The sequence below is a fragment of the Zootoca vivipara genome, chromosome 1 (assembly GCF_965207765.1).
Source record: "Zootoca vivipara chromosome 1, rZooViv2.hap1.1, whole genome shotgun sequence".
Taxonomy (NCBI): domain Eukaryota; kingdom Metazoa; phylum Chordata; class Lepidosauria; order Squamata; family Lacertidae; genus Zootoca; species Zootoca vivipara.
In genome coordinates, this window is record NC_142582.1 from 36048678 (window position 1) to 36120766 (window position 72089).

Consider the following 72089-nt stretch of genomic DNA (forward strand, 5'->3'; position numbering starts at 1 on the left):
TAGCCTGGCTTCACCCAAACCACTCACATCTGTAACCAATAAAGTTGTGGCCTTTTTTTATCCCATGAACCTACTCATGTCCGTGTGTTTATTAATCAATAAGGAACGGTGGGGCACAGAGCCTCAGCACGCAAGCGTTAAATTTTTGTACTACTTCATTCATACGTTCAGAGACACCATAAAGTTGATGATATTCTGCTCCTTGGTACAGTGACACTTTCGTGTGAGAGATGTTCTACACAAAATAAACATGCTACAGCCTTCTAAGGACTGTATTATATATATATCAATTCATATAAAATAGATTTTTTTCAAAAATGAAAAGAAAAACCTTGTATTTAGAAAAGTAGCACATTAGCTATAAACCAGTCCAGAAATTTGTTTTTCTTTATAATCATAATTTCCAAAGGAGCATGCAATCTCGTGTGGTACAGTCTCAACAGGGTTGTATCCCATGATTCTTTACAGTGAGGGAAAATGGAATGTAATCATTTTGATTACATCACAACCAATGAGACTATGAAGGCATGCCTTTATGTCAGTCTCCTATACCTCCAATTTAGCATATCATTATCAGTCTGAAAAGACGAACCTGTACGTAAAGGAAGATTGTATTCCATGCTGCTCAGGTGGATTATGGTGCTGAGAACACCACCATTCTCATCTAGTTTCTTAGACCTTCTATGAGGGCTACCATTGGATCAACATCAGTAAAATAGTGCAGCAGAGCCCTGGGTATAAGTAGAACAGGTTCCCATGGAAACAGGCTCATAAAGCCAAATTTCAAGTTATATCCACCCCACGGAAACTGCTTGAAATAGCCTCCATATGTCACCTGCTCCATGGGATGGCAAGGATGTGCATTCTCCTTCAACAACAGTGTTTCATACGGCAAGCTACTGTACAAATTGTGGTAATTTGATCACCCTGCATTAGCAGTGAGAAAATTAGTGTTTTAAGAGGGGGAGGGCTTTTTTTACACCCACAGTCTTAAGTGTCTTCACAACTATGCCATCAATAACTAGTGTGTGGCTTCCCTTCCAGTCTCGCTGTAATACTTTCTTTCCAAGAGATGGGGCAGGAGGGGCGGGTGTGTGGTGCACTCCTAGTAATAATTATATTGTTCCCCCCCAGAAAATGAATCCGTGTTAGACTTGTTAAGTCCAATACCCTGGGGTTCTAGGGCTGACTGTTAAGGTTCATCATAGGCACTTGTGGCAATCTTTTCATACATTTTTTTTGTATGAGTTGGGGAATGAGGCCTTCCAGGCTCAACTGAATCCCATCAATGGAACCCTTGTGCAAAAACTTCCACTTGTGCAATGGGACTCCCTCCTCTCCTCCCTCTGCATCCCACCTGTGTTTCCTGAAATTAAATTCCCTCCAAGAATGTGTGGGGTGGAGGGGGTCATTCCGTTTGGCAAGCCAAAATGCTTGTGCTGACAGAACAACCAGAAGAGCACTATGCTGAATTCCTCTGTTTTTTGAGCTGGCTTTTGAAACACATTTTTTTTTATTAGTATCTTGATTTCTGAAATCCTATCCACCTTCCTCAATCAATATTCTTGAAGATATGGCCAATTATTTTAATCACATATGAAACCTCCATCGTTATCATATTGTTTCCCTCCCGCTTTAATCAGCCTGCTGAGGGTTTATTGTTAACTGGGGCACTTCAAACAAATTTTAGATATAGGGTACAATCAAAAGACTTCCTTTATTAATGGGGAAGTAGGGCTGCCAAGCTTATTTTGTGTTTTCTTTTTGATTGATTATTTCACAGCATGTTGAATTCCAGCGGGGGGGCGTGCGAGGTGGAAATAACATTGCTTTCTAATATGAACTCAGTAAAATCTTTGCATTAAAGTCAGATGTTCGGCATTAAATTGTTGTTGTTGTTTAGTCGTTTAGTTGTGTCCGACTCTTCGTGACCCCATGGACCATAGCACGCCAGGCACTCCTGTCTTCCACTGCCTCCCGCAGTTTGGTCAAACTCATGTTCGTAGCTTCGAGAACACTGTCCAGCCATCTCGTCCTCTGTCGTCTCCTTCTCCTAGTGCCCTCCATCTTTCCCAACATCAGGGTCTTTTCCAGGGATTAAATATCCAAAGCTAAATTGGTGTCCTTGATTTTTCTATTATAAACTTTATTCTACATAATCATACTAGTGCTAAATAAACAAACATTCTGTGTCTATTTCCCTAAATTAAGCATGTTTTTCTTTAACAGAGCTTTGCTTTTGCCTAGATGTGGGAAAGTAGCTTGAAATGGTACTTAACAACATATTTGTCAGTATTTAGTGCGGAAGAGCGGCCAGATTTTTGGAAAGGCATCTGAATTCTTTTTAAAGTGTTCATGGATGTATCTCAGCTCAACTTCTGACACTGGAAGAGCACCAGGATGCTCACAATGAACAGGTTGTGCCAGCTACGTTTACCCTGATTCACTTCAGCATGACTGTCTCCTCTTGTTCATCCTGAACCGTAATTGCAGAGCTTGCAAGCTATAAAGGTGGCTATAAACTCCCAGGCTGCAAAAGGCCTCTGCCACAAAGAGGAAGATAAGAGGCAGCAAAAGTGACTTTGTGGAAAGGGTGAATCAACACTCAAGACACAAAGAGAGGATCAGTCATTGAGAAAGGCATGTGTTGTACATGCCTGTGCTTGCTTACTCAGAAGTAAATCCAACTGAGTTCAATGATACTTACTCTCAAGTATGGACAGCTAGCATTCAGCCTTAGGATGGGTTGTTTGAACCTGTTCCGCTGCTGTTTTGCAAAGTGGCTAGCTGCCTCTTTTTAAACTTCACTAGTTCTGCAACTATTTCTTTTTCCTCTATGGCATTTCTGAATATTATTACAGTTTTCTGATGTGGCATTTTGCCAGGCATGGAGCAAAATGATGGATAGCTAGTCATGCTGTGAGCAGTTTATTGTAGTTAAGGTCAATTCTTGAATCATCTCAGCCCATTTTTTCCCATTACGCTTGAGGGGAAAAGCCCTTTTCATATTTTCCATAGTTTGCTTAAACCTTTCAATTCATTCCCTATGGGAGGGAATGAGCTGCTGTTTAGAATTATTTAAATGTTTCAGTTGATAGCATCGTATGAAAAGGTTGCTCTTAAATTCTGGTTCTTCATCAGATTATAACACAGGGAGGCAGCTGACAGCACAAGAAGCGTTAGCAAGATCACTTTACTGATAGCAAAAAAAAGTTTTTGGCTCCATTAATATATTGTATTAGCCATAGTCTCCCTCAAGATCAAATTCAGAAATGTAGAGCTGATGGGATATTCCTATTCCATCTGGCTCCATGCAGTTATGACTGTAGCATTGTCTGTAGTGCCAACCAGAAAATATGGAGAACTCTCAAGATTCCACTATATGGGAGGATGCTCTAAATATATTTTTGCCAAATGTTGGCTCAAGCTAAGATATGAGACAAGCCAGAGCAAAACTGAGTTACTCGACCATTCGCGTCGTGTCTGCTCGGAAGCTATTATTCCACCTTTCCTACTGGTTGTGGCAGGTAAATTTCTATGGTAGCTCCATGGTTTGATGGGTTGCTGGACTTGAGGCTTGGGCTCGCGGGGCCACATAAAAATGGGCCCTGGGTCACAGGTTGCCCACCTGTGCTTTAAACATTCAAACTCTAATCCCGACTTCATCTATCTCCCTTCCCTTCCCTTATAATGCCACCTGAAGCAAGTCATTTTCACCCTGTTCATGGCAGAACCGGCCCAGAGCATTGGTTGTGGTGTATTCAGTGACACAGAAGTTATTGTAAGAATCCCAGTGAAATATCTTGGAGAAACTTTGCACTTGAAACATCCACATTGGTAATGCGGGCATCACAGATGTAAAAACTAGCTGCCAATTGCCCCCCCACGCCAACCCCAACCCCCCAATAACAGTATTACTGACCACATCACTAGTTTGACATGAAAATTGCTTATTGATTCTCCCAAACCATACTAATATAATTTATGAGTACTGGGGAAATTCCATATTTGCTATAACACCGAAATCTGTATCATTATTACCTGGGTAGAATTAGGTTCAAAACACCAAAAATAATAACAATATTATTATTTTTTGAAAAATGTATGTATGTATGTGTGTGTGTAATAAGTCATTTGTTACAATCCCACTATCGATTCATATAAAATAAACGTTAAAATTCATACAAATGTATGTGAAATGAACAGAAAATTGTGTGCTTTTCCTGAGTAATTCTACTTTGCAGAAAATCAATGCAACCTGGCTTACAGTAAGTGATTTTCAGCCATTTTCCATTTTCAGCCAAGCAACAGTGAAGCAAGTAATTGGGATACATCGCTACTGGATATATTACAACTAAAAGATTAAGTGTGTACTATTACCCCCACAAATAAAACTCATAACTCTGATACAATCCTACGCTTTCTTTGGATGAAAATACATAAAGTATATATGTACAACAATAACCTACCCACATAACATGATTACACTTGCTTCTTAAAAATAGCGTTCTTATCCCTGCTTGCGGCTTATTCAGCACCACTGGAAAGATATTAGTCAGGTACGCAGCATGGCATGGGCTATTCAGAGATCCACCAGCTGTATGAATTGTTTACAGAAGGAGTGGAAAATAAACTTTGTCTAGAGATCTGATCGTTACTTTAAACAAGCGATTTTCAAAGATGCTTTGGATGGCATGCAGTCTTGATACTATAGTGAAAGCTGGTAACTTAATGGTTGGAACTGCTTTCCCTGCCTAATTCCAGTTTATTATTATAGTGAATACAGGCATCCTCCCACTTACGAGCATGCGACCTGCACATGACCACGTATACGCACGGCTCCAGGAAATAAGCAAATAAATGGATTTAAACTGCAAAAAGGGCGAAACTGGCCCGGAATGAGTGGGGAAATGACTAGCAACCTCAGGAACCTTTGCAACTGCAATCCCATGAGACTTTGCACCAGCCTTTAATCCCCGTGGAGAGTTAGAGTTTGAGAAAGGAGGTTTGGAGGGAGTGATTGTGGTGCAGTTTGGCAGTCTTTTGTGGAATTTCGGCTTTTTAGATGCTGTTCCCCACTACTATACATGCTTTCACACATATGTGCAGTACCTGGGAATGTAAACCGCGCATAAGTTGGGTGAGCTTGTACGGCACCATTTTGCTCATCAGATTGAGGTGGTTTAAATGAGTTTAGGAAGCTTCAGGCTTACATGGTCACCCTCCTCCTCTGAAACAGCCCTGAGGAGAGGAGCAGTTTGGAAGCTTTTACATCTGTTCTAGATTAACCATGTCATCAGACCTGACAAGCTTGCCATGTCATCCAGAACAAACAAATTGTGGTCAATCTTAACTATGGTTTATTGAAATTGTAGTTTTAATAGCTAGTTTGTCCCCCCCCCCGCTAGTCAAAGATCATGACAACATCCAAAGAAGGAAGGAAGGAAGGAAGAAAGAGAAAAACAGCAGCCACTACATTTGCAGTAAAACCATGGTCAAATCCACCAAAATTTCTTATTACATAGAATAAAAAGTACCGTACTTTTCCATGTATAAGACTAGGTTTCCCCCCTTAACTAAAAAGTGGGTAGTGCATAGGGTGGACGTTTGATTGGTTGCTACCGCGGCTGTCAGAGGCTATTGTGCATGTTATTGGTTGCTGCGTCAATGGGTGGTGTTTATTGGCCAATGCTGCGGCAATTGGGTTGGTGATTGGGGGACAGACAGGAGGTGGATTTTGTGAAGTGTGCGGGTGAGCGATTTTCGGCATTCCCCCCTGAAAAAAGCTCAACAAACCTCAGTAATCCCCTCCCCAAAAAGCTCAACAACTCTGGGCAATCCTCCGCAAAAAAAAAGCTCAACAACTTTTTGCCATCTCCCCCATTTTCTGAAATTTTAGTCTTATACATGGGGGCATCTTATAGACAGAAAAGTACGGTGATTCTCAAATAAAATATGCAGATTAGATATCAAAGTCCCCGTTGCAATTGGCCGCTAGCCCATCCAGTTATTTCTTCCTAAGTGGAATCTACACACATATGAAAAATACTATTTTTAAAAGCGTTTTTTAAAATACATTGAATTTTCCATAAGGCTCTCCATTGCCATCTAGTGTCACATTGCATATTGCACTTAAGACACACTTAAAACGTTTTATTTACAGCTGTATAGCTGAGTCTCTAATCTTCCTAGCTGCCAGGGCATAGAGAGCCACCTTATAAGTCACTGAGTCATCAGTATCACTCATTAACCATTTCACCCTATCCACCCTAGATAGATTTGTTTTCTTCATGAAAAGGGATTTTATGAATCAATTTCTTGGGTCTGTAAATAGTGGACATTGTAGGGATCCCTGACCATTAGGTCCAGTCGTGACGGACTCTGGGGTTGTGGTGCTCATCTCGCATTACTGGCCGAGGGAGCCGGCGTACAGCTTCCAGGTCATGTGGCCAGCATGACAAAGCCGCTTCTGGCGAACCAGAGCAGCACACGGAAACACCATTTACCTTCCCGCCGGAGCAGTACCTATTTATCTACTTGCACTTTGACGCGCTTTCGAACTGCTAAGTGGGCAGGAGCTGGGACCAAGCAACGGCAGCTCACCCCGTCGCAGGGATTCGAACCGCCGACCTTCCGATCGGCAAGCTCTAGGCTCTGTGGTTTAACCCACAGCGCCACCTGCGATGGCAAATGTCCTCTACACATGGTTGCCCACAGTTTTCAGTAACTATAGATAAGGTTAGTCACAGTTCGAAGTTAAAACTTAACACTAAGCCGTGGTTAATCTACGTAAAACAAAGGGGACGTTTCCAGTCTCCTTGGGGTGCAGCAAAGAGGAGCTTGAGATCCTGAGATTCATTACAGCTCATCCTGTAATTGTTACATGCATTACACGTGAACCAGGCTCGTGTGGCGTTATTGAGAGCAATGGGATAGTTTCCTAAGAAATAACTGTTTTATGCCAATGTGTAGGTATGATAGTTTCAGGAAAATTGCTGGGATGTCATATTTCAATGCAGATATTGGACAAACTAAATTAGGAATGAGACTGCCATGCTAAATCATTGCTTTTTTATTTTGGCCTGCAAGATCAAGAAACAGTCATGACATTCTTAATGGATCAGAATTTTACTTCATCGTGAAGAATATTAACAGCAATCACACAGGGAATGTAATGGAGCCAAGGAGCTCCATTGTGTTCTGAGAGAGGGGCTTCAGTGTCTTGGCATACCTCCTTGCATCTCCTATATCTATCAGAAGAAGTGCAAAATAAATCAATATATGTAAATTTATATAATTTACACAGTTTAGGTCTCTCCCCTCCCTTACAGCTTATTAATCCACCCCAGCACAAATGCACATTGATTAAATTAAAGAGCAATGAGAGGCCTTGATGTGATCACATCAGGATTCCTTTTTCGTGCCCTGCTTTAAATCACTGACAGTTTGCTTTCATATGCATGGACTAAATCACAGTGGAAATGGGGGAACTTAATCTGTTCGTGTGAAATCACAGCAAGCCACCCTTTCTACCTTGTGATTTAAAATCATGTGTGATTCAGTGAAGCACTTTTGTAAACTGTAAGGGGGGGGGGGATGACGTGAAAATTGCAGACATCATATACCAATTTTTAATATTTAATTTCAAAATTATATTTGTGGAACTGGAAGGCAGGTGGCATGGAACCTAAGGCTGTGCAAATTCACTGAGCAATACTGGAATGGAAAAAGGAGAACTCTGTTCAGCCCTAGACTTTTCTGCCTGTGCAGACTGTATTCCACAAGTACAGATTTCAGTTGGTCAGTGTAGTACCAACCCATTGCCATTTGGGTTTTTTTTTTTTTTAAGGCAGGTGATAACACAACATCTTATCTATGACAAGGAAAGACTGTTCGTAAAAATCCATGACGTATTTTTAAGCTGAAGTGAGAGATGCTGTCCACTATAAATTTTATGGCTTCTCAAATGCCTGGAAATCTTGGGTTTTAATGAAGGCAACACAGTTTTAAATATAGCCGTTATGGGTAGCTCATGCAGCACTGCAGATTTCAGTGCTTCCCTTGGGCACACACCGATGGAAAGATGCAGGGGTTAGTTTTCTGTTAAAATTTAACTACTGTATCTGAGATCAATCTTACCTTTGACGGAGAGCTAATGCCCTTATACCAAGTATTTATTATTGAAGCCCATTGATATGATTTATAGCACATGATGTGGCCATTAAGACGTAACATTATTATGGAGACATATGCTTTTTTTATTATACGTGTGGTGCTTGTTGTGCACATTTCACCCTACCTGACGAGCAACACATTCCATAGCCGAGAACTTTGATCTCTAGCGTTGCCTCGGCAATTTATGAAACTGCAGAGCTGGAAAGGACTGAGGTCCGGTGCCCAAAGGCTGTTCTCTCCCTCTCGGTGCAATCTGTCTAAAGGCACACAGGGAAGCACAGTGTGTTATGTAACCAGTGATGCTAACCCATGAAAGTTTGGCCCATAGTAAATCTTTATGTGCTACAAGACTCATTGTTTTGGCACAGAAGAGAGAGTCTCCATTCCATCATTTCTGTGATCACAGCCACTTCGAAACGTACTGCTCTAAGTATTGACATTAGAACAAAAAGTATTAATGTGCATTTCCCCAATAATCAGCCTGCAGGGGCATAGTGTGTGGGGTGCTGGGTATATTTTTTCGGGGGGGGGGGGGTAGGGTGCGGCACATTTGGCTCCTTGCACCACCTTGCCAACCCTGGGCCACTTTGCAAGGTTGGGATGATCCAAACGCCACGTCAGGAAGTTCACATTTGCCATGCAGACCCAGTGATTTTTCCGTTTTTAATTTGTCGGTTAGATGTAGAATACCTAAAACATGGCTTTATTTAGGTGCTTAGATATTTTGCCGTAACATCACTTTCTTGGCACATGTATTTATACCAATAGATATGCAAGCTGTTGAATGCAGTCGTGTTGTATGTGATATCATTCGTTCGTGTATATATAATTGCACTTATCTAGAAGTCTGCAGTCAGCAAGAACATTAAAAACACTCACTTTCCCCTCAGTGAAACTTTAAAACCCCTTGCAAGGAAATTACTGGAAATAGTACTTAACCTTTATGTGCCATGATCTTAGAATGTCTAAGCCCACACTTTCAGGCAGACCAATTAAGCACTATATATATAATAATAATATTGGCTATACCAATGCCAATAACAACTCCTAAGCATTAAACTATATGGAAGAGAAATTCAAGAGTTAAACTTGCATCATCTTCCAGTAACAGTTTTAATGAAAAACCACCTGTTTCATAAATTTCCTCTTAAAATATATTTTTGTAAAAAGCCATTAAAATTTTAAGACTGTTTTAATCCCTGATTCTCCTGTTGGCTTAATACCTCAAAGGGTTGCATTAACTTTGCAACTATATATATATATATATATATATATATATATATATATATATATGGTGGTCATTTAAAAGATGAATATGGAGAGTGTGCTTGCAATAAAGCATGAAATTTATTGAGAGTGTGCTTGTTATAAAGCATGAAATTTATTGAAGCAGTTCATTTTTAAAAAATTTACTATAAAAGATTACAATCAGCAACCCTGCAGGAACAATAGTCATATATTTCACAAATAGCTTCCTCTGTCCATGGCCACATTTGCTCTCTCTTCTAACTTGGAAGGGTAAGCTAAAAGAAAAAAGAATTTGTATATTGCATTAAGCAGCGATGGGGTGGTATTTATGAATGTGTGGTCTGTGTAAGAGAAGGGGAGATGCCCTTGAGCGGAGAGAAAGGCAGAGGTGTATGCTTGGCTGTTTATATGTGAAGTGTATGAGAGAGGTCTGTATGAGCAGAGGGTGCGTGTGTGTGTGAGAGAGAGAGAGAGGGAGAGAGAGAGATTATGAGTGTGGTGTGACCACCTTTTTCTGGTACTGGGGACAGTTCCCTGTTGTTATAGAACAGGCATCCCCAAACTTCGGCCCTCCAGATGTTTTGGACTACAATTCCCATCTTCCCCGACCACTGGTCCTGTTAGCTAGGGATCATGGGAGTTGTAGGCCAAAACATCTGGAGGGCCGCAGTTTGGGGATGCCTGTTATAGAACATCAATGACATCATTATGTGTGTTGTGGGAGGGGCAACATTGTGCAAGGTCAGGCATAGGCAAACTCAGCCCTCCAGATGTTTTGGGACTACAACTCACATCATCCCTAGCTAACAGGACCAGCGGTCCTGGATGATGGGAATTGTAGTCCCAAAAACATCTGGAGGGCCGCGTTTGCCTATGTCTGTGCAAGATCCACAATCTGAGTCAGAAGGACATAGCTGAGTTCCAACATTAAGCACGAGGTTTTGGGAAGGGGGTGGTGGTGAGGCCAGACAGTATTAAGACCCATGATTAAAGAGAAGCAACAGGGCAGTATTCTCCCATTCCATTCCCAATAAAGGGCATCAATCAGGGTGACCACATTTGTTTCAGTATCATACCAAGACCTGAAGCCAGACTGAATCTGCACCACCCTGATCTCCTAGAGAAAAATGTAGATTATCATAAGGATGACAAACCAATCATTAAGGTATCAGCCCCTTATGCATCTTACAGCCCCACATGGTCCACTGGGGCCTATGTGTTGTGCCCTTTTGCTATTCTCTTTCAAACAAGTATACTTCTTTCACTCTTCACAGCTCGTCGCACCTTATTATCGGTGCTGCGCTCTCCATATTTCTCTCAAGTCAATAAAGTAAAAGAAACTTTGTTGTACAATTTCCCTATGACAAAAGAGTGGGCAGAACAGGAAACAAATGGAGATTAAATAAACTATGATCAATGCACAGTATGTGATTCACTCTGCTGGGCATATTTATGCCTTGCCCATTCAAGAGCAGTTATATCGTCTAAAATGAAAAGCTTGCAGTTCTCTAACCGTGCAACAAAACAGAGTAATTTATCCCCAATTGGATCCATTCATTAGGTTTGTCATTCTTTATAGTTGATCTTACATTAACACGTTTCCCCACCATATGTGTTTCTTTTCAGATCCCAGTCACAACCAAACAAGACGAAGGTGCTAAAATCACTTGAACTAGGCTGAGTACATTTAGAACAGTCAAACTTTGTAGGTTAACTGCCTCTCATTGAAATCTAGAGGGCGGCGGCAGCATAACATAGTTCAGGGGTATTCGTTACAAATCAGAATGGATGCCTAAGTTGGTGGGGGTAGAGGAGAGAGATGTGGGCATAACCCACTTTCTACATACACATCCCAGGCACAAATGCCAGCACAGGAGATTATTTATATATGGATCAATGGACACCTCCCCCCCCCCTAGCTTGGCTGATGCTCAGTCACATAGGTGACAGGAGACACCAACCTTTTGGGACCCATGGGCCCATATGCAAAGTTGAAAAACAATCCTGGGCACCACATACAAACACACTGACTTATTTATTGGCTACAATAGACTGCTTATTTCAGTGGGGGAGGGGGCACATGTGCACCCAACAGGCATAAATTCACTGAAACGAACTATTAATTTCAATAGGTGGCCTAGATAAACCTCCATAAATGCATCCTTCCTCCCCTCTTCTCTATTTTTTTTTAAAAAACTTGGCTTAACGAACCTATAACATAGTTAAAACAAATGCAAAACACTTATGTAAAGGCACCCCCTGATTTGCACAGGTGTTGTGTTCTGGGTCATTGTGCATGACAGCAGAGCATGCATAAGCCCACTCTGCCCCCTTTTCCGGCAGCTTCTGGGTTGCTGCAATGCACACCTGTGCTGTTGTGCATCAATTGGACGTGTGTAAATTGGTAGTTGCCTGTACTGTATATTCAAACACTACCCATCTCACCAGTACTGCCCATGCTTCTCTGCTGAGCATGTATATTGATTTATGCTAGAATTTTCACTGCATTGTGGTCCACAGAGAGAGAGAGAGAGAGAGAGTGAGTGAGTGAGAGAGTGAGTTTAAAGGTTTCTGCTTGGGCAGAATGCGAGAAGTTAAACAATTAGCAAATTTTTTGACAGATGGTAGCAGTGGCTCATTCAAATATGCCTCATCATTTCTACGTCCACCATTACAAAGTGGGAATAACAGTAACCTTGAATGTGTGATAATATATCTTTCCTGCATATTTTTTTTTAATGTCAGGTTAGATGTAATGGAAATGCATTTATTCTTATTTATCAGATTAGTGACAATTGAAAACTTACCAAAGCAAACTAAAATATCAGAGAGAATGAAACCAATCCATAAAGAAAAACTGACAAATTGTTCTTGAGTTCATCTACACACACAAAAAGGAGATAAATTGAACCATTGTTTGTGTATCTGCTCGGCAGTAAGCTCCCATGCAAGTGTGCATGGCACATTATCCTTCGTGTGGCCCACTGCCCACTTATCTGGCTGTAAGTTCTGTTCTACTCAATGGTACTTCTCAGCAGACATTACAGGGTTCTGCTATGAGGCTGCCATCCTGTACACACTTACTTGAGAGTAACCTCTGCTGAACTAAAAAGGATTTACTTCTTTCCCACCTGCACTCTGAAAGGGTACAGTCAGGAAACTGGTTTAGCACCTCCTCAGCTGTTTGTGGAAACTAAGCTTAAAAAGGAGAGGAATGCCGTCTTTGCTTACAGGGTAAGGTATTACTTTGATCTATATCAACAAATTTGTAACAGTAGAGGTACTCAAGCACAGCAGTAAACATAGCAAGAACACCCTATGTGAAAGGATAAAAGCAGGGTCTAATTGTCAAAGGCAACATTTTTATTTTATCTGCACAAACCTAAGTGAGTTGTACAATTGACCTGGAAAGCTACCCAGCAGGCATCATTTCCACCATGCCAGGATAAAATGGGCTGTAGTGTAATGACTGACAGAAACATCTGCTAGTTAATGTGGTGTTTTATACCACCTTCTGCTGCTTCGTTCAATGAAAGGTAAAAGGTAGCCATTGGCCATTATAGTAATGGATGCCAGGAAAGAGCTCTAAAACTCGACACAAGGTACATACTGTCAAACTCCCAAAGTTAAGGTGGGGGCAGGCAATCCAGTTGAACTTTCCACGGGTTAGAAAATTAAGATGATTCAACTCATGATGTTTGCTTTTTCAGTTGCCCTTGCTCCAAGGGGGCAACCACCATGGGTAGGTCTGTGTCCATGCTTTTGGAACACAACTGGGATGGGCTCTAACTCAGTGGACCTCAAAGGGTGTGGTGTGCCACACTGTGTTGATGAGGAGATGAAAGTTGGTCTCAAATTAGTTCGCACCTCTCATTGAGGTACAAATGAATGAGGCTCATTTGTAATTATATTTTAGAAATGATTGATGTTCTTATGTAGCTGCATTGTTTTATACTTTCTGGATGTCCCTTGATCATATCACAAAGTAGTTGTGTTCTATGTTATAAATCAAGCACTGCTAGGAGTTGTTTCTTTTTAGTTTCCAATGTGTTCCTTATCAATGAAAAAATAGGTGTGGAAGTTTTTATTCCGAAAGTGTGGCCCGGAAAAAAAATGGTTTGAGAGCCACTGGCCTAACTGCTAAACTTTTATGGTTCACTGTGTTGTATTTCAGTTATTGATATTGAATATTGTTGCTATTTTGGTAGTAATATTATATGATTGTTTAATGTGTTTAGAAAGGATCACGACCAGTTGCCATCGTCCAAGATAGAAATAGGGGGAAAAACACAAAACCCAATTTCTAAAAGCAACAAATTATTCATAAAAAAGCTCTAAAAACAATATCTTACAAATTGTAGAAAACAATAAAACCAGATTTACAACTATGCAATCAATATTCCATAAGTGACTAGGGAGGGCTGGCCCAAAACATTTTGGCACCTGAGGTGAACCACAAAATGGTACCCCGCTCTGCCCCAGACAGGGTAGGAAGCGTAAGTGAAGAACTACATCAGGAACAAGGGGAGAAATAAAGATCCACTGGGAACAAGAGTGAGAGGAGACCAGCAGTGCCTCCTATTGGCCAAAAGACCACTGTATAGATGGCATTGGGTGAGCAGATCTGGCCCTCAAGGAATGCACTGCAGCTGTCGCTACCACTGATCCTGCCACCTAAGGCAGTTGCCTCACCTTGCCTCATGGGTGGGCTGGGTGAAAGGCACCTCTGGGGGCATAAAGTGTTCAGTGCTTCACCTGAAGAGCACAGTGGCTGAGTGAGGGAGAGGAAGTCCCTTAGGTAACCTGATCCCAAACTGTTTAGGGCTTTAAATTCTATAGGCAGAAACTTGAACTATGCTCAGTAGCATATCGGCAGCTGGCGCAGCTCCCTCAGCAGAGGCATTATATGGTGTTGGCCTGATACTGCAAGTCAACAACCTAGCTGCTGCATTCTGCACTAGCTGCAGCTTCTGAGTATAGCCCCACATAGAGGGTGCAATAGCAATTAAATTCATGATTTTAATTATGTTTGTATTTTATGGTTGTTGTTGGCCAAGCCGGGATGGTAGCCAACAGGAAGAAGGGCAGAGTAGAAGAACAATTAAATTATTAATTGTTGTTGTTGTTATCACCACCACTACCTTAGTTTGTACAATATGGCCTAGCTACCACTGTGCCATGTGAGCCCAAGAGCCACATAGCAGGTTCTCCCCTTAAGGAGAGAGCATGCATAGCTGCCAAGTTTTCCCTTTTCTCGCGAGGAAGCCTATTCAGCATAAGGGGAAATCCCTTTAAAAAAGGGATAACTTGGCAGCTATGAGCATGGGTTGTGGAAGGGTTAACAAGACATCCCGGGGGCTTGTTGGGCGGGTCAGTTTGGATGGCCTCATGCGCAATTGGTGGGTCTGCTGTTGCTGGTGAATTTGGTATGTTGCAAATGATTGATTGACAGCCATAGCCCTATATATGCTTAGTGTGCAGCTTACAGTTTCACTTTGCTGTTTGCAACGAATCGCCCGCCCGCCCTCCTCTATATTTAGGGTTTCTCTGCGCTTGACATTGCTGCGCCTGTCATGGGGTCGCCTGTTTTGGATCAGGGGCCTGGTAGGAATTTTGCCCACCTGGCTGATTGGCTGGTGCCAGGTGGTTTTTGCCTACTGCATAGCAAATTGTCACAACTTGTAAGGTTGCGGTTAGGCATTGGTTCAAATTGGATGGTGGAGGGGTATGGATTTTGGTTGGGCTGCCCCTCAAATTGCTGCTGCGTTTAGGGGTATTCTGTTAAAGGAATCCTACGGCTCCACATGTTTGTCCGTATCTCCAGTAGGGGCCAGGAGCATCTGAGAGAGAGGTGAAGGGCTTGGGCCCCTGCCCCGTCCTCTCTCAGAGGGTGCTCACCTATACTGGTTTCCCTAGTTTGCTAGCGGGAGTCAGATCTGTCCCAGGCAGGGGACAGATGGCTGGAACCAATGCCTAAGCAACCACTCACATCAGTTGTATTTAAATAAAGTTGTGGCCAAATTAATGCCAAAGACCTTAAACTTAAAATCTTGTGTGAAGTGTGAGTTATTTTTTTTTGGGGGGGGGAGGGATGTCTTGGAACCTCGGCACGCAACTACCCTACAATGTTCTCAAATATTTCAAGCATGAACGAGATATATTTAAACCTAAACGAGAAGAATAGTATTTCTTATTCTCCATGGGGGTGGGGAGGGAAGTGAGACAGAATTTAAGAAGCCAAAGCGTTCAACAAAACAGTGAAACTCCCCCAACCCCACAAGCCTCTGCCAACTTGCTATAGTAACTTGAATGAAGTAATGTTCCCACAGAATAACAAATGACGTTTTTTGTTTAATCCCTGTGTACAATCAGTCTGTACAAATTACAAAATCAATGGTCATTCTTTGTTCATTTTGTCTGCCTTTCTCCAGCTTATCAACATTAGTTACTTGTTGATATTTCTGCTGTGATGAATGAGTTGCCTGAAATCCTTCCTATTTAAAGTCCAGGCTCACAGCTTAGTTTGCATTCCATACCTTTAATGTGCATTTTAGTAGATGGCAGAAATAGTAAGAAACATCCCCCAGTCGTCCTTATTTACCAGAAATCCTCATTTCCTGCACCCGACTCTTGTAAATCAAAGTCCCCTTTAAAATGCCTTTTAAAAATGTTGTTGTGGAGAAGCTTAGTCTCACTGTCATCTAAAAGTATGCCTCTTGACTTAGGAAACCTTCATGCTGCATGGGAAAGTGAGCAAAACAAAAAATTAAGGCCCACAGAGCTAGACGTTTATGGTTAGTATTAGTTGATTTCCATGTACATCAATTCTCAAATAGGTACTCCTGCTGCCTTTGCTCCAGGACATGAAAATTCCATTTTCTGCTGCCTGACATCTAACCAAATTAAGTAACCCTAAACACTTCCTAGTGTGATCATCTCTGAGCCAGTGGTGGCTAACGGTGGCAAATTAATTGCAACCCAGACTTGGATTTGGACAAGTCTAGGGTGGACAATCCAAAACTAACAGCAGGGCTTATGTTAGCAAACAGTAGAGGATGATGGAGAAAACTTGAAGAGGCATATAACTGAAGATGGATGTGAGAAGCTGTAAAATAAGAAGTCTAGGCCAGTTTCTCAACTGGGAGCTTGTACTGTACTGATTCATCCCATCCCTATTAATTTTCTGTCCACAAAGTTTAAAGCAAGATGGATATTGTCTGGAAGGTACCTTCCCCAAGATCTTCACCTTTCAGATGTTAGGCTGTCTAGATCAGAAAGGCCCGGGGGCCGGATGCGGCCCAATCACCTTCTAAATCTGGCCTGCGGACGGTCTGGGAATCAGCATGTTTTTACATGAGTAGAATGTGTCCTTTTATTTAAAATGCATCTCTGGGTTATTTGTGGGGGATAGGAATTCGTTCATATTTTTTTCCCAAAATATAGTCCGGCCCCCCACAAGGTCTGAGGGACAGTGGACCGGCCCCCTGCTGAAAAGGTTTGCTGACCCCTGAGGTCTCCATACAATCCTGCATTATATTAAAACAAATTTACTAGGGAAAATCAAGGCTCTTAAATACTTTTAAGTAATTACATCTGTCTTTAATAAAAGCCTACAATCAACCCCAAAGCAAAGTAGGAGACCTGTCTTCTCAAATCCTTATCTCTGGAACAAATCAAGCAAATACAATCAAAACAGCTGCAGTAATTGCCTAAAAATTACCACATTCAACAATACAAACGATGCCAGAGTGATGTTTAATGAGAACTGCAGTTTTCAGTAACTAAGAGCAAAATTCTACATACTCTTCTAAACTGTGTCATTGACCTCTCTAATTTAATACGCTGTTAATCTTCGAAAATTGGAAACAAATGCTTCAATTAAATGCAATTAATTTAACAATAAGCAGATGGCCACAGAATCCTCCTATAATTGGATCATGATTCAGTAGAAGAACATATGACATTTATTCTTACAAAAAATTAAAATAAACAAAATGGGTATTCAGTATCAATTGGTCCTTTTTTCTTTAAATGTTCATAACAAACTAGACAACTGAATGTTCACAAATGACTGGGGCTGATATAGGAATAAGGGAGGGTACATTCTATAGGCGATTTAGAACTGCAGATCTATCATGAAGTCTTGTAGGCACTGGCCAAAGTTCCATGTTAATGAAATATATAATTGTGTTGGTTAATTTTACAACAATATTAATGAATAGCAGTCAACAACAGTGATGCATCTAGCACATGAGCATGCAATTAGCCCCAGCACACTTCTGGGACAATTTAAGCATGCTCAAATATCAGGTGGAAAGGTCAGGGTGGGGCATACCTCATCAGTAGCAGACATGTCTTGGATGCATAAAGTTCCATTTCCTGCATGCCGGAAAGCAGGTGCTGATGTCCAAGGCAGATAGAAGTCAAGTCCAAAATGGCAAAAAGTATCAGAACAATTTTGAATGGCACAGAGTTCTCGGTGCTAGTCAGGAACATAAAAAGCTTATACATAGCCCATCCAATACTGTCTATCTGCACTGACTAAAGGTGGCTCTCTAGGGTTTCAGATATATATCCTTCCCAGTCCTACCTGGAGATGCAAAAGATTGAACCTCACACATTTTGCATGCAAACCTTGTGTTCTATATCATTGAGCTACAGCCTTGCCAGAGGCAGGTGTGTGGTCAACCAGGAAAAGGCATCAGGAGCTTGGCAGATTCCTTGCACTAATAAGTGTAAGAATGAGGAAGTAGCCTGAGACCATGCATTTACTGGGCCTGATGCGCTGGAAACGGCCCATGCAGTCAGATGAGTGGAAGCAGCTGATGAGGCAGGATCTTGACTACAAACATTCAAATACAGTGGTACCTCGGTTTAAGTACACAATTGGTTCCAGAAGTCTGTACTTAACCTGAAGCGTACTTAACCTGAAGAGAACTTTCCCATTGAAAGTGATGGAAAGTGGATTAATCCACTCCAGATGGGTCCATGGAGTACTCAACCTGAAGCGTACTTAACCCGAAGTATGAGTGTAATTGGTTCTGGAAGTCCGTACTTAACCTGAAGTGTACTTAACCTGAAGAGAACTTTCCCATTGAAAGTAATGGAAAGTGGATTAATCCGTTCCAGATGGGTCCGCGGAGTACTTAAACTGAAAGTACTCAAACCGAAGCATACTTAAACCGAGGTATGACTGTGTACTTTTATAGAATTCATTGCAATGACCACTTTGTGTTCACTGGCTTTTATTAGGAAGCCTGAAACTTTGAATAATCCATTATGCATAGGTTGTCAGATGTGATTGTTAGACTAAATGTGTAAACAATCTGGAATCACTATTCAGAAGACATTTCAAAATTCACTCTAGCGATACTTCATGTTCTGAAATGCTGGAATCAGCCACATTGACTCCTATAAAGAGAAACAGTCAGTTATTGTATTGCTTTTAAGGTATGAAAGGGAAAACTTTGGGGGAATCTTGACTGCTTTCTCCCAATGAAAGTGTGAAGGACAGTAGTAGGGATGTTCTATTTTCTTTCCAAAGCTGTTTTTCACAATGGCTGACAAACAGGCAATAGACTGTGCAGAAGTGAGTGAGAAAACAGGGTTGCGCATGTTAGCATAACAGTCTAAAGAGAGGAACTGAAAATTAGCTACAGTGGAGCTGCAGCAATAAAAAAAGGATAGGGGGAAATCAAAGGTTTTAGAAGAGTCAAAGATCTAATAGCCCACAATAATTAAAGTAAAATTAGAGTATTTAAGTGGGATGAGAACAGAAGACCATTCATTTTGTTCACTAAACGACAACCTTTTAAGCTAATTGGACATTTTTAGTATCATTAGTTTCCAGTAAATAGAGTCAGAGGCTTGGCATTCACTGTGAAGAAGGAAGTGCTCAGGATCTACAAGAGATCAGCAGATCATTTCATGATCCAAAACAGAATAAAGAGCTGAACAAGGGCTGTCTGGTCATTCAACTTGTTTCCTTTTCTAGCCTCTTAGGGGTCCATGTCATTAAAATGGCAGTAAGAAATCAGTCATGGAAAAATAAAACTATACAAGCATATTTTAAAATTATTCTTTTAGGGAGAGATTTTTTTTGTGTATGCCTTCCATCATCTTTTTACGCTTGCACAATAATGTTTGATCACCCTTGTCATAGTTTTCATGGCTACAAATATTATTACTTGGACATTAAATTATCCCGCCCTTTGTAAAATCTAGCTGGCAATATAAAGCCCAGCTTTCCACATTGGTGGATACTCTGCGTAGATTCTATGCTACATTAACATAGTACTGCTTGTAATTTCATCCCCCGGTACCAACCCCATCTAATTTCATTCTTTAATTTCATTGACTATGCCCTCCAGGGACTATAATTTTCACTCTGTGCTTCTGATTTCGGTGCGCTATTATCCATTGGCATGGGTACAGGAAGAAAGTGTGTGTGTGTGTGTAGGGGGAGAAAAACCAATTATTTGCAACGGATATGTATGGTCTAGGTGCCAAGCCATTATGAAATGAGTCTTTTTGTTTGTCCACAAAAAGTGTCATCAGTCACAGAAAGGACCAAAATAGCATTTATGGCTCTACTTCTGCCCTACTTTGGTCCTGTAGCTCAGGAAATTCTACATATATTGTCAACTGCAAAGTTGATTGTCACATGATGAACCATAGGGACATCTGAGAATTCTGATGGAAAATTGGAACAGAATTTTTTTCAAATCTGGAATTTGAAATTAATCTAACAAATACAACCAGTATTCACTATTGTTGTTTTCAGTTGGCAAATGATATGTAATTGATAACTTCCTCTTCCCCATTTGTATTGTGCTTCCTTTGCATTGAAATAAATGGCCTTCACATTGAAATGAATGGTATGAAATAATGTAACAATAACATAATCAATTTGGTAAAATTTCACCACAGTGGAAAGCAAGATAAATAGCAATGGGAGGAATTCAATGTCATGCTAAAACAAACATGCCATCAGTATTTCTGCTTGATTGACAGAACAACTTTTATTCTCTTCCCCTGTGTGCTGTTCTGGGGATTCTCTTGACCTATGAGAAGCAATTTGGGGGAAGGGAGTCACAGTGGGAATCCCACGGTGCCTGCTTGAGCACAGTGATGGCCAAACTTGGTCCTCCAGGACCAGTGGTCAGGGATGATGGGAATTGTAGTCCCAAAACAGCTGGAGGGCCAAGTTTGGCCATCACTGTGCTAATGGAACTACTTAGTTGAATCCAGCCTAGAGATTTTGTTGAAAGCCAAACTGCAGTGCAACAGAAATGCCACTCCATGCAACCAACATGGGCCATAACTTTTTACATCCCCAACACTAATTTCTCCCTTAGGCATGTTGCCAATCATTACTTTTGCACATAAGGTAATATGTTGTTCAGTCTGGATATATATTCCCTTAGAGCAGTAGTTCCTAGAAAAGATTTCACTACTTGAAAATTGCCAAGAGTCTTAATGGACCACTTAATACATTTCCTGCCTCTGGTAGCAGTTGTAACACGCTGTGCTGGATGGTTTTTCATTGTATGTTTACAGATACATCATGGGCTAACTACCTGAATGAACCTTGTAGACCACTGGTTTGGTAACCCCAGGTTAGGTAAATGCCAGAAACGCAGGAAGGAGCAAATCACCATTTGTATAATGGCCATGCAAAAAAACAAACAAACAAATAAATACAAATACAGTCGTACCTTGAATCCCGAATGTCCTGGAACTCAGATGTTTTGGCTCCAGAATGCCACAAACCCGGAAGTGATTGTTCCGGTTTGCAAATGTTCTTTGGGAATCCGAACTTCCAATGGGGCTTCTGTGGCTTTTGATTGGCCAATCAGAAGCTGCAATTTGGTTTTCGGACGTTTTTGAAGTCGAACAAACTTCCGGAATGGATTCCATTCAACTTCCAAGGTATGACTGTAGATGAAAAACTTCAAACAGAAAAAGAATTCACCACCATCCAAAAAGATAGGAACAAATTATGCCCACATAAAAGATTTTATCTGCTATACTTTAATGACTTTTCCATGGTTTAAAAAAATCTCATGGGGATGAACAAACATAGTTGTTCCTTCACATGTGCTGGTGACAAACAATTTCTCATACAGGCCTGTTTACAGACTTACTGCAATAACATTGTATTAACTAGGCCACCTCCTGTTAAATATTGGCAGCACTTCAGTAACTTTAAGATGGGATTTCTACATATCAGCCAGCCAGTTTGCTACCATCACAGCTTGTGCTCAAACCCACCCACCACCTACATTCAATTCAGAAAGTTTTAGATGTAACTCAGACCTACCAGATTGTTAACACAATCTCTGTACAGTACTTACAAATGGTGGCAACAAGCAGGTATAAACATCTAGGGCTTTGATCAGATGTCAGACTTTCCAGGGCTACAAAGACGATAATATTCGTTCAGAATCCAGCTTTGTCCCTTTCCTAATCTACTGTCAGAGCAATTTTCTACACTGTTATCCCTTTGTTACTGCATGTTACTTTAGAAGGAACATTTTAAATGAAAACCCTGAAAGCAGGGCGCAAAAGCATGGCATCAGATCATGAGTTAGCATTTCAGACAACCATTGTTGAAGTTTCCCCTTCCCCCTCTGAAGCCATATAAATACATGGAACCTGAAGTGTGTTTACTTGCAAGGTGCTTGAAATGCAAATAAACAAGTCCACCAGATTCTATCTCAATCAGAATTATAGAACCAAAGCTGTACAAGTGTGTTGCCCTATTTTAAAAAACCTTTCAAAACACCAAGTTTGAGCCAGACTAGAAAATGCACAGGGGGTATGTTTTTCTTCTGTTACCATAGGGTAGTGTCAGGGGGACTCCCTACAGGGAGCCTCCCCTCCCCCTGTCATCCTGACCAGCACTTTGCCTAGCGACAGCACGAGCAGTGAGTCAGGAGGAGGAAATGAGGAATGGAGTGGATTGGAGAGAGGGCTCAGTGAGGTGTCTGAGCCCTGGCAACGCCATGGGGAACAGAGTGTGCAGGAAGGGCTCAGAGACGTGTCAGAACCCTGGCACTGCTCTGGTCGAGGGTCAGCGGATGAGAGACTCAGCGAGTCGGTGGAGCCCAGCCACCAAGATGGGAGACCTCTCCTTCCGGCACCCGAATTGAGGCGTGCGCCCACACATAGGACAAAGGGGCAGCGATTTGGGGTGCCCAGGCTTTTATGCTGGCCAAAAAGCAGGCGGCAGCCATTGCTGAGTTCTGAATCGGACTAGGCGGTCATGTTTTCTGTTATCTCTGCACTGTAAATAGTATGCACAATAAAACTCTTAAAGACAGTGTGGACTGGAGTGTCTTTACTCGAGAGTAGCCGCAACAATCCCCTGACGGGTAGTATTCAACTAAGTTCATTTATAGTACTACCTCGGTTTTCGAATGTAATACATTCTGGAAGATCATTTGAATTCTGAAACGTTCAAAAAAAAAAAAAACAATAGCCAGCAGCTAGCCCTCAGAATCTTGCACTCAGCAGAAGCTGCGTGGCATGTTCGACTTCCGAGACGTGTTCGAAAACCAAAGCATTTACTTTCGGGTTTATAGCATACGAAAACTGAAATGTTCGTCAATGGAGACGTTCGAAAACAGAGGTATCGCTGTATTTCAGCAGCTATACTCAGTAAAACTTAGTTACATACCACCCACGGTGCACAGTTAGTACTTAATGCAAGGGTGGCTAACTGGTAACTGGCTGGCTGCAACCAAATAACTACCTTACCTTGTAAGATTGTACCTTGTACCATCTGGCTCACTATCAGAGCTCAGAGGCATAACTTCTACAAGTTCTAGAGTTAGGCAGGCAGGCAGACCTGCTAATCATGTCTGTGTTGTGCAGTAGTGACTGAGGCTCACTCTCACCGTTGATACCATCACCAACCTTTTCGACTAGAGGATAATTTTTGTTTTGCTTATAAAGAAGAGGAATGTACAGGTATATCCCATCTGGGATTCTGAGCATTTGCAAACACCCCCCCTTTTTTTTCATTTAGAGAAAGAGAGAAAGGATTTAGAGAAAGAGAGAAAGAAGCATGGGCTTGTCCATCTTTCTCTGTATATTTTCAGAGTTGCAATTGAATTATATAAGTACTATTTCATGCTGAGCAGCAAATCCCGCTACTATCTCATTCATGTAGAAGCTTGCTGGTGGCAATCTCTGTTGGAGCCAAGTTTTATTGAATATCAAGCTCTATTGTCCTGGATTTTGTCCAATTTAAACTGAGCTATAGATATCAGCAATTAAAGGAGTTAGTTGAATCTGGTGGGTTTTTTTATAAGGTGGGGGGGGCACCAGTGATTATGTCTGAAGGCAACACTGTATAGGGAGGTTTTTAATGTTTGATTGTGTGTGTGTGTGTGTGTGTGTGTGTGTGTGTGTTCCTATATTTTGCTGGAAGCGGCCCGGAGTGGGATGGACCAGGTCAGATGGATGTCATATAAATAATAAAGTTGTTGTTGTTATTATTTTGTTGCAGATTCCCAATGGATTCTACACAGTGAGGCATTTTCAGGGCTGACCAATGGGACACAGTCTGGAGCAAGGCAGGAGTCAGGCCAGGAGAGCAAAGAGGATCACAGAATAATCAGAAAGGTAGTATCAGAGTACAAGCTATGAGGCAAGAGCAGAAACACACAACATACCAGAGCTTTGATGGCCAATCTTATCTCTTCTTGCTCAGGAGAAGCCAATTGCCAGCCTGCCAGGCAGATCCAGGGCAGAGCCTAGAACAGGCATCCCCAAACTGTGGCCCTCCAGATGTTTTGGCCTACAACTCCCATGATCCCTAGCTAACAGGACCAGTGGTTGGGGAAGATGGGAATTGTAGTCCAAAACATCTGGAGGGCCGAATTTGGGGATGCCTGGCCTAGAAGATTCTTTAGTGAAAGCCTGCACTAATGTGCTTCACCACATTCAGCTAGAGGTCAACTGTTCCTGGCCCATCCCTGACCAGCTGTAGTTATGTATTTCACCACCAGGATAGTGACTACGTTTACTTTGCATCCAGTGTGCTCCCACCACTGCTTTGTGACACATGATGTTGCCCACAAACCACATCTATCCTGCAGTTCCTTAAGAAATACTGTGTGGAATGGAATGTTGCACTATTACAAACATTCCATCTGTGCAAGCATGTTAACTTTTCAGCTGGAACAGTACCCCCTCCTCTGTGTACTATTCTGGGGAGGAGGTTCTTTCAACCTCCTACCCCAAGCCAATTTCAGGGGAATAAAGGGGAGGAAGCCCTGTTGTGCAAGCAGAAGTCCTTATGCTTATGAGGTTTGAAAGGTGAATCACACCAATTGCATTTTTATTCATTTCTCCCCAAACCAGGTTCAATCAGATATGAAGACATTCATGCCCCCTCTCCACCCACTGGTGTAGAAAGAGAGCAGGTGACTTGGTGGCTTTGGAAACAGATCCAACTGTGCTGTTAATGTAGGTGTCAGAGACCAAGCTGAGGAGTACAAGTCTGATGAGGAATGGTGGGACCCTCCCCCTCCCCGTGCTCATGGCCAGGATCCTGAAACTCCACAGGAGCAGTGGAGTAGTGTTGATTTGGAACAATGGTTTGCTGAGGGGCACAGTTCAACAGACAATAGTTGGGCAGAACTGGGTTGTGAGCAGCAAGAAGAATGGGAAGAGAATGAGCTAGCAGACTCTCTCACTAGAAGATGTGCAGCTTCTCAGTCCCAAGGCTAGGAGATTAGTTAAGGTGGCTTTGCAAAAGGCTCAATGGTTGAGAGATCAGATGGCTAGGAGACGAGAGGACGGATGTGACTAGAGGGAAGTGGGCGGAACCTTATTTGGGAGCACCTGCACTCTGAGAATGGTTGCTTGTTCTTTTGCTGCGTTTATTAAACAGATCTGTTACTGGTAAGAGACTGCTTTCTCTTTGTACTGCTTATCTATGGCCAAGGGGGAAGGAAGCAGAGCCCCTGAAGCCTGACAGTAGGGCTGCCAAATCAGAAGATGAAGAATAAGTTTTTGAGCTTTTAAAAATGAAATTCACCAAGATCTACACTTCTGACATGGGTTGCCATACATCTGGATTTTCCAGGACATTTCAGCGATTTTCTCATGGGCACTGTTTCTGACGACCGAATCCCAGCTATGTCCGGAAAATTCCAAACATATGACAACCCTAGTTAATGTGTTCATAGCCCATGGCCAGCAGTTTCAGATATTTTGTCCTGCATTGTCTTATATAACTGAAAAATGGGCAACTGGAGTCTTGCTCTTTCCCACTCACAACAAAGCCACTTTATACTAGGGTGGAATGGCACAGGACTGAGTTTTTTGCTATAGATACCACGTAAATGTCGAATGGCAGATATGCCTCTTCTTCAATACTTCCCTGATGCAATAGGCTGCCTTTGCACCAACACCAAGGAGAGAAGGAGTCCCACAGCTGGAGTAAGATTCTTCACTTGAGCCAGTTGCCCATTTTGCAAGTTGCTCTCTCAATGTAGTGGATAATAGGCTTGGGGCCTTTTCCATGTTGTGGTATGCATTAGGCATCACAAGAAATAACAACAGTGCAATTTCTTACTGTCTACAGCACAATGCTGGAAAAAACAACCCATCAAATTAGGAAAGCACGAAAACAATAATATGACAGAAGCGTATGGTGTTCAAAAATAAATAAGAATTGTTCCAGCTTTAATTAACAAACAGAACAACATGCAAACAAAAGAGCATAAAGAATGGCTATATATCTGGATTTTCAGTCTGTCATCTCTATTTTTAAATCTGAACATGTGAAGCTGTTCAAATTTGACAGGTCACAGTCTGAAAGTGTAGCATTTCATAACATCTTTGTGAAAGCAAAACAGGGGCCTTTTTCCATCCTCCCAGCCTGCCCCCTTTAAAGTACAGTGTCTGCTTCTAAATAAACACCTGGAGACATGAGATATTTAAGCTGTCAGTGATCATTCTTTCCCAGAACTGCCTAGGTGATCTGTAGAAAGGCTTCAATTTTTCTTGAATGTACAGGGAGCGAGGGGGGAAGAGGAAATTGTGAGGAATGTGACATCTCTGTGAGGAAGCTGCTATGGCCATGGAGCCTGTAAATTTTCAGAGCTCAAGTTGTTGCATTAGGCATAGCTCATAGCTCAAATCTTCACCGTCAAGGGATGGCAAGTGGCATGGCCACACAGGAGGCCTGCTAGTAAGACAAAAAGAGAGGGTAAAAATAATTGCTCAGCTCCTTCTGTGAATGAGGCAACCTGAGACTTTCATATTTTACAGCTTTCCCGTACCTCAGGGGCTGGCTTTGAGGTCCAGGCATCACGCCTGAAACAATTAGACACCCTGGAACCAAAGGTTCACATCCGACAGGGTCAACACAGTACTTCCTCCTCCTATGGTTGCGATGATCAAACAAGAGGTCGTGCGGTTTTTACTGGATGTGAGAGCTTTTTACAAAGGGAGATTGAAAACTCAGAAAGCTCTGCTTGGACATTAAAGTACCCGTGGTATTTTTTAGATGAGCAATGGTTGGCTTCTGGTATTTCTGATTAAAATGTTCCACTTCAGAAGCTTCCCATAATACCCCTGTTTTGAGTTTGGTTTCTTTTTCCCCCCTTTTGTGTAAGATAGTGAAGTTGAACTTTTGAAATGGGGCTGGCCCACGACATTTTGCTGCCTGAAGAAAAGGACAAGTTGGTTGTATATGCAGGCGCGTACAGAGCCTCTCTGCTGCCCAGGGCGGCAACCCGCTCCGTCATGACGCATGCGTCGTGACGTAACGTCGCTACGTCATGACGCATGCGCATGACGGAGCAGATTGCTGGGGGCGGTGCTCCAGCGCCCAGATCCGAGGATCCCAATGCTAGAGCGACGCCACCAGCAACCCCCTCCATAGCTCGCTTTGCTGCTTCTTCCTGCTCAGGCAGAGCGACGAGGGGCGTCTCCGCTGATGCCCCTCGCCGCTCCGCCTGAACAGGAAGAAGCAGCAAAGCAAGCTGCGGATCAGGTTGCTGCACGCTTTGTGCTTCTTCCTACTCAGGCAGAGCGGTGAGGGGTGTCAGCAGCCGCCGCTGACTCTGCTCTCTGGCCCGCCCCTTGCCTCCGCCCCACCAGGAAGAAACGAGGGGCGAGGCCAGCAACATTGGGGCCTCCACAATGGCGGTCATGCCGCTGCCGCGGTAGCAGCAGCCATCAGTGGAGGTGGCGAGGGGGCGCCGCACTGCCCCGGCAGAATGGAGCCTGGGGCACCCCGCCCCCATCGCCCCCCTATTGCGACGCCCCTGTGTGTATGTCCTCCCCACCCCCACTGCTCCATATATAGAAGCTGACCAGGCTGCTGGTTGAAAAACACTGCTGTCAAGATTCAGCAGGTGCCCACTATCTGCACTTTCCAGAAACAACTGAATACTGTAAATTTCTTTTCTAAAAAGCTTTCCAGTTTCTGTTCTGTTTTAAACTGTTTTTCAGCAATGGTTACTGAATTTTTTACATAGCCTTGAGATGTGTGAGGATGGCAATCAGTCAAAGTTGGATCTTACGTCAATATACCCATGATAGAGCAATTGTTTCCACTGTACCCGAGAGAAACTGGGGAGGCCATGTAGCTCTATTCTCTAACACCCCATTGCTGCTCCCTAGCTCTCAAAGATTTTCCCCTGAGAAAACCATCTCCCTCTGCCTAGTAACAGGGCCAGCCTTGGGAACAAGTGCTCATATGTACATGATGCTATTTGCACATGAAGACTTCAGTATGAACCCCCAGAACATCATGTAGGGGTAGCAGAGAGGAGATCATTCTGTCTGGCAAGCAGAAATGCTTGCAATGACAGAATGATCAGAAAGGTACCGTGATGAATTCCTTCCAAGTTCTCCAGTGTTCTTTGCTTCAAGTTTCCTCCTATATTCTAGTAACAGGATACAGGTGGTGACCATTTTATGTGCGTGTGGATCGCTGATGCACAGGTCCTTTTGTACCTGGAAGAGGGCAGAATGGGGGGGTGGAATTGGGGCGGGGAGGGGCAGAACAGGGTAGGGTGCACTTGCGTGTGCTCTTCCGATGTGCATGGCAACCAGGAATGGAACCCCTGTGCAAAATGATCGACACCTGTCCTACATTTAACAGGAATGGAGGGATTTAAAATTAATTCAGAACTTCCTGGACTGAAACACTTAAAAGATAAACATACCCCACAGACCACAAAAGGTGATGTGGACTATGTCTGACTTCCACAGACTGAAAAAAACAAAGACATAACACACATACATTTTTCCTGATCATTTGCCTTGGAAGTCAATCCATAATGGCAAGCCTATGCATTTACAGCTGGGGTGCATTTGCAGTTACAATGTTTGAGGAAATAATAAAGGATTCTAATACATGGAACCTTTTTTCAAGTCCATTACCATAAAAGAAAAAGAGAAGGTGACATATTTGGTGACTATTGCTGTCCAGAAATCACAAAACATGAAATGTGAGCTTGAACATTTGCAGGATTACTCCCATAACAAGAATTAGCTTTGGTAGCAAATATTTTGAATATGAGGTTGATGCTCTTATCCTTGGAATATACTGCTTTAGATTCTGAAAACCTGCCAGAATATTTCTTTATTCTCCCAGTGTTTTAGCATATATTGCTATAGGACTGTGTTGATTACAACTATAAAATACAAATTGGCTCACAGCTCTCTCTCCAAGACTGTGTGAGGATTAAATCCATAATACCCGGGCCTGATACTTTTGATAAATCTCAACTGAAGATTCCACATCCATGCTGCATACAAATGTCTCTGCTTCTACGTGCTTTTCTCTCCCACACATATTTTTAATCACAGAGGAGCAGAATCATTTGTTGTGAGAAGACTTTATTGGATGCAAGAAATACACACCTGTGCTGGAGGCAAGGAAAACAAATAGGTATATAAAAGGAGAATTCCCTGGATGCCAAGATCCAGGTTTGGGCCAAGTACTCTTTGGTGAGAGAACCCCAGCAGAGATTAAAAACCACAAATTCAGCAAAGTAAAACTTGAAAATATAGGCTGTTAGAGCTTTAATATATGCTCTTATGAGTTCCAAAATAGTCTCCTGTTTCCCCAGCATTGAAAAGTACCACATGTTTGGTAACTTAAAAAATGTTTACTTACAATCTCTCCAAAGGTCAGATTCATGTGCTTCTCCATACAGCAGTCAGAAAACACAGGCAGTAAAACTTGGCTTAGTTATAGTGTTGAGCATTCAGTGATGGTGGGGGCAGGGGGCACAAAAGAATGTGAAAGCGTATTTGGAGTAGACACAATATACTGCAGGAAGCATCCCACTTACTAAAAATTGGTACTGTTTGCTGTTAATGAGATTTTCACATAGCCAAAGCTGACAAGGTATGTGATGACATTGCTATTATCAGAATGAAGATTTTTTAAAACAACAACAACCCTGCTCAAACTGGCACAAACAATGTGACCATGGGAGTTTCAAAGAACACTTTGTCTCCCCCCAAATTTCACAACTAAAAATTTGCTAGCGATCGTTTGGTACAGTGCTATGTAAATCATTGTCATTAACTCTATTTGCTATTAGCTCTCATGCGCATCAGCATGGAAGCAAGAAGTGCTGTTTGTGACTGTGTCCAATATACTAACAAGACTTACTGACTCACACACCCACACACCTATAATAACACCCATTTAGGGTGAATGGCTCTGGCAAATCATCTTCATTTATCTCCAGTATTGGTTTGGAAGTCACAGCTTTAAATTCTAAATCAGTATCCAATGCACATTTTGTGCAACTCAACTTCCATCTTCTCTACCTGTGTATGCCCTGCACTCTCCCCAAAACTGTTCCAGAGGGCTTGGGAAATACCCAGAATGGGTTTAGGGCATTTAGGGGCACAAGAGGAGGAGTGAAGATCTGTTGCACAACTAGAAGTCATTGCACTGAGGGAATGAGTTTGTTGAATACTGCCCATACTCCAGACTTACCATTATTTCCCACTTCCAAACTGAAGTCTGTTAGGAGTACTGGGAATTGTAGCTTTGTGAGAGGCAAACTACAGTTTCCAGGATTCTTTGGGGAAAATAAAGTGCTTTAAATGTATGGTGTTTGCTCAGCCTGTGGCTGTTTTTGTTTGTGGTGCTGTTCTTACATTTAATTCTTTATAATTGCTTCGAATTATTGCCACGAGCCTGCTGAATCAAAATGGGACTGAAATGTTTTAAACGTATATATACAGTGGTACCTTTGTTTACGAACTTGATCCATTCTGGAAGTCCGTTCTTAAACCAAGGCGTGCTTTCCCATAGCAGCAGGGGACTCAATTTACAAACAGAACACACTCAACAGGAAGCAAAACATGTTCTTATTCCAAGGCAAAGATCACAAACGAAAACACCTACTTCTGGGTTTGCAGCATTCTTAATCAAAGTTGTTCATAAACTAAGCTGTTCTTAAACCAAAGTACCACTGTATATGTATACATACCAGAGACTGCCTGAGAAGAAAAGGAAACACAAAAAAGTGGCTCTCACATGAATGACCGTTTATGAATATTATGTTATGAATATTATTTGTAATTTCTAGGTTCACCTTCCAGATTTCCTTTAGCTATAAAACTTACTTTAGCAGCAGCAGAAACTCTTTGTACCTGATATACGTGAATTATCTCTTTGTATTTAAGCATTAAACAGCAGGACCAGTGAAAAAAGTGCCAATACAACAACCTCTCTCCCCGTCTTCCTAGAAAAATTCCATGGCTGTTACAACACAAACCCTGCAGGAAAGCTGCACTTTTCATTGAAGCGTCCTGCAGGGTTCTCTTCTTGCAGCAGAGGAAGAAGAAATTAAAGTGCAGAGCTGGACATCATGCACCTTGTAGCCAGTACAATAACAGAGCTAATTCTGCAGGGACTGGTTGCTACCATTGTGAAGAGGTTCTCTGTATATATCTCCCTCTTTGAATGCAAAAGCCCTTGAAAGCATGAAGCATTAGATTAGCATTTGAGATTATAGCCCATGCCTGGAGCCCACAGGTCAAGAGCTGCTTCTGTGCTGTGCTGTTTATGCCAAACGATGACACCAAGAGCTAACCACAACCTTTGCAGAGTACATTTGTAAGAGACCAACCATGAAGTTTCACTCTGAGAATTTTTCCCAGTTTAGCTGAAAAGGCATAACAATAGCCGGTCAAGGACAGTGTGTACAATACCTTTTCACATGGGGGCAAATGCAATCAAGAGATTTCACACATATTTGTGCAGCCTGAGAAACATCCTTAATGTGTAGGGACACAGTCAAGGGGAAGAGCATGAAAGATAAATTATCTGGCTCCCAGCTACAGCCCGCCTGTGGATAGGAGCAGATTGACTCAGCTGAGTACAACAAGCTTTGGGAACAAGAGATTGTAAATGCCTGCTACCAAAGCACAGGCACCAAAAGCAGAACACCTTATTTCCCCCTGCCTCCAAACCTTTCACATTTTCTTCTCCTTCGTTGATCTTGCTTGATAATTCCATCATCCTTTCATGAGCTTTTGAAACAGAAAGGCAAGTGAAATGGTATTCTATGGAATGTTCTGTAAAGCTACAGCAGCTAATCAAGTTAATAGGTTCTAAGTAATTGTTTGGCTGTTAACATTACTTGGGTTATTTGGTATGACAATTTGCTGGTTGGGTGAAAATCATAGCAACATGATGAAGATCCATACCAAGCAAAGCTCAGCTTCCACTTGCTATACAGTCTAGTGAATGCTGAACTATAACTCCCATCTGCATCAGCATGCACAGGTTCTCAAGAGTATGGCCTACCTCTGTGTCATTAGATACCTTGCATGCTGAAAAGCACCCACTTCAGAGAAAGCACTGTGGGAATAATTCTAACAGGGAACTGGCCCTGTCATCTCCACATCCATCACCAAGGATGCAGAGGTGACTACTCTGATGCAAACTATGTTCAGCCTACTCAGAGGAGTGCTTGCTTGCTTGCCCAATCCTGAGATTTGGGGAAAGTGCATGTCCCGCTCTTCGAAAGGAGAGCTCATGAGATGTGTGTCAGATGTCAACGCCTTAGCTTTAGCCTAGCTATGAACTCTAGAGCAGTGTTTCTCAACCAGTGTGCCTCCAGATGTTTTGGGACTACAACTCCCATCATCCCTAGCTAGCAAGACCAGTGGTCAGGAATGATGGGAGTTGTAGTCCCAAAACATCTGGAGGCACACTGGTTGAGAAACACTGCTCTAGAGCTCTAGCTACTGTGCTTCCTGACTTTGTAACATGTAACTCTACTTACACCTGGGCACCACAGAGAATTTTGGAATAGAGTTTTTATTTCTAACAACTGTATTGAGGGTTGCAAGTACTGAATCTGCAAGTGGAAGCCAGGACACCCAGTTTTCCCAGGTATGAATAGGAAACCTAGAGTCAGGAAAGCTGGAGACACTCCCAGTTATTGTAAACAATGTTGAGTTGCAATTATCAATAGTGTGACATGATATAAGACAGCTTCCTAGACTGCAAATAGAAGATTCTGTGACTGAAGAAGAGGGGAGAGAGAGAGAGAGAGAGAGAGAGAGAGAGAGAGAGAGAGAGAGAGAGAGAGAGAACCAGACTGTCCAACTGCTGACCAAGTTGACAGCTGTTTGAGGTGTCCTCTTTATTTGAGACTATGATGAATGCTTGCTGATAGTTTCACATGCAAGAAAGAGCCAGGTTGAAGGTAAGGAAGAGCAAGTTGTAAGAATTGGAGATATTTCACACCAGAATGCTAAATCTTTCTATGGAGTTTTGTAAGCAATGTGCTTGGATGCATGTCCTCTCTCATTCTGAAGTGTTTACTGCCAGATAGTGCCAACTTCATCATGGAGCCTGGGTGCAGCAAGCTATGTTTATACAATTAAAATACCTTTCTGACCCCTGGACTACTATTAAAATTATGCTTTCAAGACTGTTAGGGACAAAGAATCCGTCAAGAAAGTCTATTTGTCTTTTTTTTTTTTTGCAGCCTTCAGAAACTCACCATGAGTTTCTAAGTAATGACATTAGTGGTATTTTCAGCTGAGCTATACAGCTTGACTGAACATTTTAAAATTTCAAATTCAAAATGTCAACATTCCTGAAAAGTTCAGCTCCAATTTAATATAAAAAATACATTCTACTTGTAATGAGCAGACCAGATAGCTGACCCATGAAGAAATAATTCTTTTTCTTTTTTGTAGCAATAGACAAATCCACTGAAATGCCCGCATGTCTGTCTCTAAAAGTACAGTGCAGTATTTGATAGAATGGATATTGCCTGAAAAACTTGCCTGAATTTGGCCACTGTCCAAGACAGTTCCCATTCATTTGAAGAACTGGCCTGTGTGTTCTCCAGTGATGTAGCCCTTATGTAAAAAGACCAAAGTCTGAGGAACATGCTGAATCTTTATCTACAGAAGATATACAGACCCTGAAGTATCCACTTTGCACAGGCTACCCATCTTCCACCATAGTTTGCAGCAAGTGTCACCCTCCTATCAAGGAATCATACATTTTTGGGGTTCTGCAGACAGGGGAAAAATCTAGTGTGCATGCAGATCCTTAATGCATGCAATGGTTCTACGGGGGAAGTAAATGTGTATATGGCAAAGATTGCTGAATAACAACAAAATTATAAGGAGATGATCTAATGCAGCAAAGTAGTGAAGCACCCAACTGTAAAACCCCAAAATTGAAACCTTTAGCACAGATCATCAAAATGTGGTTAAGTAAAAATATCCCAACACTGCACTATGTGCATGATTATGAATGAATAAAAGTGTGTACAAAAGCAAATGGGCCTTATTGGTCTTCCATAAACAACAAGACAACCTTGTCTTTCTATGCTATATATATAATTGACTGTCTGAGGAAATGACAACCGATGGATAAAATCAGCGATTACATTATTACATCAAACTGTTGGATTTGTGAATTGCCAGATTAACATGACAATTATAAACATTTTAATTATAGTGGTTGTTGGGTGTTTGTAAGAAAGAGAATATAATGCTTGTTCTGTTGATGTAGTTTGCATTAATAGAACAAATAAATGACCTTAAAAATGAGAGTATCAAAATTTATTTCCATCTGAAAATAATAATTGTTCCCTTCCCTTCTCTTGTTTTTCTCTTACCTTTACAAAAGGGAAAGACTGTTGTGGTTTTAAGAACACTGAATATAAACTCCACCTTTCAAATGAAAGCTTGATAATATTCCACGATAGGCACTGATTTCAGCAAACGTTACAAACAATGTTGGCGAAAATCATCTTGCAAACATGGTATTGTGGGCCAAAAAGTTTTATTTTTCTGGGGGAAAGCATGATCCCCTTTCTCTGAATTGTTGTACAGCCTGCCAGTTGGTGGTGAGCAATACAGACCTATTCAGGCATTCCATTTACTTCCATGACTGCCGTCATGTAAGGAAATCCACACTCTCTTGTGCATCTCTGGCAAGCCAGTTGGAGACTGCAGTCTGGACAGTCTAGTCTAGACAGAGCTTTCCCACTTCATCTGCAATTTGTAAGAACCAGGCCTTAGAATATAAACCTAATGTTCCATTCATCTCGCAGAATTCTGAGCCTTCTCAGAGCATCAGGAGGAATGTTCAAGCACATGACTAACAGCCTTTGATAAAAAGAGTTCTGCAGAAATCAGGGTCAAGGTGCTCATCCTGAGACAGGATTGAGCTACACAGGTAGGGTGCAATCCACATCTCATTGAAGTCACAGCTGAAGCTACCATTGATTTTTAATGAATATAGACCCAGCCGTAGTTTCTTTGGGACATGCAACAGAAGGGCAAGATTTAGTCAGCACTATGTTATTTTGTGACTGAAAAGGCAGGGCTTTCAAGGTTTCAGTCAGATTAAAGTATGGTGCTTTCAAAGAAAAGGAAAGCTTTGTTGAGTGGAGGCTCGAAGCAGAAGCTGGAAACTCTTTCATTCCCATTTACCAAATTCTAATTCTGTTCCATTCTTATTTTAATCCTCATTCAACCTCTCCTTACTGTTCTCTGTCTCAGCTTTTCCATCACCCTTGGTAGTAATGCTCTCAAAGAGATGCATGAGGGCTCATTAGTCGGCAAAGCATTCTGAAGATGTATAAAGACCTAAATTACATATAAGAATTATATGTATCAGTATGGCATGAAATGTTATTCAAATCCCCCCAAACTACACAGTGGGTTATGTTTCATTAATCACAATCTACCGCGTAAAGAAATAATCAACAGTATATAAAAAAAGTTGACTACTTTGGATGATAGTTTTGTAAAGCCTTTATTCTTATATCCATATTTTATTAAGTGCCAAAAAGCAGCAACCCTCTTATTTTATTTTACTTGAACGTTAAGCCCAGGCTGATTTATTGATGGCTGTGCTTAATTTTTAAAACATTTTCTCCTTGAGAAATTAGTCGTCTGTCAGCACTCCTAATGTACACACAGTCTGGAGTCTTAGCGCTCAGCATAAGAAGCTTAGAATTAATGTTTAATTCTGCAGTTGTTGCCTCCCTGCACCCCACCCCCTGCTTTTCTACCTTAGCCATGCTGCAAAATCTGTTTGACAGTTGACTAGGCAAAGAAAAACCCTTCACTCAGATCCATGGTATTTGTCTGTCTGGTTGCACTATAATAACTTTTGGAAACAGCATGGGTTCCCGGTCTGAGGGAAACTCCGTGCATCCAATGTACAGAACCCTGTTGCTACTGATATTGCTGGGACGGATTCCTCCCAACCCCACTCCCCATGAACAATTGACAGGAAGGAAAGAGTTAATGGGAAAGATCATCCCAGCTGTGAATGGACACTTAGTCAACTTTGAATTTAAAAGGTACCCAGAGGTGCCTGTAGAAAAGCCAAAAGCTCCACAGGATAGAACATGTTGCTTTCAGCCTTCCTCTATTGGAGGGCAGAAACTGTTAGCAGCTCTGCAGTAGTCATCAGTTTACAAAGAGGTAGCTCTAGGGAAAAGGACTCTCCTCCCTTCCAGAGGGGAGGGATTGCACACAGGGCCCTCCTCCCGTGTCCTTGTGTCTTATTTACTCCACGCGGGGTGACGGGTCATCGGCACGCAAACAACAGGGTGTGCGTGTGTACACCCAGTCTTCACAACAACTGTTTCTAATTTGCTGATCTCAGAGGTACGAAGGAATATAGAAATCTACGTTACACAAGGCCAGACGGTTTACTCACTCAGCTGCTTTGAATGGCAACAACTCTCCAAGGCCTCGAGCAGAGATGTTTTCAGATCACCTGCTACTTGATTCTTTACACAGCTGGAGGTGCTAGGAATTTTACTAGGGGCTTTCTACATGCAAGGCATGTGCTCTCCCATTGAACTATGAGTCCTCCCCAGTCATTATTAAAAAGCAACAGCGAATGGAAGCAGCCACTCTTCTTTTAATTAACATTTTATTGAAAAGTTGGCATTAGCTTTACAACAATATACATGGCGTTTTCCCAGCCTCCACTGTTACCCTAGTACAGAACATGCAAATTGTTGTTGTTGTTGTTGTTGGATCTCTTCAGATGCCACTCAAACACCATTTTCATAGGTCTATTTCCTACAGGGTTCAAGTGGAGGAAGCATTCGCTGGAAATATAACCAATGCTGTGCCCCCTTGATGCATTTCGAGACATGTAAGATTCCAAATGTGTTTTGTTTTCCACTTTTGCCTTTTGAGGCAAGCTATTTAACAAATATCTGTATAAATATAATTTCATTGCAAGAAAATGCATGTCTGTGCTGTCCTGTGTGTCATCCATGCCTCCAGCTAAGGATACTGACTGGATGGAATTCAATGTCACACTTTGATGAATGTTCTGTCTGCACAAGCATTGCAGTTTGCAAGATGGAATTATTCCCCCAAGCTGTTTTGGGGGTTCTCCTGACCCCCCTGGGGCCAATTTGGGGGGGGCGAGGAAGGAGAGGAGGGCAAAGGCCCCTTGCTCAAGAGGAAGCCCTTGCCCAAGGTTTCCCCTGATTGGGTAATGGAAGTACTGTTCTATAGAGGTTCCACTCTGACTTGCAGGACTGTGTACATAAAGAGGTGCTGGGAGACTGCTTCTCATGCCCATGACAGTTGTGTTATGGGGTCCCACAGGGCACAATTTTGTCCCCAGTGCTATTCAACATCTCTATGTGATTTTAACTTTTCCACCTTCAAGACACAGATGCAAACAATTAATTCAGCTTCTCTGCAATCTCTTCATTCTCATTTAGTATACATTTGACTCACTTTTCATCCAAGGATCCAACCACCTTGTTAAATAACTTTTTGTTGTTGAGCTTAATGTTTTAAACAATGTGCTCCTCAAGTACCTCTTCCTCTCCTCTTCCTCCTCCTCCTCCTCCTCCTCCTCCTCCTCCTCCTCCTCCTCCTCCTCCTCCTCCTTTTGAAGCATTCCTTACTGTCTGTTTGTACTTATTTTGCCACAGTTTGCGTTCATTTTGTTCTCTTCTTTTGGACAAGACTTCCATAGCTTAACCATGCACAGCATGAATAAATGCTTTCTTTTGTCAGCCCTGAAACTGTCAGCATTTTTTGAAGGAAGCCTTATTGCCTCCAATGGCATTTTTTAGTCTGCTTGTTAGCCACACTGGCATCCTCTTGACCCTTATAGCACCTTTCTGATCTGCTGTATACATGCCAGCTGAGCTTCTAATATGCCCTGCTCCCTACCTCCTTTCACCCATTCATTTCCTCTGCCCCCAAATAATGATGATAGAAGAGAGTCTTTGAATTATTCTTTCCCAGCCTGAACAAACCTCTTTAGGCATCTGCAGTGCATACACCAGAGCCGAGCAAATGGATGAAAGATGCTAGCGTGATAGAAGGAACAGAACTTAACATGGTTCCCCCATGTTTGCTTTGAAATGTTACCTGTATGCCATACTGTTGTCAACTACCACAGGGCAAGGTGCGCAAAATTACTACCATTCTTCAGTCAGAAAATGCCTGTAGGTCTTGCTGTATGCTTCTGCCACTTGGTAAACTGAAGCAGCTTGTTCACCATTGATCGGCTTTAAAACATTTTTAGAGAGGACGCATCAACATCAGCAAAGCATTACTCCACAGCTCACCACAACTCTCTGAACAAGTGCTATGGAATGACTGTGTGCCTTGCAGAACGGTAAATATTACATTTCTAACCACTTGTCTATCTCAACTTGTCTGGAAGCCATAACAGTCCCTGTTCAGTAAAACACCTGCAACCAAGTCCTATGCAGAGCCAATAGTCATTTCCATGGGCTCAGATGTACTGAGGATTGCAGCCTTAGTAACATGCTTGTGTTCTCTTAAGATTAATGAAATTGTGACATTTAAGCAAATGTGCCTCGTGGTTTACTGAAAATAGGGTCTAGAGGTGTGCAAGCACCAAATTTGTATTACTGCCATGTATTTCCTCTGCGGGTGATGCGGTGGGTTAAACCACAGAGCCTAAGGCTTGCCAATCAGAAGTTCGGTGGTTCGAATCCCCGCAATGGGGTGAGCTCCTGTTGCTCGGTCCCAGCTCCTGCCAACCTAGCAGTTCGAAAGCACGTCAAAGTGCAAGTAGATAAATAGGTACCGCTCCAGCGGGAAGGTAAACGGCATTTCCGTGTGCTGCTCTGGTTCACCAGAAGCGGCTTTGTCATGCTGGCCACATGACCCGGAAGCTGTACGCCGGCTCCCTCGGCCCATAACGCGAGATGAGCACCGCAACCCCAGAATCAGTCACAACTGGACCTAATGGTCAGGGGTCCCTTTACCTTTACCTATTTCCTCTGTCACTATGAACTAGGATAGGGTGTCAGGTATAAAAGAGACTTTCTGTTAGTTTCCAACTATTCTTAATACTGTATACAACCACAGAAATGCAAATGCTATTTCTTTTCAACACCTTCTTAACAATTTCAGAAGAAGTGAGGTTCTTTGGATGGGGTGGGGCGAGAGAAAGAGAGAGAAAAAAGTAACAAGCTAACCCTGCGTACATTTTTATAGTATTAGTCTCTCTGAATACATTAAAAAATGAAATGTTTTTACGTCACAGTAAATAAGACAAACTCTTGCAGCCTTGCTAAAACCTGTCAAGCTAAAGGCAGGAGAGTAAGTACTTTTGGGGGAAAGAAGCTGAGCATCTTTCAAGGCAGACACAAAAAGCCCATAGTTGCTACCATAAAACAAGAAATTCCAGAGAAGGAGCCATCGTCCAGCACAAGACAAACAAGCTGGGAGATGAGCATGACTGCAACATTTTAACAGCTGACCTTGGAAAGGCAAAATGACTGTCAGCTGGATGCAAAGTTAATGATGGCAATTCTAGGGCAGTACATTAACAGCATAATGATTATGGCTTTTCTTAAATCATATATTACTTAAATGCCATGTGTGTAGAGCACATTGTCTTGGCAAAGAAAATGAGGACAAGAAGGATGGTTTTGAGGTAGAGTCAATGGAAAAGAAGCTTCACTTCTTTCCTGAACTGTGGTGACTTTCTTTTCAGAGTCTGGTTGCGAAAGTCTGAGCAATTGTTAGATGTGGACATCATCTGTTATTTAAGTGTCACTGGTTTCTTTCCTCACAATGAAATCACGCTAATAGCCTTTGCTGTGTAAGCAAACAACTCCTGAAACAATTTGCTATTGCAATGGACTTCGTCATGTTTCCTTAAAAAAGACTTGGTATATCTTTTTGGTGGTGGTGGGAATTCCCCAGTCCTTCCAACTGGGCATTGGAGGAATGTCAATACTGGTTCTCAGAGAATGAAGAGCTTACTCCACAAGGTACAGTGTTACCTCGGGTTACAGACACTTCAGGTTACAGACTCTGCTAACCCAGAAATAGTATCTCGGGTTAAGAACTTTGCTTCAGGATGAGAACAGAAATCGTGCGGCGGTGGCATGGTAGCAGCAGGAGGCCCCAGTAGCTAAAGTGGTACCTCAGGTTAAGAACAGTTTCAGGTTAAGAACAGACCTCCAGAACGAATTAAGTTCTTAGCCCAAGTTACAACTGTACTTTGTATGTGGGTAGATATGTATTTAGTAGCAAGACACTCACCCTACCTCAGGATAGTCTGAAGTAACATATCTCCCTATATGAGTCTGCCCCTGCTTTGAGATCTTCTGGGGATGCCTTTTTCTTAGTTCCGCCACCTTCACAGGCACATTTGGTAAGGACACAAGAGAGGGCCTGATCCAGCAGCCTCTTCTTATGTTCTTAAAGAGTTAAACACAAATGTTTGAGGTTTTTGATAGGCAACAGCCGTTGAAACTATCAATTTGTCACACTGAGTGGTGGAAGCAGTGGGCCATCCAATTCAAATAAAGAAGCAACAATGCTTGATCCACTGGTTAATTTAAATAATGAGTCACCAGGTAAGCTATCAAATGTAGGTCAGGGTATTTAGTAGTGAAAATAATGGGTCTAACAGCAACTAAACTAACAAAACAATCCGGTTATAATGATAGCCTTGAATGGCAGTCCTATTGTAACCAGACAGTGTGCACAACATGCAAATAGACAAAATAAAAGGAACAAAGTTGAATATGGCAACAAAACATGTTATCCAGTGCAACAATGATAGAAGAATTATGTTTGTTTAAAGGGGCAGACATTGCCAATCAGAGATCTGATCTGACATATAATAATCTTGTGGTAGTGTTAAACTGTTAATGGGTACAGGTTCAGGGGAAACATCAATAAAACATACTTTTCATTTAAAGCAAGATGATGAAATTGTTTTGGTTGTTTTTAACAAGTAGGAACAGAGTTCAGCTTGGGTTTATCTGGTGAAGTTAACGAATGAAGAAGCCATTTGCAGTCAAGAAGGCAACTGTTCCAGTCCCGTTCACTCTCTTCCACCTTGTTTTATGTTTGGACAAATATGTGGCAAGCATGTTAAGAACACAGACAGTGTGCCATGTCAATCTCCTTCTGGTGGAAGTGGCTACACTATGACCCAAGCTGGCTTCATGGTGAAAGTGATGGAAATTGAAATGGAGTTGTTTACACTTCCTTGTGCTTCTGGAGCAGTGGTGTGTGAACAGCTTTTGTTGTAGGAATGGCCAAGTGTTTCATTGATGGGTATATATTGCATCCCCTAGCTCATTCCACTCAGGGATAATCACAAACTCTGGATTTGTAAGCTTCCTGTTTCTGTATTATCGAGGAACAGCCCAAGACATTTTTGCTGCCTGAGGCAAAACAGCAAATAGCACCCACACACCCCTGCTCAAACTCCAAGTCAAGGTGTATAGCACCCAAGGGCACTTAAGTTGTTTTGGCATCTGAGCATCTCCTGTACACCTCGCCTTCCATGGTAGAAAAATACAATAAATAAGTAACTCACAATTTGTCAGTAGCCCTTTTATGATGCCCCAAACCAACCGTGTGAGTTAGCCAGCTCTTTGTTCAAAAAGAAAGAAAAGAAATGCATTGAGTCACTCAACACTTCATTTTTTAGCTCTTTGTTCATTCATATCTCTAATTTTGTACTCATGCTATTGTCTCTATGTTTGTAACTTGAGGGGTTAGCTAGATCAGTGTTTCTCAACCAGTGTGCCTCCAGATGTTTTGGGACTACAACTCCCATCATTCCTGACCACTGGTCTTGCTAGCTAGGGATGATGGGAGTTGTAGTCCCAAAACATCTGGAGGCACACTGGTTGAGAAACACTGAGCTAGATCATTCTGCATGGTCCAGCATGGTCCCAACAACAGTTGTCAATATCAGGCATTTTCAGGTGGAACGGGGGGAAACTCCTATCTGAAAACCTGGGTAGCTGCCTACCCTGTAGGTCTTCAACTGGTAGGTTGGGACCTACTACTAGGCCTGAGCCTGATCTAAGGCGGGTCACAACAGCAGTAGTACTGAAACACAGAGGGACACGGATGGAGCTGTGGTCTAAACCACTGAGCCTCTTGGGCTTGCCGATCAGAAGGTCGGCGGTTTGAATCCCTGCGATGGGGTGAGCTCCTATTGCTCAGTACCAGCTCTTGCCAACCTAGCAGTTCGAAAGCATTCCAGTGCAAGTAGATAAATAGGTACCGCTACAGCGGGAAGGTAAATGGCGTTTCCGTGCGCTCTGGCACTCATCACAGTGTTCCATTACCAGTAGCGGACTGTGGACAAACGCCAGCTCCCTCGGCCTGAAAAGCAAAATGAGCACCACAACCCCATAGTCGCCTTTGACTGGAGTTAACCATCCAGGGGTCCTTTACCTTTTTACCTTTAAATCACAGATAAAAAGGTAAGAATATAGCCACAAATCAGTGCCTATTTGGATGATCCATGGTTTCGCGGGTCTGAAAAAGTTGAAGGTTATTAGTGCAAATAATATTGCTAAGTGGGTCAATGGACCACATGGCTGCTATATTTGTTTCTGGCTCCTATTGTTTTCACATCCTGCTTGAAAGCTTCCTATATGTCACTGTGATGGATGGATGCTCTATCTCAGGCATCCCCAGACTTCAGCCCTCCAGATGTTTTGGACTACAATTCCCATCTTCCCCGACCACTGGTCCTGTTAGCTAGGGATCATGGGAGTTGTAGGCCAAAACATCTGGAGGGCTGCAATTTGGGGATGCCTGCTCTATCTGATGCATCATGGCTATTCTTAAGGTGGCTCTCCCCCTTCAGCAGCCATTTTATGATCTAGAGCTGGATCTAAGTGGTCCAAAAAGAAGCAAAGGACATTGGGAAGTTGATTCTCTCTCTCTCTCTCTCTCTCTCTCTCTCTCTCTCTCTCTCTCTCTCTCTCTTTCTCTCTCTCTCTCTGTGTGTGTGTGTGCGCGCGTGTGTGTTTGTGTGCACATATTGGCTGAGGGCATTTCATTGCTATACAGTAAGCCTGCAACTGATAAACATATACCTTCCGAGCATTTAGCGATTTGCGTGTGTGGGAAAAATTAAAAATATATAAAGGGAGCAGGGTTCCAGGAAAAATGACTTTGGCAATCCCACCCACCATTGAACCCAATGTATTTTGACTGTACGTGATTTTGGCTTTCGGTACGATCCCCAGGATGTAACCCCTGCATAAATTGTAGGCTTACCTTGGCCTGCTGTAGAACCGGGAAATAGCAAGCAATTATTGTTGCTTTTGCTGTAGGTGCAAACAAATTACACTGATTGAGCATGTTCCAGGATTTACTGCTGGCAGAGGTAATGCCAAACATTTTTTGAAAGACATTATAATTTATCATAGTTATGGACTAGAAAATCAGAAGGTAAGGCCTGAAGTTTTCACTGTGTCTGCTGTCAGCATTCAAATTGCATCACAGAGCAAATGTTTTAATCTGTCCCAGGTACTCCAGATTGGGAATAAAGATGGCCAGTTTAGAAAAGAATTCCAGCCAAGCACAGGGCCTCCCTTGTCTGGGCAGTGGGAGTTTTTCCCTTCTGTGCTTCCCTTTCAATTTGGCCCAGAGGACCAGCTGCACTCACCTGCATTTGCCTGGCACCTGCTTCCAAAGAACTGTCTAATTAAAGATAAAATGCCAGATTGTCAGCTTTTCATTTTTATTTTTTTAATGTGCATAGCTTTATCATGCCATGTTGCTTTGCACTTTCTGACAACCTGGCCCAAGGTACTCTAAACAGTGCCCAAAATAGGCTGGGCACACCTGTTTGTTCCTAGCAGTAAGATTACTAATTCATTTCGACAAAATGTGCAACAGCAGCAAGGTGTTATCTGTTGACTGTCATTCCACAACCCATCAACCATATGATGCCGCAGGCAACTGGCATTCTGCTCACTTGGTACTCAATTTGTGTGTTTGGTTGGCTGGGTGTCTGGGCTTAAGTTTGTTTCCATAGATGCTTTATTAATTTATGGCTAATGAATAAATGAAAAACAGCCAGTGGCAACTTAAGAGTAGCCCAAAGTGAGAGGTGTCACCTGAGTGTGGTTAGGGGGCGGGGATGCCACTTAACTTTTGTGTGTGCTTGAAGGACATTGCTTGCCTGTTGGGTTTTATGCTTCCACAGCCCACAGTGACTGTTATTGAATGCAGAGCTTAACCCACAGGATAGAAGTTCTTCTGCTGCATGCTGACAGGGCTTCGGTCAGTTTTCCAATGACCTCTTTGCCCCTGCAAGTGAACTCCTGTGAATCCTCTGAAACACTGGGAGCAATCTAAGGCAGCCCTCCATAGGGAAGGCAATTAAATGCCAGTAGCAGTGAGGCAATGACATTGTGATATCTTCCACCTAACCCTGTATTGGCAGCCAGAGGAGCAGAGTCTCCTGCTTAAAGCCCAAAGTCACCCCCTCTGGTTACACAAGTTAACACAGTACTAGTGCCATGGCTCCAATTATATCTGTGTACTGTTCCAGACACTCTCCCCTTATTGTTTACAACCAGAGGGAAGCATTGCCCCAGTGTCAAAACTCAAGAAAATCAAAACCATTTTCATTTTGCAATGCAAATCGATAGGATTTCTGGATAATTGTAGAATCCAAATTAGGTCAGAGTGGGCCTGCATCAGTTCACATCATACTGGGCCTGAACCAGTTAGAAATTGGATCAGGGAAGGGTCCCTGCACAGCTTTAATAAGCAGTTCAGACTTTCCTCTGAACTGTTTGCAGTTATTGGTTACAGGACAATGAAACATTTGACTAGTTGGCCTGCTAACAGCAACAAGCCTGGAGACTGCGATTTTCTACATCTTAGGTCGATGTTACACTTTACGGATGATTGAAATGGCAATGGCAGAAGTAATTCTCTTCCTAGCCAGATCAAGCGGGAGCATTCATTCAAAAGCAATAAGCACAATATTTTACCTAATCAGGTCTCCTTGGAATAAAACATGGGGGAAAGTGTTCTTGGCGGCTCACTCTGATTACTTGTGTGTCCCATTATTCTAAAACCCATCTGACAACCTCACAGCGAAAACTGCCTTTCAGTGAATAGTACCACTGAGTTGCTTTTGAATTTTTTACCTCAATTCCCAGCCATTGCTAGCTTCAACAGCACATATAATTGCCTAATAAGCAGTTCATAAGAAGTGCATAATTTCAAAGTGAAATGTTGGATCCATCAACTTCTTTAAGTGTAATAGCAATTTCAGAAGGGTTTTTTTTAATGATCTGCTTTGCAGAAGTGAAGGAGAAAGGAAGAGCTTCCTGTAAACTTCTTTTTTAACAAATAAAAAAACCCCAACCATAGTTAATTCAACTTCTGCACACAACCCATTTCAATATACATATTGGTATTTATAAAGCACTTAGCAAGCTTACAGTGCAATCCTATACATAGAATCATAGAATCATAGAGTTGGAAGAGACCACAAGGGCCATCCAGTCCAACCCCCTGCCAAGCAGGAAACACCATCAAAGCATTCTTGACATATGCCTATACATGTCTACTCAGAAATAAGCCCCACTCAGTTTAATGAGACTTTGTCCCAGGAAAGTCTACATAGAACGGTAACCTTTAAACTTAAAAGTGCATTTGCTTAAGGCAAGGGTGGGGACCCTGTGGCTCTCCTGATGCTGATGTACCTCAACTCCCACCAGCTCTGCCTAGCAAGTGATGCTGGAATATATAGAGCAACACCTGGAGGCTTGCTGGTTTCCCACCCATAGTTTGACAATGGATGACTCTGCAGAGGTTGGGGAACAAATGTGGAATGCCATTCCATTTTCTGAGAAGCTGATGTAAATATTCTCAAGTGCACTGGGACTGAATATTAGATTATTTGAAAAACCAACTTATATTTCTGTCCTCAAACCCTTACTTTGGAGAACAACTCATTGTGAATTTCTGCACTTAGAAAATAACGTGGTGGTCCAACACAACTTAAAATCTGCATAACCCACTGTCATTCCCTTACAATGTTAGGCTAGCATACCAGCTGGGAATGTGAAGTACCAAAGACCCTAAGCGAGGACCACAGTAAAGGCTCTTGTGATTAGCTGCCATCAGGTATCTACATAGCCCCACATGGAGACACCGATTCATACAATTAGCACTTCCAAGCAAAGCATGTCAGGGGCATGGAGCCAACTGCATGTTCCACCTTGTTGATGTAGTAGGCTGCTTCATGTGGTAGCTTGCCACACCTTAGCTGTAAATGTCAACTCTCCAATTCTATGGTTCTATGGTTCTATGAAATGCTACTGTGACTTGCCACACAGTAGCCTAATGGCACGGAGTGTCTACACACCAGTGACAGATGCCTGTATAAATAGCCACTGCTGTTGTGGAAACTAACCATCTGACCTAGGGGGTTCCATAGGGCAAGCTGAGTTAGATGTGGCAGCCTGCTGTGGAGGTTTGCCACACAGATGCAACCTCCCTCAGAGATAAGGAACCTGTGGAGTGGACCTTTCTTAAGTGCACACATTTCAGCTAACTACTCATCAAGGCCTATCTTATGTATGCATGTTGATTACTTAAGAACTGCACCATCAGTTGATGACTTGCTTGTGTGAAACTGAAGAGGCTATGACAGATAATAATACCACAGATAAAAGTTTCGTTTAAGGACACATCACCTGAAGAACAATGCTTCCTAATGACAACATTCAGTTGTCAGTTAATAAGTGTACAGAGCACTCAAGAGATGTGGATGCTTGTACATCAAACACAGACTTGTAACTGGAAAACCTTGAAATAAACGTATGTCGCCACTGCTGAAATAACTTGAAAGGCTACTAGTTTGTCTCCATCAGCTGATGACTTGTTTGTGTGAAACTGAAGAGGCTATGACAATACCACAGGTTAAAGTTTCATTTAAGGACACATCACCTGAAGAACAATGCTTACTAATGGATTAAGTCCCCATATTCAGCTGTCAGTTAATAAGTGTAATCAAGTACAGAGCACTCAAGAGATGTGGATGCACGTACATCAAACACAGGCCGCTAACGGGAAAACCTTGAAATAAACGTATGTCGTAACTGCTGAAATAACTTGAAAGGCTACTAGAACTTTTTTAAACAACAAAATTTTAAACAGCCCAGGACCACAGTACCTGAATGACTGCCAGATCCCATGCAAACCTGCCTAATGTGTAAGATTGTCATGGATGTCTACTTAGTGGCACCTCATTTGTGGCATTCCTTTCCCACATTTAGTCACCTGGTGCCAATTCTGATGCCTTTTAGTGTCTGGCAAAACCCATTTTATTTCCCTGGGCTTTTGATGATTTCGACAGGGATTTAAAGGCTGTGATGGTTTTATTGTTGCTGTTGCAATTTTATTTTCATTATATATAGATAGTTTTTAAATGATGCTGTAAGCAATCTTCAAAGTTTTGCACTGAAAGGCAAATGAAAATGTTTTAAATAAACACACACACACACACACACACACACACACACACACAGAGCTAGTCCTAGGGATAGGGACTTTATTTATTTTGGAACATGCTGACCCTTTGCTTGTGGCTATTGTGTTTCCGCTCTGAAATAATACTATAAATCACTCGGAAGCATTGGTTGGACTTTCTCTGGCATCTGCCTTAGCTGCTTGGATCCCGTTTGACAAATTCATGAATGAGCTGCTTGTTGGAACATTAAGGCCATTTAGGCATGTAGATGTCTTCTGTCTAGCAGTAAGGGAGACGCAGCATAGGAACCAGCTATAATTGTAAGTGACAGGCAGTATTGCAAGACAGGCTTGTTCCACTTGCCTTACATAGCATGTCACTGTAGCTATGTCAGAGCAAAGCACATTCTGCATCATCACAGCAATGCATATTTATTAGGGCTGCCCGAGACTGCAGATCCTTTCTCTCTCCTCTTCACTGATTAAACACCTGCCTTTTTTATCACTTCACTGTTTAAATTGAAATGAATGTCCATATTTCCAAAACTTCAGTGTAAGTGCTTTGGAGGGTATTTGAAGGGACTGTTGAGATAACTTGCGATTTAAGGAACAAAAGCTATCACTCATGGTTAGGTGGAAAGTCTTCATTTACAGACTCCCTCCCACCCTGCCCCTTGAATAACAAACTGGAGCCCGAATTGCCTGAATGTATTTGCCGTCTGTCTCAGCCACAGGGACGATGGTGGCCAGTGAGGCATTTAGTGAGGTGACACAGCTGCTGTGTTGACATGGTAGAGGAATGCCCACCCTTACTCCGAGGCCCTAGGAGCGGCGGAAGGCTGGTGGTCTTGTCACAAGCACTGTGCAAGTGCCTAGACTGCTGATTCCAGCACAGCTAACTGACATTTATATTTCTACCTTGTGATGACTGTAATATCTTCCCACCTCTCCGTCCACCACCACTGCTTTCTGGTAACCCAAGATAAAAGCGATAATTCCCCTCCTACCTTGATTACCACCCTGCCCACACAAGCCATATCAGCTTCACTAACTGCCACTGCCCAGAGATTAAAATTTAGCACCATCGTCTACAATTCCGCCCACTGGTGAATCAACTAATAGCGCAATCCAAGTTAAGAATTTTAAACTCCTAATCTCCAGGTGAAAGATGTGCTTAAAATAAGTGTCCTAATTTTTTACTTTGCCTACCATCATAGCTGCCAAGTTTTCCCTTTTCTCGCGAGGAAGCCTATTCAGCATAAGGGAAAATCCCTTAAAATAAGGGATAACTTGGCAGCTATGCCTACCATCCAGCCTGCTAGAAGTTTTAGGACTTTCAGTTCCCATCATCGCTGCCATTGGCCACAATGTTTTGGGCTGATGTGTGTCGGAGGCCATCAGCATCTGAGGAGTCACAAATTCCTCATCCCTGAACTGAAGACTTGAAGAGGGCTTTAGCCTCATATGGGGGAAAGAGTCCTCCTGGTTCTTTGTCATCTGGGCTGACAATGACTGCCTATTTCTTGAATCAGAAAATGGAGAGTGATCATTTAGCAAGTGATACCTTTGTGTGGTGTGCCTATAGAGTACAACTGAGTAACTGACCTCTCTCCTGTTTCCTGTACAAGATATTTTAGATATTTCATCTAGCTTGGGAATAGAAAATATGGGGATCATTTGGGCCAGATCTCTCGGATAGCACTCAATCCATTTACCTGAAGAGAAAAGGGAAATCAGCAATGGATTGGGAGGCAGGTACATGGGTCAGCCAGTAGAGGAGTGACCATGAGAAGAAGTAGGACCTTCTTGGGACTGGGACTCTGTTTATGGAATTCCCCCTCCCTTCTCAGATATACCTGGATGTGACTTCTATGGGTTTTCAATGTCAGCTGCATACTTAGCAGCCTGGGAAACTGCCTTATCCTGAGTCAAACCACTAGTCCATCTAGTTCAGTACTGTCTATACCAGGGTTTCCCAAACTTGGGTCTCCAGCTGTTTTTGGACTACAACTCCCATCATCGCTAGCTGACCATTGGTCAGGGATGATGGGAATTGTAGTCTAAAGCACTGACTTAAACGTTTACTTAATTGCATATCCTCCTTTAAAGTAAGAATTATTTGGCCAGTTGTGTATATTTTTACCCAACCTGTTTGGTTTTAATGTGCAATACGCATTTGATTTTAATGTAACTCATTCTGGGATTGCTTCAGCAGCGAAGAGTGAGTAAGGAATACATCAGATAGATGATAGATAGATAGATATGCTTTGCCACAGAAGATGTGCATCAGCATCTGTAAAACACCCGGAGGGTTGTTTCTGTTTTTGTAAACTCCTTAGAGGTTTCCTTACAATCAAGCAGTATATACATTTTGTTATACACATAAATAAAATAAACTGTGTGCATAGATATGTCTGTGTATGTGCCACCTGTCTCTCTGGGTCCTCCAATAGCTTTTGAGGGGTGAAATCCCTTTTACTGCTGTTATACATGCTGTTTGGCCCCTCTATAGCCCTCACCCCAAAATTTGATCCAAATTATTCACTTTTGATATCTGTACCAAGGAAAATGTGGTTCATTGACTCTCAGTAGATATTTCTTCAAAGCTCAGCAAGTCATTTTTGCATGATTAATTTTCTTGGCAAACAGCAAAGGTAAACCTGACAAGTTGGCAGATGTAGTAAGCAAGCAGGCAAGTCTTTCATTTAATTCTTCATACATCGGTCCATTTCTGGACTGCAACAAAATAATTATGCGGCGCTCACTCTAACTCAAATGAGACTCCTATTGGTTTCAAAAGACATTATTGTATGCATTAGGAATGGATAACCCGAAGTCCTCAATTAGGGAGGTTTTTAGACGTGAAACAAATGACGTAACCAATTTGTATGAATTTCTGGTATCAACTCTAATTGAAGCTATAGGATGATGTAGCTGAGACTGCTGTAGAATGATAAATAATGTAGGAGTCACTGGATGCTCTCTCCCTGCTTCCTGGGGCTGAAGCTTGCTAAAACTCAGAGGAGGAGGAGGAGGAGGAGGAGGAGGAGGAGGAGTTTGGATTTGATATCCCGCTTTATCACTACCCGAAGGAGTCTCAAAGCGGCTAACATTCTCCTTTCCCTTCCTCCCCCACAACAAACACTCTGTGAGGTGAGCAGGGCTGAGAGACTTCAAAGAAGTGTGACTAGCCCAAGGTCACCCAGCAGCTGCATGTGGAAGAGCGGAGACGCGAACCCGGTTCCCCAGATTATGAGTCTACCTCTCTTAACCACCACACCACACTGGCTGACTTTGTCTGCCAGGGTAATATGGTTAGAAGGCAAAAGGCTCACCCAGGAAGGTATATTGTGCTGGGTTGGATGCAGAAGATTGCCCATTGAAGACCACTGGCAACCATTTGACAGGTAAATTCTAGACTTGATTACAGTGATGCCAACAGGAGTAGAAGCTATAGGTGCTGTATGTGCCCCAACAACCTCCTTTGCAGTTCACCTGTTGTCCTCCTGCAATGAGCAGGAAGGTCTGCCGTTGGCTTCTAAGTATGCTTAGCTGAACAAACTTAGAAACCTCATACACATTGAGAAACCTGATGATGCCCCACCCCCCTCATACTCCCTGCTCAGGCATAACACCTGAGCAGGGCTTATTATGTTTTGCCAATACATGATCATTTCTTGTAAAATTCTGTACGCAAATGTATTTGGCTGAATTTACTGATTCCTTTGTAACTCAGACACCAAGTAATTTGTGTAGCTTTAAGCTTTTATCTGTAAACCCACCATGCACAAGGTCTTTCAGACGTCCTATGGAAATGGGAGGGGGAGAGAAGCATTGTGTAGATTTGTTCTGCTGTGCCTCAAGAGATCATACTAGGTAGCAAGCATAGGAAGGATTCTGCCTCCCCATCAACCTTTGCGTTGAGAACATGCAGGTGCTTTGCCCCAAGTGTTTCCAATCTGTTTGCTAAAACCAGCCAGCTTTGAATATGAAATAAATCCTTAAAACAAAGCACAAGTAAATGCTGGAAGGAGGTCAGGGCAATCGTTCATTAACTGTTGGTGATGTCCTTAAACATGTCTTCAAATATGTCCTATAATGGTAGGTTTGCAGATCTGTGCCAAAAAGGGGAGAGGAAAAACACCCCCCCCCATGCTTAGTTAAATGATACCGCATTTTGCTCTCACAAAAAAAGAAGAAGAATGTCTTAATTTGTTATCAGTTAAAACATTAATCAGTGGTTAATTGTAATTACTTAGCCTGTGGAAAATGTGTGAATGGAATTAGATTGTAACTACAAGTCAAATAAACTTTGCTTTTGCTATTGATTTAAACATTTTTCTGACAGATGTTCAATATGGTTTACTTAGCAATTTTCCCCTCTCTAATGCTTGATCAATGTGCTGAATAACAATTGAATGAAGGCTTTACACAAATTTGTTTCACACATAAGCTACCTTGTAATTAACAACATTCCAAATAATAGAGGACAGCACTTTCCAATATTTCTGCTCATAATTGTAGGAGAAAGCATTTACAACACATGTAATCCTCTTGTTGCCTGAATAACACACTTTGATGTCCTATTTTATCAAAAGAAAGCCAGGACAAATCCTGTCTGTTACATATTAACCAGGTGTGTGCAAAGAATCCTGAAGCCTCAGGCATAGGAGGTCGCTCTGGAAAAATTCGGACCTTGTTCAAATTGATATGGGATCTGTCCAAAGCAGCCTAAAATGAAACAGGGACTTCTGTAGTGAGTCAGAAATTCAGACAGTGTAAAAAGAGTGTGGCATGTCTGACAAAAGTGAAAATGTTCTCTCCAAGTTTGCCATAAAAGGCAAACACTGGAGTGGAAATAGGAGAGAAGGAGAGCTCTTTCAGACCGACAAGGCTAGCTTCTAGAGGGAGTGATTTAACCAGGGCACTCCAACCATAGTGCTGTGGGGGAAGGGATCCTGAAGTAACATATTACCTTGTTCTTGTCTGTACTGTGGTTCCACATGTTCAAAAATTCTGGATATTCAAGTCCTGCTGCCTCTGCCACATCCAGTCCTTTAAAAATAGCTGTGTACTCGGCTTCTCTGAGCTTTGGTGCCACTTCTGCATTGCACAAGGCAGGTTTATTCTGCATTCACTCTCTTTCACCTGCACCCATCCTTCTGAAATTTTACAGGTTGCTTTCCTAGGGGCACTTCTTCCATGCCATTTTCATACAAAAATCATTGCCCCCAAAAACAAACGAAAGGAAGGGAATAATTTAGGACTCCCCCCCCATCAACTGCAAAGGTGCCTAGCTGGAGTCGCACATGCAACCCATGCATAAGCTTTCTATGCTACAAACACGATCAACTTACCTGCCGTGTCAAATGATACATTCCAGGAAGCACCGTGCCCTGTGCTATTTCTACATATTTGAAACATCAGTCCTAATTTCAAAGGGCCTTTCGATCACTGAGTTTAGTCCTTCCCATGAGCCTACTGCACTGACCCATAAGGGACAAAGCTCATAGGATTAGGTGCAGGCCATTTTAGGACAACCTGTCTGCTTACATCCATGTCATGTGCTGCAGCCATCGGGATCAGCCACATCTGAGGCATCCTGGGGACCAGTCACCAGAATAGGAATGATAATACACACATGCCATGCTACGTCTTCTAGTTTGGGGACAAAGCAGCAATGGAGACACTGCTGAATGGAATGGCACGACAACATTTTGGGCTTATTTGCAAACTGGATAAATTCGTGAGCAACACATACGCAACTGGTTACAATAGAATGCTTCTTTCAAGACTAATACCAGCCAGGAGAGGGAAGGCCTCTGTGGTCACATGTGTACCCGCAGGTGCCATGTTGGTGATGCCCACTCTACCAGTTCTCCAAGTACAAATAACTGCCCTGAGCCACAGCACCTACTAAAGCTACTCCTTAGGGTTACTCTGTGATAATGACCTGCTTTTCAAGCAGGCAATTTATCTACCTTGCTAGTGCAATACCAAGCAATTGGATTTTGAGAAATATTGCACAATAATCAGAATATAATAAGCCAGCGCAGGGCAGCACAATAAAAGAAGAAAGGGGTGTACTGCTGAAAATGGACTTTTTCAATTAGCCTGCTTCTCACAGGAAAGGTGAAAGCAATCTATAACCAAAACTCAGGAAGCTGGCAAAGTTAATGGAGCTGCTGTCAAGAGAGATACTACAAATGAAAAGTATGAGATCAGCAAAGTATCCAGCAGCCTTTCCTTCTTTTCTTTTCTTTTCTTTTCTTGCACTTGGTCACACTCACTCTATTAATCCAGGTTGCTCTAGTTTGTCCTTTAAGGAAAGGGCTGATCATTAAATCAGCTGTAAATTCTAATACACATACGCAAGAATCATATGCATGCAAGACAATCCCGACACAGCAGTTTCCCACATAAGTACATAAGCCGTTTTGATATATAGGATGTAGCATATTGGCAAGAATGAAACTCCAGGCAATTCATCATTAACAGTGCATTATATTTTTGTCTCCATTTCAGAGTTCCCTCTCTGTACCACCATTTCTTCATCACATTTAACCCACTTAAAAGGAGCAATTTCAGCAGGATGTATTATTTATTGGAGTTCTTCTGTATGCTAATGGCTGGCTGGGGCTTCCAGTGGAGCCCTTGAGGACAAACCAAGGAGGCAGAGTCCACCATTTAAAAAAAAAGAGAGGATGGCACTTAACAGTGTCCCAGTTCTAATATTACACATTTGAAAACACAGATTTAAAATGCCATTCAAAGATTGGAAAATAAAGGTGTTAAACTTCCTAATGGGGAGTCCTTTCCTTGACTAGATTTTAGGTTAGCTATTCCCCGTATTTTGCCATTCCCCCACCCTTCCCACAAGTTTAATTCACTGCAAGAGAATCATTATGACTATGATTCTTCACGCCATAAGTAGCCTTATTTCAGGCAGACCTTATAATAAGGATAAGGAGCTCAAAAGCAGCTCAAAAACAATCACTTAAAAACCTTTACAGGATGTCATGCATCTGTTTGTGGTGGAGTGTCAGCATCTCTTTTCACATCCCATAGTGACATCTCCTTGTTTAATTCATCTTTGGCATATCAATTCTGGATGCTGAACCCATTCCACACCCTGATGATACCTTTATAACCAGGAAATAGAAGATAAAATATGTCCACTTATGAAGGAAGAAAGGAATTACATGCATCACAGGGTAAATACTTTCTATCTAGGACAAATGAGGTCACTTTGTTAATGTTCTCTTTTTCTCTTTGGCTGTTCTTTACCCCATCATTTCCTCAGTTCAAAACTGTCTTCCCAGCATTTACTTTACCGGCAGAAAGTTGCAGAAACAATTATTTCTCAGTGGCCAATGACATATAAGTTCCATAATGGTGTGATAGGACATGCTATTCTGTCATCCAAAGTGAAGAGATGACCTTCTCTCCAGGTTTTTATAGCAAAAGGTGATTGTTTAATGTCCTTCGATGGCAGGTGGCTAATCCAAACTGTTGGAATGTGTAATACAGCCTAGGCAGGGGCTGAAGGAAACAGTTTAGCCATTTGAATTTGAACAGAGAATGGGAAAATTCCTATAAAAATATCATGTAAAAAAAACAGCTCGTGCTACTTCCTAGTGCTCAGGCAAATGGGAAGTAATATGGCATTGCTAGGGATCAACCCTGGGTCATATGAAGTATGATTCAATAAAAGCCCCCCATGAGCAGGTGCAGAGTGCAATTCCTTAAGACGATGGCTTAGGAAAGACTTTCAGATCAGAGGGAGCTCCAGTTTATATATATATTTTAAAAAAGAAATTGACCTTCCAAAATGCTGTGGCCCTCTTCATGTTTGAATTGAGCAAAAAGGCACCACACACACAAAACAGTTCTCTATTTTAAGGGTTGTCAAGTTCAAGTGCAGAGTAAAGCTAAAGAACTGTAAGAAGAAATATCAGAGGCCCTGAAATTGCCCATCTGCAGATTAAGTTGCTCAAATGAAACCAGGTCAGTCTTTCCCATTAAGGTCACTGTACTTCTATTTTAATTACTCCTACTCAAGCAAACCGGGAATGGTGATCAATATTTTAATTCCTATGAAATGCTTCCATACTTATCTTAAATAGGCATATATTTATAGAGATTCATAATCAAAATCTTGTGTATTACAACCATTTATTTATGTATTAATTTATTAGATCTCTATCCCACTCTTCTTCCCAAAGGAGCCCAGGGCATAAAACAGCAAAGAAATAAAACAATGGAACTGAAAATAAAATAAAAATAGATAAAAACAGTTAAGAATACCTAAAACCCTCTAAAAACAGTTTTTTTTCAAATTTTTTTATTCTTTTTAGCATTAACAGAATAACAGTGCAATAACAAAAACAAATAAAAGAATACATATACACACAAATACAAAATAGAAAGAGAAAAAAAAAGAAAAAAAAATTATCACAATTCTAAATCTTTATTCTAATCTTCTTACTTCGACTTCCTCTGCTCCCTACTCACTGCGATTCATTATTAATCACAAATAGCAATTCTAACTCATTATCCATTTCTAAAATTACTATATTTCACTCCTCTTTTCTAAAATTCTATAATTATATTCATCCTCTATCTTTCTTCACTTTACTTTCATACTACGCTACAATTCCTAGTAACATTCAAAATCCCTATCTTCTTAATCAATTACAATACTATATTTCTTCAAATAACTTTTAAAACTTGACCATTCTTCTTCTGTCGCTTTCTCCCCCTGGTCACGGAGTCTTCCGGTCAGATCAGCCAGTTCCATATAGTCCAACATTTTCATTTGCCATTCTTCCACTGAAGGTATCTCCTGCGTCTTCCACTTCTGTGCTATCAGCATTCTCGCTGCTGTTGTGGCATACAAAAAAACAGTAACCTCTTTCTTTGGTATCTCACCCCCCAAAATCCCCAACAAAAAGGCCTCTGGTTTCTTAATGAACGTGTTTTTAAACATTTTCTTTAATTCGTTATAAATCTTATCCCAGAAGTCTTTTACCTTGGGGCAAGTCCACCACATATGATAAAACGTCCCTTCTCTTTCTTTGCATTTCCAACACTTATTATCATGTGTGTGGTACATCTTTGCTAACTTAACTGGGGTCAGATACCATCTGTACATCATCTTCAACATATTTTCTTTCAAAGCATTGCATGCTGTGAATTTTATAGATTTTTTCCACATTTTTTCCCAATCCTGTATCATTATATTATGCCCAACGTCTTTGGCCCACTCTATCATTACTGACTTTGTTTGTTCATCCTTCGTTTGCCACTCCAGCAATAAATTATACATCTTAGATAAATTTTTAATTTTCGAATTTAACAACAATATTTCCAACTTGGATTCTTCTTTTTGAAAACCTACTTTTTGGTCCATTTTAAACACTTCATTGATTTGATGATACTGTAACCAATCAGATAATACATCTTTCAACTGGTCATATGGTTTAAGTTTGTATTGTTCACCTTCCTGTACTAAAATATCCTTATATTTTGGCCATCTGGCTTCCATATTACGCCTTTTAAAGGCTTTAGCCTCCAATGGTGAGACCCACCTGGGTGTTTTACTCTCTAACAAATCCTTATACCTCAACCAAACATTTAACAATGATTTCCTGATTATATGGGTCTTGAAACCTTTATACACCTTTGCTTTGTCATACCATAAATATGCATGCCATCCGTAAACATTATCAAATCCTTCCAAGTCTAATACATCCGTATTTTCTAGCAAGAACCATTCCTTCATCCAGCATAAAGCCGCCGCTTCAAAATATAATTTCAAGTCTGGCAAAGAGAAGCCCCCCCTTTCTTTAGTGTCTGTTAAAATCTTAAACTTAATTCTGGGTTTTTTCCCTTGCCAGATAAATTTCGATAACATCTTTTGCCATTCCTTGAAGCATTTCACATTATCAATTATAGGTAAGACTTGGAATAAAAACAACATCCTTGGCAGTACATTCATCTTAATGACTGAGATTCTACCTAACAGTGACAATTTTAAGCTAGACCATGTTTCAAGATCCCTTTTTATCTCATTCCACATCTTCTCATAATTATCTTTATACAAAGTCAAATTCTTTGCTGTCATGTTTACCCCCAGGTACTTCACCTTTTTTACAAAATTCAAGCCAGTGGCCTCTTGTATCTTATTTCTTTCCTCTAACGTCAAATTTTTCTCTAAAACCTTCATTTTAGTCTTGTTCAATTTAAACCCCGCAACACGTCCAAACTCCTGAATTATTTCCAGCGCTTTAACTACGCTGGTTTCTGGGTCCTCTAAAGTAAGCACTAAATCATCCGCAAAGGCTTTTAATTTGTATTGCTTTGACCCCACCACTACTCCTCTAATCTCTTCTTCCCTTCTAATCATGTTCAGCAAAACCTCCAGGACCGTTATGAATAGCAGTGGGGAGAGCGGGCACCCTTGTCTAGTTCCTTTTTCAATTCTGATTTCATCAGCCACCACATTGTTGACTATAATTTTCGCTTTTTGCTCATAATATAATGCATTCAGGCCATTCATAAAACTTGAACCCACACCCATACCTTCCATATTTTTCTTCATAAAGTCCCATGAAATATTATCGAAGGCCTTCTCTGCATCTATAAACATCAAGATCGCATGTGTATTCTTTTTAGCCTGCAAAAACTCTAATATATCTACAATGTTCCGTATATTATCCTTCATGTGCCTTGTTGGTAAAAAACCCGCTTGATCATGGTGTATCAAGTCCTTGAGGATTCTTTTCAATCTCGATGCCATAATGTTCGCAAAAATTTTGTAATCCACATTTAGTAAGGAAATGGGACGGTAATTCTTAACTTGAGTTCTGTCCGTCCCTTCCTTCGGCAACAATGTGATGAATGCGTCTTTCCACGACTCTGGTGCCCGATCCCCTTCCAATATTTTGTTGCATACTTCCATCAAAGGCTGTATTAGCCAATCCTTTAAAGTCTTATAGTATTTTGCAGTCAGTCCGTCTGGTCCTGGTGCTTTGCCCAATTGCATTTGATTAATTGCTGTTTCGATTTCATTCCTTGTTATCCTGCTGTTAAGTATAATTTTGTTTTGAGGTGAAATTTTTTGTAATCCATGTTTGGTCACAAATTGATCCAATTCTCCCAAATCTTCTTTATCTTTCTTATATAGTTCTTTGTAATATTTCTGAAAACATTTCCTAATTTCTGCAGGTTTCTCTATTATCTTTTCCTCCTGTATTATCTTACTTATTGTGCTTTGCTTTAGTCTCTTTTTCATTTGCCATGCCAACAATTTTCCACACTTATTGGCAGATTCAAAGGTTCTTTGCCTCATCATCTTTACCTTCCACTCAATTTCCAGATTTATTAATTGAGAATACTGTGTCTGTAATGCCTTTATTTCTTTTTGTATCTGTTGATTTTTTGGCTTAGCTCTTAATTTCTTCTCTTCTTCTTTTAATCTGTTTAGTATACTCTCTTTCTTTGCCTCTTGGGTTTTCCTTTTTATTGTATTTTGTTGAATTAAGAAACCTCTCATCACCGCCTTGCTGGCATCCCATGTAACCCTTATGTCCGTTTCATTATTTAAATTTAATTCAAAATAGTCTTTAAGGGTTTTCTGAGCTTTTTGCACTATCTGTTCATTCCTTAATAGGGCATCATTCATTCTCCATCTAAACGAACCCTGCAGAAATAATTTCAATTCCATTAGAACTGCATTATGATCAGAAAATGTCTTTGGGCAGATTTCCACCTTTATTATTTTAGGAGATAAATCTCTTGTAGTCCAAATGTAGTCCAATCTAGAACCTGTTTGATGCACATCTGAAAAATACGTAAACTCTTTTTCTAGTGGGTTTTTCAACCTCCATGTATCTATCATATCAAAATTGTCTACCATCTCAAAGAAGGTCTTAGGGAGTCTGCCTTCATTTGTAATTCTTTGTCTCTGTGACCTATCCATCAACGTAGATACAACCCCATTAAAATCTCCCATCAGGATTATTTTATAATCCAAATAGTCCAGCAGTCTATCATGCAACTTTTGGAAGAAATCAGATTTAGCATCATTTGGGGTATAAATTCCAACAACCAAAATTTTTTCGCCTTGCACTTTTATTTCCACCGCAACATATCTTCCTTCATCATCTTTAAATAACAATTTGGCTTCCAATTTGTCCTTAACATAAATCACTACTCCTCTTTTCTTAACTCTGTCCGATGATATAAAGTCATTTCCCAGATTTTTATTTTGCAAAATTTTTCTATGAGATCTTGTCACATGCGTTTCCTGTAAACATATCACATCTAAATTCTGTTTTCTTAACACGTGGCAGATTTGATTTCTTTTCACCTTAGAATTAAAACCGTGAACATTCCATGTAAGTATTCTCAACGCCATCATGCCTGCTTAGTTTGCAAGTAGTAAAAATGGCGCTGCTCCTGGTCCAGCTCCTCCCAGCAGATTCGGATCGAAGAGGGGTGGTGGTTTCACCTGTGGATCTGTATCTAACCCTTTTTCTCTCTCAAAGTCTTTTGCGTTTTGCTCTAAAAATCTTAACTTGTCTTCCACTGATTTAATCCACACTTTCTTCTGTTGAAATTTAAAGAAAATTCCCTCCGGAAATTCCCAGCGAAAGAGAATGCCTTTCTTTGTCAAAAGGTTCGTTAAATCAGTATATTTCTCCCTGAGCGACAGGAAGAATTTCGGAATATCCTTAAAAAAGATGACCTGTTTTCCTTTCACCTTTAACTTTCTCTGGTAATGTAGACCCAAAATTTTGTCTCTCTGCTCCTTTGTCTGGAACACCACCATACAATCGCTAGTGAATTGGGAATCTTTCTTCTTTGATTTTGCTCCAAATCTATATGCCTTTACAATTGTTGGTTCTAATTCTTCTCTTGTCAAATTCCAGGCCGTCATAAATTCCTGAATTAGAGTAGCTTTTAAATCCTCTTTTTCTATCTCCGGAAAATTCCTTATCCTCAAGTTCATCTGCCTCTCCCTTAACTGTAAAAACGCAATTTGCACCTGCGTTTGGTATTGCTGACTTTCCAAATCTTGCACTCTTATGTTTTCCAAATGTGCCACTCTAGTTTCCACTCCTGCCACTTCAGTCTTCACCTGTTGAACGTCTTGTTTCAAAGTGCCAATCTTCTCTTTTAATTCCTTAAATTCCTCTGTATGTTTATCTTGTGTCTCTTGTAATTTATCCTGCCCCTCCTTAAGGGAACCTAGCAATTTAAGCACTTCATCTTCAAAGGTTGGCGAAACCGATGGTTTCCTCCTTGGTCTGCCTCCTGGACCTGGACCCGGCCCCTCGCCTGCCATGCCAGCCTGCAGCGTTAAGCTGTGCGGTCACTAAAGAGTTAATCAGGCTTTCTCTCCTGTATAGCGGCTTCCCACAGTTAAAGAATCATTTTGCCTGCTTGCTTGCAGGCTTGGAATTTCAAGGTCACCGCTTTCTCACTGTCTCAGCCGGCTGCAGCTGCGAAACACACCAATTCCACCAATCCCCAGTAATGGAAACTTTCGTGCTGCCAAACAACTTAAGATATAGTCCACAGGCAGGAAGAAAGCAGTTAACTTCGCAAACCACAAAAATCAGAAAGTGTTACCAATTGTCTTTGTACTTAAGAGTCTAAAGTATCTTTTCTCAAGAGTCCTGGCTGTTGCCGAGTCAGTTTATCTCCCATTAGAAACACTGCTAACAATACTGTATTTTACTCCATTCCCTTGCGTCGTTCAAAGCATCTGACGATCTGATCCGGTCTCTCCCTCCCAGGGTGGGATGTGGCTTCTCTTTTACTGACTTTACAGGGCAAAATTAGTCTCTACTCCCCCCCCCACTGCCCTATTGCGGGAGGGGGACCCGAGGATGGGGTTTTGCTATTAAAGAGTCCAAAGAGCTTGGTTATTGCAGCAATTCTTATTTGCTTCCGTTATTAGCGCAGCAAGAAGGGGGGAGCGACCTCCATTTTAACTCCTCCCCGCGGATCAAATAATTGTCCAAATTATCCAAGCTTTAGTTGAATTTACTCACGGAGTACAGATTAATCCAATCAGCCTTGTTTTGGTTGGAGAACTTGATCGCTTGAAGATCTGTCAGACTTGCGGCTACGCGCTCCGGGGATAGCGAAAGTGCTTCGATGGCGCCCTAGTCTTCAACCTCGCCCGCTCTCGGCAACCCTTACTAGGGTCTACCGGGGAGTAAGGGAGACGTCCAGACACCTGCCGAATCCTGTCCTCATAACGCTCAATATGAGGCTTGTATGGAAACCCGCATCGCCGTTGCCGCGGTTTCCTTGCCCCCAGAGTGCCGGAGATTCCCGCAGCTGGGAAACTCCCGTCCGACCAGCTCCGCGATCAAGCGGAAGTCCTAAAACAGTTTTTTAACCTAGTTACATAACCTCACAGCTAATAATTTCAACAGTATCTTTCAGCCATCAAATGCCTGGGTGAACAGGAATATTTTTAGATTCCTCCAGAATGTTAACAATAAGGGAGACAGACACACCTCATGAGAGGGGGCATTCCATGAATGGATATGGCTGATGTAATGCTGTAATGGCTGTAGCTCTGTAGTTAACTGAAGTTAGCAAGGGCATCTATGCTGGACCAGAAAGGGGGAAAGTTAGTTCAGGAAAGTTTGTTTCATAAGATGACTGACAACTTAGCACATTGAGTGCTGAATCCCCATTGTAATCAACACATTGTAAAGCAGGCAGCAGCTAAAAGCAGCTAAGTAACTCAGAGAGATGGAAGAGAATACACCTTAAAAGCACCTAATTAACCCACATATAGTGGAAACCAGAAGCTTCATAGTGTGAAAAAGTAAGCAATTAACAGCCTTTAAATGGAGTGTGTTGCCTCAGAAGTTGCTGCCAGTCAAGCAGTGTGTGTTTCTGAGAAGTGTTGAGAAATGTGTTTTACTGATACTCAGCAGAGCATTCAGAGCCCAGAAAAACAAACTTTGAAAGGCCCAAAGAATTGCACACTGACCTTTTGGTTGTTGTTGTGGAGAACTTTCATCTTGTCTTCAAACTATTTCACTATTCATGCTATGCCTTTACTGCTTTTGGTTAAACTCTAGGAACTCAAGTGTTCTGACAACAAAAGGACCTGTGACTAGTAGAGCTGTATTTAAATGAGAGAAGATTTTGAAACATTCCTGACTGAAATTTCTTTTTAGATCCTAGCGATATGAATAATCTCATTTGGTTTCTTAAGTGGAACCAATGCATTAGGAATTCTTCATTATCCTATTATTATTATTATTATTATTATTATTATTATTATTATTATTATTATTTCCACGTGTTGTATACAACACTATGTGTTCAGTTTTGAGTGCCAGTCTGAGCTGCACCAAAACAAGGCTTCCATAGCACCCTGGACAGCTCCATGCAGGACTCAGGAGTCTGTAAGAGCAGAGCTTGAATGTTGCTTCAGCAGCAGTAGTTCTTAGTTGTAAACAACAGCTTTATCTCAGCAGCTGCTCTGCCTTTCATGACAGGAGCCCATTCATATTAAGGGACCCAGTCTGTTGTAACAGTTGCTAATCTGGGTGGAGTGTAGGAGCCTGCGATTCCATTAGAGCTTCTGAGCTTGCGTCCTTGGTGTCAGAGAGTGGCAATGCAATCTCTTTGGGCCAGAGAGCTAATACCAGCTTCACTTGTGCAAGTATGTCTGGCTTAATATGCATACCTGGAACTGACCATGAGGGCATTTTCCTCTCCCATTCTGAATTCCTGGCCTGTTATTTTGAACAATGGGAGTCTGACCCAGGGTCACTACACTATGCATGTATAGTTTACCACATCAAGTATTTCATTTCTGTACATTATTGATGCATACATAGTCATTGGTACAAAGCTGCAAAAGAAGAAGTCATTCTCCTGATATCCTCATGCCTGAGCAATATTTAAAAATTCCCCTCAGTTTCACTGGAAGGTCCAACCTATTGCTTCTTGAATTCCAGAAGATGTTTCCTATTGAGATTAAGAGGTGTGACAGAAGTACATAAATAACTGCAGACTGTGAATTCTATGCTGAACAAGCATTAGTGCAAGAATGTACATGTGTGCAGTTAGGTAAATCTCACAAGCGTTGCCAATTCTTGCCTATAAATAACAACACAGATCTCAGAGGAAATACCTTATCAATTCAAAATGACTACTTTTATGGATAGGAATAATTATTTCAATGAGCAAAACCAGAACAATCAATGGTAACTTCTTTAGTTTGTATAAGTCAGTAACTGAAAAATTGTTGGATAGACTTTGGCCTACATATAATATATTCTCCTTCCCTCCTGCCAGAATTTGCCATCCCAGGTGGCGCTGTGGTTAAACCACTGAGCCTAGGGCTTGCTGATCAGAAGGTCGGCGGTTCGAATCCCTGTGATGGGGTGAGCTCCCATTGCTTGGTCCCAGCTCCTGCCAACCTAGCAGTTCGAAAGCACGTCAAAATGCAAGTAGATAAATAGGAACCGCTACAGCGGGAAGGTAAACGGCGTTTCCATGTGCTGCTCTGGTTCGCCAGAAGCAGCTTTGTCATGCTGGCCACATGACCTGGAAGCTGTCTTCGGACAAACGCCGGCTCCCTCGGCCAATAATGCGAGATGAGCGCGCAACCCCAGAGTCGGTCACGACTGGACCTAATGGTCAGGGGTCCCTTTACCTTTACCTTTTACCCTTTACGTTAGGGTGCTGATTAAAAGGTAATATACAGAGGTGGGTTTTGGTTTTTGTCAAAGTAGTGAAACTTGAATGTTATAGCTTAGATGTTAGCTATTCCGGTCACTTAAAAAAAAATCAAAATTATTGCTATGGGAAAAGAGCAATAGTTGTGCAATGTAGGCATGTAATAGTATGACCGATGATCTCACAAAACTATTGGTACATGTATTGAGAAGACCACATCAGGAATGGTAAGCACAGGTGTGAAACCACCTTAGTCTGTTTATATTGTAATCCTTTTAAGATGCAGAATGTATTTAGAATGAAACCAGTTATGTAGAATTAACTCAGGGAGCATTGCAGTGGTGAGTTCTGAGTTCCTACACATGCCATTAGTTATCATGACTCAGTAGAGCCCCTATTGAAGGTGCAAACGAACACATGTGTAGATCAGGAATGGAACCGACTGCCCTTCTTACATGTGTTCATTCTATGCACGCATAACATCTGAGAAGGGCAAATGTGAGAGGAATTGTGCCTGTAAAGGGTATAATTAGAAAATGGGAACACTTAACAGCTTCTCCTATAATTTCATATGAGATTTTAGGGTTGCCCCAGGTGCAACAATTCCTGCAATTAATCCCGCAAAGTACATTCATTTGACAAAATACTGTACCATAAAGTAGGTTATTCATATAACTGCCATTATATTTTTAAGTATAAAAATCTATGTATATCAAAGCTAGTCCTATATGCATCTAAGCCCCACTGAATTCAATGAAACTTAGGGTCTAACAATAGGTAAAGGTGAAGGGACCCCTGACCATTAGGTCCAGTCGTGACCGACTCTGAGGTTGCGGCGATCATCTCACTTTATTGGCCGAGGGAGCCGGCATACAGCTTCCGGGTCACGTGGCCACATAACTAAGCCGCTTCTGGCAAACCAGAGCAGCGCATGGAAACACCATTTACCTTCCCGCCGGAGCGGTACCTATTTATCTACTTGTACTTTGACATGCTTTCGAACTGCTAGGTTGGCAGGAGCTGGGACTGAACAACGGGAGCTCACCCCGTCGCGGGGATTCGAACCACCGACCTTCTGATCAGCAAGCTCTAGGCTCTGTGTTTAACCCATTACATTAATTCATTATGTGGTTTGCAGGCTCATCACCAGATTTTCACTTCTGGTATTTAATCATAGCCAGTGGCGCAGGAGGTGTTCCAGGGGCAGCTGCAGCACCTGGCGAGTGGAGGTCAGATAGTACTGGGGTATGGGAAGGAAAGAACCCCCTTCATCCAGCTGTGTTTCACATGTGGATTTGTTCCTGATCTAGGGATCGGAATATGCAGTGGCAAGTTTCTTGCTGACTGCTATACTTCTTTGGCAGGTGCGAATGGAATTCAGCAAAGGCATCTCCCCTCCCCCAGTTAATAATCTACCTGTTGGAAGAAAAGGAAGGATGAGTAAAATAGCCGCATAGATTACATAGAATCAGGCACACATATGGCCACGGTGTTAATTCTAAACTCATGGGACTAAGCAAGGCACCTAAAAACATTTTCTATTCCTCTGAAATAATTACCACAAATCATTGTATGAAATAAGTGGCTACAGTCAGATAGCTAGATATATTTAAAATGCTTGGATCCCTTAAGTACCCATATAGATTGTTGCACTGTCTAATAGAAATGGTAATACCTAACAGCATATTAGTCTTCTATTTGCTTTGAACGTTCTTTGCAGAAATGTCTTTTCTGCCCACGTATTCATCTGTGGGCTTTAGTGCACCTTTTTACATTTTCATTATTCTTTGCTCCATTAATCAAACTATTTGCATGAACGAAAGTACAAATTGTCTTCTTACAGGTCCCTTACAAGGAACATTAATAAATATGGGGAAATTATGTGAATAATTAGTACTTTTATGGTGTGCCCTCTTATTTCTATCTTGGCTTTCATTTCACTGTAATTATTGGTTGATTGACAAATGTCTGAGCATTACACGTATCTACCAATTTATTACAACTGATATGGCATCATTTTTTGTTAATTTATGTAATGTAAGGTTTCACTTGTCCTAAATTCACATTTAACTAGGAGAATGTCTAAAATTAATTCCTTTCAAGAAACCCACCTTTGTTGCAGCTTTCTTTTGATTCATTTACTCCTTTTCCACCTCCTATGCTGCCAATGTGGACTGTGCATAAATAAAGACCCAAAAAGAGGCAGCTTTCATGCAATTTAATGTATGATTGTGTCGTGATTCATTTCTGTGTGGGTTTTAATGATATGCACATGTGCTCCTGCATGTCTGTAAAATGCTTTAAACCCCCCCCCCAAAAAAAAGAAAACTTGACTGAATAAGCAATCAAATCAAGTTTGCTTTTGCAAGGTGTCCTATACTTGCACAAAAATAAACATGCAAATTCATAAAACACAGCAGGAAAATAAAATTTTGATGCAACCACATATACAATCATACCAAGATTGCCTTTATTTTGCAGGGTTTTGTTGTTGTTGTTGTTGTTGTTATTATTATTATTATTATTATTTAAAAACCAATACTCACCAGTTATTCAGAGCAGTGTTTCCCAAATCTATAACAATTACTTACCCGTTTTCAGTGTTTAGACTTACCCGTGTATCTGTTCTTGGGAAAAGATAATTTGGGGGTAGTTTTAATAATACTATTTTAACTGTACTAGGGCAAATACACTATACTGTATTATTTTGTTTAAAAAAGAATAAAGGTTATAATATGATAAAGTGAAAGAAAGAATTCTGTTGTGTATCCTTTGAAATCATTTTGCATATTTACACATATCATATTTTCAGAAACACGCATTTAGGGGATTAAAATGGTGCAAAATGGTCTGAAGGAGCCGGACAATGCTGCAAAGTGTACGTGTAAATGCTGTGTACATAATTCAGAAATGAAAAACAAATCCATGGTATATTCTCGTGCACCATTCTACAGCATTGTTGTGGTGGCGCCCCTGCAGCATGGGACCTGATGCAGCCGAACCCGTTGTGCTTCCCTAAAACCACCTCTGCAGACAGAGGAATATACCCAGGTGTGTGGGGCTGGATCTGTCCTCCCCACACATCACAAGACCCAGGGTGGCTAGGAGGGTGCATTGAATTTTTTTTTTGGGGGGGGGAATATTCAAGTTATTCAGAATGTCAAAATCCAGGACAAAATTCAGAGGATGGGCGTTTCAGAAGCAGCCCTCATGTTGCTTCCTCCTTTCCTATAAAATGGTGAAAGGTTGTTGCTGAAGGGGAATGGCAGATGAGAGAAAGAGAGAAAGCTTTAAAAAGTCTCCAATTTTCTATAACCTGCTAGCAATGGGGATAAGACTGTAATAAATATTTACAGAGGTGCACGTTATGAATAGCTTTGAGATGAGCTAGTTTCACTGCATATTCATAACCTGTAAATTCATAATCATTCATCAACTTGCCAGAATCTTTTTCTAAAAGTGTTGTTTGTCAAAGTGTTTGAAGAAAAGAGTAATATGGTAAAAGGGTTTAAACATCTCTGGAGAATTAGAACGAGGCTGAAGTTATCATTAATGTTTATATTCATGGAAGTCATTATTGTCTGAGCTATTTTTGCAATACTTTTCGTTCTGAAGAGTTGATAACACAGGCTGACTCACTACAATGCATTTTTATGAGGTTTTGGACTATTCTCTTTGATATCCTGAAGGCTCTATTGTTACATGTACTGAACAGGGATCAAGCTTAAACCTTCGGAGGCATTTGTACATTAACATCTTTTTCCTGCCTTGAGTTAGTGGTATAATATGGCACAGTCACAATATAGGACTAACCCTTTATATGGTCATAATGATGTTTTGTAACTTGGGTGACAATAATGCCACACGCCATCTGCATGGAGAAAGACAGAGACCCTTTTTCTGAGGCAAGAGAAAGAAAAGTAATAATAACCTCTTTGTAATTCAGCAGGCATATTATCTGCATAAAGATTAAAAAGGAAGAGTACCAAAGAGGCAACCTTGCTTGACTCCTTTTCTTTAACTTTTGGCATGGAGCACATTCTGAATACACAGCAGTACCAATAATAATGATGTGCAAATACATGGACAATGCTGAAAACCTTCTCCAGCATGAGATATGTGGAATGCACCCCGGAGCTAAGTTTCAGTGTTCAGTGTTCATGCTACTAACAGTTCACTAATTCCTAACAAATTGACTTGAACACTTTTGCTAGATCCATTGTCAAACTAACAATCGCCCTCTTCAATCAATATCTTAGAACTTCATCCATGGAGAAATGGGAGTTTGAGCAGAGCATGAACTTACACGTTTCCTCGGGAGCTTTTATTCTGGCATACAGCTTTGCCAACACAGCTTTCATAATCACAAGAATTCCGACCACAACCATGAAATAAAGAGGAGCGGAACAAGAGATGCTTGGGGGGGGGGACATGGGGACCAGTAGCATTTCCAAGAAAAGCGACCTTTCAGCAACCTACCTAGTAGCCTACATTTTGCTTTCAGATCCTCACAACTACATTTCCCCATGTCATTGGTGCCAACATGCACCACGGCCACTGATATCTCCCCAGAACTATCTACCAGGCTAGTTAGATGGTGGGCTCATCTTGTCAGTTGGGGATTTCCTGGAGTACAAAGTCTATAATCCCTTGCAGGAAATTGATGTTGCATGCACCATTCTCACTAAGAAAGCTTTGATGGATTTCTCAGTGGAATCAATCTGCACGGTGCCTGTTCCCTGCCAATGATTCTGGGACTTCATCCCAGTTCCCAGATAAGAAAAATCACTCTGTCTGGCTTTGGGAGCATCTACCTCCACCCCCTGCCCCAAAGTAAGTTAATTGACTTACTCTTATGGTAAGGCTGGCCTTGGTTGTATCACAGAAGAGCAACTTTCTACACTACTACTATATGATGTAACATTACGCAACCTACCTAGTGGGAGGTTTCTTATGGCTCCATAGTTTTTCTGAAGCATTCAGTCTCACAACTGGTGTAATGTGTATAGGAGAACTAAAGTATGAAACATGGAGTTGTTAATTTATATTTATTCTGGGGGTTTGCTGCTGCTGTTTTTTTTTTTAAAAAAACCCAACCTATTTTCTGCTGCTTGTTTATAATTTGTATATTATTTTATCTGTTTTTAGATTTTTTAAATACAGTCTTATAGCATTATTTGAATGGTTTTAAGATAGTGCCTTGGAAGGACTAACCATGAAAGGCATAAAAATACAGAAAATAAGATAAGAAAAAAAAATACAGGTTTACATTCCCAATTTTTCTATAGAATGTCTTAGCTGCCATTTTTAAAGTAGTCCCAGTAATCAGTTGACATAGAAGAACAGGAAATAAAATAAAAATTGAAGCAAGCCCCAAACAACAACAAAAAGACATTTCTGCTGATTTCTAGTCTCTTTTTGTCTTTGAGAACAGTCGTGTTAGAGAGCAGGTTTGGTTGAAGGATGGGGGCTTCCTCAAAGCCAGCCAGTAAGCTTCATAGGTGAGCATGGATTTGAACTTGAGTGCTGCTGCTGAGACAGAAAATTATCCTCGCATATGACTGTGTAATGCTTGGTTTGTGACAAATTGCTTGGTGTCACCTAACTTACACAACCTGTGTTAACAGAGACTGGCCTTATTAGTGTGTGTCAGTGAAGTGCCTAGTAAGGATGGCTAAGAAGTGATTGTAGGAGCTTTATCCTCATTACAGTAATAATAATATCACTAATAATATTTGCATACAAGGTTAATAAGCAACTACAGATCAAGCACCAGAGAACAAGAATATTTCAGCTAAAGAGTTGCAGTCTTGAACACAGGCAGTTCCAAGCATACTTTTGAGGGGGGTTTCAGTCAAAATAACAATGCATTCTAGGGACTAACAACCTCAGGGCGGCAAATTTATAGATGGATAGAAAGCAAAGTAATGCATCACTTCCCTTGAATTCTCTTGCAGGAGAAGACAATTTTTTAAACAAATCTTTTCTACTTCCTCTTGCCTCAGAACTCATTCTGTTTTTCACCATGCTTCTGAAGCAGATGGACATGTGTATGGTTTCAGATTCACCAGAGACTCCATTTTTGAACTCAACTATGTATTTTGTAACCGAGAAGTAGAATTTGCTTACTTCTGGAATCAAGCATAAGACTACGTAAGAAAAAAAAACATTACTTTTGTGTGGCTCTTTTATTACCACAGCCTGCAGAAATATGAAAAGGTTATAAAGCCTAGTCTCAAAGTTTCCACTTTAATGCAACAAGGCTCGCAGGTTCTGGAAGAATCTTTTGGAAAAGTCCTTTATGCTCAGAGACTTTGCGCCTGCCCAATAGGGGAAATAGGAAGCCCTGAACACTTATTTTTTTTAGATGTCCTTTTTATGATGAGGCACATAGAGATACCATCGACCCCCATCTGGTGAGACTTGCTGACCTTCTGGACAGCCTAAACTCAATTTTCTCCTCTTAGGTGAAAATCACAAGATGACCTGGATAGTCGCCAGATTCTGCGTGCAGATTTGTAGGTGCAGAACACCCCCTGGAACAAATAGAAAACTGCCTTAGCCGGCTTCCTGGGTGTCCTAGGGTCAATCTGCAAGTTAGTTTAACCTTAGGTTTTTGTGTACATGTGACTATTTAAATTTTAATCTATAAGAAGTTATTGTATATCATTTTAAATGTCCATTTCATTCTTGTGAAAGCAGTCTCCATTGTGCTTCTTGAAATGGTCTTTGACTGTAATAATAAAATATTGTTGTTATTATCATTATAGTGCTACAAGGGATGGTGTTTTAAACTCTGCTAACTAAGAAAATTAAGTCTAAATGCTAAAATGATTACTTTAAATGTTCTGTTCAGACATGTAAGTAACAGGGATGATAAATGGTAAAATAATATATCCAGTCTGGGCAACTCTGAATTCTATCTCACTTTCTGGTAGTTTCCATTACAAGGGATTATGCTCCATCTCTTTGTTTAAAGAGACTCTTATTTCTTTAATAAATCCACACTCCTTCCTCTAGACTATGAGGATTAAAGTGTACCCTTGAATATCCTCTAGAAGTGTGTTATGGGTAAAATCAACCACCCACTTTCTGCTGTGCTTTTGAGACATTCAGAAGTGCTTAGAACCAATGGGGAAGTCCCAAAGTTATATATGCATTCCACCTGCATTCCAAAGGTCCTATCTTAAGTCCCCTGGATCTCCAGGTAGGACTGGGACCTTGCTGCAAGTTCTGTGGAGTTAGTGTAGGCAACACTGAGCCAGATGGACCAATGGCCTGACTCAGTATAATGCAGCTTCCTGTGTTCCTAATGGGAACCTTCAAAGTAAGACGTGAAAGGAAAGACTGTCTTATCCAATCCCCTGAATTCTCAGCATAAGCGGAAGAGCCACAAATAACAACAGGCAAGCAAAGGCAAAAATTGTGGGCTCCTGCAATATAGCCGAATGGTTTTTTCATTGTGCGGTGCTTGTAAACTTAATGAATTTTTGCCCTGAGCTTTAAAAAGGCACAACTGGTCTGTTAAATGAAACAAAAGCTGCATGTTTAATTAGTTTAATTATTTGATGAGTTTCAATATCGGAAAAGTAACGGCCTTGAAAATCTCAACATACATTTCCACCGCTGAGTGCCATTAAGCTTTACTCAAGTGGTTTGACTGC